Below are 72089 nucleotides of genomic sequence, written 5' to 3' on the forward strand. Positions count from 1 at the left end.
GGGAGAGCCAACTTCAGGTCCACAAGAGACCTCCCAACTCCACATAATATCAAATGGCGAAAATCCCCGAGAGATCTTCATCTCAACGCCAAGACCCAGCTTCACTCAACGACCAGCAAGCTCCAGTGCTGACACCCTATGCCAAACAACTAGCAAGACAGGAACACAACCCCATCCATTAGCAGAAAGGCTGCCTAAAATCATATTAAGGTCACAGACACCCCCAAAACACACCACCAGACGTGGACCTGCCCACCAGAGAGACAAGATCCAGCCTCATCCACCAGAGCAGTGGCACTAGTCCCCTCCATCAGGAAGCCTACACAACAAACTGAACAAACCTTAGCCACTGGGGACAGATACCAGACAACGAACTCACAGCCTGTGAAAAGGAGGTCCCAAACACAGTAAGTTAAGCAAAATGAGAAGACAGAGAAACACACAGCAGATGAAGGAGCAAGATAAAAACCAACCAGACCTAACAAATGAAGAGGAAATAGGCACTCTGCCTAAAGAAGAATTCAGAATAATGATAGTAAACATGATCCAAAATCTTGGAAATAGAATAGAGAAAACACAAGAAACATTTAACAAGGACGTAGAAAACTAAAGAGCAAACAAAAGTGATGAACAACAGGGGCTTCCCTGATGGCACAGGGGTTGAGAGTCCGCCTGCCGATGCAGGGCACACGGGTTCGTGCCCCGGTCCGGGAAGATCCCACGTGCCGTGGAGCGGCTGGGCCGTGAGCCATGGCCGCTGAGCCTGCGCGTCCGGAGCCTGTGCTCTGCAACGGGAGAGGCCACAACAGTGAGAGGCCCACGTACGGCAAAAAAAAAAAAAAAACTGATGAACAACACAATAAATGAAATTTAAAATTCTCCTAGAAGGGATCAACAGCAGAATAACTGAGGCAGAAGAACGGATAAGTGACCTGGAAGATAAAATAGTGGAAATAACTACCGCAGAGCAGAATAAAGAAAAAAGAATGAAAAGAATTGAGGACAGTCTCTGAGACCTCTGGGACAACAATAAATGCACCAATATTTGAATTATAGGGGTCCCAGAAGAAGAAGAGAAAAAGAAAGGGACTGAGAAAATATTTGAAGAGATTATAGTTGAAAACTTCCCTAATATGGGAAAGGGAATAGTTAATCAAGTCCAGGAAGAACAGAGAGTCCCATACAGGATAAATCCAAGGAGAAACACGCCAAGACACATATTAATCAAACTATCAAAAATTAAATACAAAGAAAAAATATTAAAAGCAGCGAGGGATAAACAACAAATAACACACAAGGGAATCCACATAAGGTTAACAGCTGATCGTTCAGCACAAACTCTGCAAGCCAGAAGGGAGTGGCAGGACAGATTTAAAGTCATGAAGGAGAAAAACCTACCACCAAGATTACTCTACCCAGCAAGGATTTCATTTAGATTTGATGGAGAAATAAAAACCTTTACAGACAAACAAAAGCTAAGAGAATTCAGCACCACCAAACCAGCTTTACAACAAATGCTAAAGGAACTTCTCTAGGCAGGAAACACAAGAGAAGGAAAAGACCTACAATAACAAACCCAAAACAATTAAGAAAATGGGAATAGGAACATACATATTGATAATTACCTTAAATGTAACTGGATTAAATGCTCCAACCAGAAGACATAGACTGGCTGAATGAATACAAAAACAAGACCCATATATATGCTGTCTACAACAGACACACTTCAGACCTAGGGACACATACAGACTGATGGTGAGGGGATGGAAAAAGATATCCCATGCAAATGGAAATCAAAAGAAAGCTGGAGTAGCAATTCTCATATCAGAAAAGATAGACTTTAAAATAAAGACTATCACAAGAGACAAAGGAGGACAGTACATAATGATCAAGGGATCGATCCAAGAAGAAGATATAACAATTGTAAATATTTTTGCACCCAACATAGGAGCACCTCGATACATAAGGCAAATACTGACAGCCATAAAAAGGGAAATCAACAGTAACACATTCATAGTAGGGGACTTTAACACCCCACTTACACCAATGGACAGATCATCCAAAATGAAAATAAATAAGGAAACAGAAACCTTAAATGATACATTAAACAAGGTGGACTTAATTGATATTTATAGGACATTCCATCCAAAAACAACACAGTACACATTCTTCTCAAGTGCTCATGGAACATTCTCCAGGATAGATCATATCTTGGGTCACAAATGAAGCCTTGGTAAATTTAAGAAAATTAAAATCGTATCAAGTATCTTTTCCGATGGCAACGCTATGAGACTAGATATCAATTACAGAAAAAAAAACTTTAAAAAATACAAACACATGGAGGCCAAACAATACATTACTTAATAACCAAGAGATCACTGAAGGAATCAAAGAGGAAATCAAAAAATACCTAGAAACAAATGACAATGAATACATAATGACCCAAAACCTATGGGATGTAGCAAAAGCAGTTCTAAGAGGGAAGTTTATAGCAATACAATCCTACCTTAAGAAACAAGAAACATATCAAATAAACAACCTAACCTTACACCTACAGAAATTAGAGAAAGAAGAACAAAAAAAAAAAAAAAAACCCCAAATTTAGCAGAAGGAAAGAAATCATAAAGATCAGATCAGAAATAAATGAAAAAGAAATGAAGGAAATGATGGCAAAGGTCAATAAAACTAAAACCTGCTTCTTTGAACAGATAAACAAAATTGATAAACCATTAGCCAGACTCATCCAGAAAAAAAGGAAGAAGACTCAAATCAATAGAATTAGAAACGAAAAAGGAGAAGTAACAACTGACACTGCAGAAATAAAAAGGATCATGGGAGATTACTTCAAGCAACTCTATGCCAATAAAATGGACAACCTGGAAGAAATGGACAAATTCTTAGAAATGCACAACCTTCCAAGACTGAACCAGGAAGAAATAGAAAATATGAACAGACCAATCACAAGCACTGAAATTGAAACTGTGATTAAAAATGTTCCAACAAAGAAAAGCCCAGGACAAATGGCTTCACAGGCGAATTTTATCAAACATTTAGAGACGAGATAACACCTATCCTTCTCAACCTCTTCCAAAATATAGCAGAGGGAGGAACACTCCCAAACTCATTCTATGAGGCCACCATCACCCTGATACCAAAACCAGACAAAGATGTCACACAGAAAGAAAACTACAGGCCAATATCACTGATGAATATAGATGCAAAACACCTCAACAAAATACTAGCAAACAGAATCCAACAGCACATTAAAAGGATCATACACCATGATCAAGTGGGGTTTATCGTACGAATGCAAGGATTCTTCAATATATGCAAATCAACCAATGTGATACACCATAGTAACAAATTGAAGGAGAAAAACCATATGATCATCTCAATAGATGCAGAGAAAGCTTTTGACAAAATTCAACACCCATTTATGATAAAAAACCCTGCAGAAAGTAGGCATAGAGGGAACTTACCTCAACATAATAAAGGCCATATATGACAAACCCACAGCCAACATCATCCTCAATGGTGAAACACAGAAAGCATTTCCACTAAGATCAGGAACAAGACAAGGTTGCCCACTCTCACCACTGTTATTCAACATAGTTTTGAAAGTTTTAGCCACAGCAATCAGAGAAGAAAAAGAAATTAAAGGAATCCAAATCAGAAAAGAAAAAGTAAAGCTGTCACTGTTTGCAGATGACATGATACTATACATAGATAATCCTAAAGATGCTACCAGAAAACTACTAGAGCTAATCAATGAATTTGGTAAAGTAGCAGGATACAAAATTATTGCACAGAAATCTCTTGTATTCCTATACACTAATGATGAAAAGTCTGAAAGTGAAATTAAGAAAACACTCCCATTTACCATTGCAACGAAAAGAATAAAATATCTAGGAATAAACCTACCTAAGGAGACAAAAGACCTGTATGCTGAAAATTATAAGACACTAATCAAAGAAATTAAAGATGATACAAATAGATGGAGAGATATACCATGTTTCTGGATTGGAAGAATCAACATTGTGAAAATGACTCTACTCCTGAAAGCAATCTACAGATTCAATGCAATCCCTATCAGACTGCCAATGGAATTTTTCACAGAACTGGAAGAAAAAATTTCACAATTTGTATGGAAACACAAAAGACCCTCAATAGCCAAAGCAATCTTGAGAAAGAAAACTGGAGCTTGAGGAATCAGGCTCCCTGACTTCAGAGTATACTACAAAGCTACAGTAATCAAGACAGTATGGTACTGGGACAAAAACAGAAATATAGATCAATGGATCAGGATAGAAAGCCCAGAGATAAACCCACGCACATATGGTCACCTTATCTTTGATAAAGGAGACAAAAATATACAGTGGAGAAAAGACAGCCTCTTTAATAAGTGGTGCTGTGAAAACTGGACAGCTACATGTAAAAGTATGAAATTAGAACACTTCCTAACACCATACACAAAAAAAAACTCAAAATGGATTAAAGACCTAAATGTAAGGCCAGACACTATCAAACTCTTAGAGGAAAACATAGGCAGAACACTCTATGACATAAATCACAGCAAGATCCTTTTTGACCCACCTCCTAGAGAAATGAAAATAAAAACAAAAATAAACAAATGGGACCTAATGAAACTTAAAAGCTTTTGCACAGCAAAGGAAACCATAAACAAGATGAAAAGACAACCCTCAGAATGGGAGAAAATATTTGAAAATGAAGCAACTGACAAAGGATTAATCTCCAAAATTTACAAGCAGCTCAATATGAAAAAAACAAACAAGCCAATCCAAAAATGGGCAGAAGACCTAAATAGACATTTCTCCAAAGAAGATATATGGATTGCCAATAAACACATGAAAGGATGGTCAACATCATTAATCATTAGAGAAATGCAAATCAAAACTACAATGAGATATCATCTCACACCAGTCAGAATGTCCATCATCAAAAAGTCTGCATAGAATAAATACTGGAGAGGGTGTGGAGAAAAGGGAAGCCTCTTGCACTGTTGGTGGGAACGTAAATTGATACAGCCACTATGGAGAACAGTATGGAGGTTCCTTAAAAAACTAAAAGTAGAACTACCATACGACCCAGCAATCCCACTACTGGGCATATACCATGAGAAAACCATAACTGAAAAAGAGTCATGTACCACAATGTTCATTGCAGCTCTATTTACAATAGCCAGGACATGGAAGCAACCTAAGTGTCCATCAACAGATGAATGGATAAAGAAGATGTGGCACGTATATACAATGGAATATTACTCAGTCATAAAAAGAAATGAAATTGAGTTATTTGTAGTGAGGTGGATGGACCTAGAGTCTGTCATACAGAGTGAAGTAAGTCAGAAAAAGAAAAACAAATACTGTATGCTAAAACATATATATGGAATCTAAGAAAAAATAGAAATGGTCATGAAGAACCTAGGGGCAAGATGGGAATAAAGACGCAGACCTACTAGAGAATGGACTTGACGATATGGGGAGGGGGAGGGGTAAGCTGTGACAAAGTGAGAGAGTGGCATGGACATATATACACTACCAAACGTAGTATAGATAGCTAGTGGGAAGCAGCCGCATAGCACAGGGAGATCAGCTCGGTGCTTTGTGACCACCTAGAGGGGTGGGATAGGGAGGTTGGGAGGGAGGGAGACGCAAGAGGGAAGAGATATGGGAGCATACGTATATGTATAAGTGATTCATTTTGTTATAAAGCAGAAACTTACACACGATTGTAAAGCAATTATACTCCAATAAAGATGTTAAAAAAAAGAAAACAACTCCCCACACAACACCAACTAGACTTTTGTACTTAAAAGTTTCTTGTGACTCTTCTTTGCACAAATGAAACTTAAACTCCTTTTATAATGTGAAATAAAATTCATATTTTGTGGCAAAACAAGAAAAATTTAAACATAAAAATTTGGCCTCCCCTCTCCCTGCACTGTGCATTGTTGTACCTGCCTTATACATAGACCAAACCTCCCCCATCAGCAGGAATACCTGCTCAACCATAAACAGCAATGTTCTCCTAGCATCAACAAGGCAACTCCTTAATAGATAACATTCCTTCTTGATCATGTAAGGGGTCACATGACCCACCAGGATGACGCTTAGATCTGGATTATGTAAATTGTCAATACTATGTCATTTGATGTACAGCCCTCTGTCTCAAAAAAACTTCTGTAACTGTGCCTTGATTTCTAACCAGCGGAACAGTTCTCAGAGCTTTCTGAGATGCTCTGCGGATTATAATCCTCAAATTTGGCTTGAATAAATATTTCCAACTCTTTCTTAGATTGACTGATTAATTTTTCATCGACAATAGCAGGTGAAACCTCTACCTCTGTTGTTATCATTTTGTTCTGTCCTCATTGTTCCCTGTACTCCTGCCCCCCTGAATATTTTTTTATTCCTCAAAGAAACCAACTTTTGTTTTTCCTTTGAAGATTTTGCACTGGCTGTTTTGGCCTTCCTTTTCCCCAAATCTTTTCCTTACCTGCTCTTTGAACATGTCTGACTCAAATTTCATCTTTAAGGGTCTTGCAATTATCTCCTCCAAGTGTGAATGTAGCTTTTCTTTGTCTGACAACCTATATTCTAAAAGACAAGTGATTCTGACCTCCAAACACCTTAATAGACAAAGGCAAAAAAGCCAGGATAACCATAATAAAAACTGCCCCTCAGAAGATGGAATATGTCAATCACGTGTCAGTCTACAGCATCTGTCAAATCTCACTGAACTGATAAGGGGAAGACTCACTGGCCCTTTAGCCCATCTTTTAGCCCTGACTGTGCTCTTCCCTTCAATTAATTATAACAAAAGATCTTAAGTAAACCTAATCTCTTAGGTCTCAAACTTGGCTTTTGTGCTCTGCTGTACCTCTTTTTCTCTCGAAGTTAAACTTAATGGGTAATTAAACCAAAGGGTTTAGATGGAAAGGCCACACCCTTAATCTGAATTTTGCCAGGAGGCAAACTTTCATCTCTTTCTAATGGCCACTTTTCAGGCTGCTTCTGTTTGGTGAGAGTGGGAATAATTTTCTGGTTTGTTTATTGTTCTATATCAATTGCTTAGACTAATGCCTGATACAAAGGAGACATACAATATACATATGCCGAGTAAATGAACAGATTTATAATCTAATTTATAAAAACATCATACATTATTTATGGATATACTCACATGTAATAATATTACAAAATATACACAGAAATCATAAGCAGCAACTTCAGGAATGGTTACCACTGTGCAAGATGGGAAAAGAAAGGATTTAGGGAAATAGAGCTTTAGCTGTGTTTGTTACTATTTCCAATTTATTGAAAATTTCCATTTTCAAAACTAATATTTCAATTTATTAAACATACATTTAAAGGAAATATGGAAAAATAAGAATATACTAATATCTATTATCTGAAGATAACGTTACTTCATATATCGTTTTTTAAGAATCCCAATTTAATCTTTCTTTTTCCTTTTTCAATTGAAGTATAGTTGATGTACAATATTACATAAGTTACAGGTGTATAACTTATTGATTCACAATTTTAAAGGTTGTAGTTCATTTATGGTTACTACAAAATATTAGCTACATTCCCTGTGTTGTACAGTACATCCTTGTAGCTTATTTATTTTATGCATAATAGTTTGTACCTCTTAATCCCCTACCCCTATCTTTCCCCTCCCTCTTCCCTCTCCCTGCTGGTAACAACTAGTTTGTTTTCTATATCTGTGAGTCTGTTTCTTTTTCGTTATATTCATTAGTTTGTTTTATTTTTTAGATTCCACATAAAGTGATATTATACAATATTTTTCTTTCTCTGTCTGACTTAATTTAATCTTTAAAGCAGAGTTAATGAGAGTTAATTGACATAACTGCACCTATTAACATATACAACTTGATAAGTTTTGACTTAGGAAGGCAGTTGTGAAACCATTACAGCAACCAAGATAATGAACGTTTACATCAATAGCAAAAGTTTCCTCTTACCCTTTTCTCCCCTTTATTTATGTCATTTTCTATGATATTAAAATAATTTACAGGAACAGAAAAGGAAGCCATAGATATGTGAAATTAAAATGCTGGAAACGTACCTCACTGAACATCTATACCTGCTGAGCAGGGATGGGTTTAGCTCGCCCAGCTCATGAGGACCTTCTTCATAATTGAGGCTTTAATGCCACTTGGAGGATAAGATGCTATTGGATCACTTTCCTCACTTGTTTTAATTCTGTCGCCATTTCCCCACTTTTGATCTGCTTCCTTGTCCACAGTGGGGAGGATGGCTGCGTGTTAATCACCTCTCTTGGAGAAAGTTACGTATTGGACTTTCCATACAAAATACTACTCTTCCGGGATTCCCTGGTGGCGCAGCAATTAAGAATCCGCCTGCCAATGCAGGGAACATGGGTCCAAGCCCTGGGCCAGGTCCCACATACTGCGGAGCAGCTAAGCCCGTGGCCACAACTACTGAGCCTGTGCTCTAGAGCTCACAAGCCACAACTACTGAGCCCGCGTGCCGCAACTACTGAAGCCCATGAGCCTACAGCCTGTGCTCTGCAACAAGAGATGCCACTGCAATGAGAATTCCCTGCTCACCACAACTAGAGAAAAGCCCACGTGCAGCAACGAAAACCCAACACAGCCAAAAACAAAAATAACTAAAATTAATAAATTTTAAAAAAATACTACTCTTCCTAATTGGACCTGGGTTTTCTGGATTTAGCTTTCATAAAATGTATTTAAAACAAAAACAAAAACAAACAAACAAAAAACCTCCTTGAGGTGTTTTAGACAGATACAATTTCTCCATTTGACATTTTCTTAGCTTGGTTTTCCCACTAAGCAGAACCTGAGGCAGGTATAGACAGGTATGTCAGGAAATGGGGAAGAACAAAACCCAGAAGGAGAGACAGCCCATCCAGGTGTGCTGGGGAGCTGTAGGTAAGGATTTTGGGGCTCCTGATAAGCCCCAGGAGAGCTGACTCCTCTGCTCCCAGATCCGTGCATGTGGCTGAAATGCTCTCCCAGGCAGCCCATCCAAACAGTGTAAGCAGAGAAGCAGTAGGTCAGAAACCAAGAGATACGGAGTGCAGCAGTGGTGGCAGGAATGGTTAGGACAAAAAGGAGCCCAGGGATAAACATGGTCCAGCAAAAGTATTAAGCTCCCTTGAGAATGCATGTGATTATATTTTATTTATTCCATAAACAAATACAGACTGGACACTTAGTGAATGACTATGCAAATTTTTTATCACCTTCTAGGGACTGATATGTTATCTCACATAAAAATCATCATGTCTAGCTAGTTTAATCCTTCCTAATATGTATTAAAATGTGCTTTTATTATAGAGACTGATTAATTACAATTAATTATATTAAATATTTATAAAAGATTAGGTAATTAGCATTCAATTAAATGAAACATTTTGTAATACTCACTATCAAAAAGGAATCAACTTAACAAAAGTAAATAGACAATAGATTCTTTAAGAAACAATAGCAATTACAATAATACTAGCAAACACCAATGCAGAGCTTAATTTGTACTGTTTTTAGATCTCTACATAGATTAACTCATTTAACACTAACAATGTCCTATGAGTTAAGTAGTGTTGACATCATTATTTTCAAGATAGTAAACTGAAGTACGGAGTGATTAGTAATTAACATTTTAGGAATAAAATAAAATAAAATGGTATCTCATAAACACTACACAATCTTTTTTTTTTTTTCCTTTCCTTTTATTCTTTTCTTTTAGGCAGCAGAATCTGGTGGTTAGATGGTAAACACACAAGCCTGTCTAGTGGCTCAGTTCCTATCCTAACTGTGCCCCTTCTAGCTCTGCAACTTTGGGCAAGTTATTAATTCCTTTAAAAGAAGTATTAAAAATTATGTGTGAATATAAATAACATTTTATGAAAAATGGATTCCCCCAAAACAAAGAAATTAGCAAGAACATTGACCTTGTTTTATAGTTTTTGTAAATGTGTTTAATGTCTGCTTAATAGAAAATAGCTATAATCTTATATTGGCTTCTGTACCTAATCTGTTGTGATAGTAGGTCATTGGCTTCTAGAAAATGTCACCGTACACACATAAGAGAATGAGCAAAAAGGCAACTAAAGTCTTATACTTATTATAAAAATAACTGTGACCTCATGAGCCCTGAAGGTGTCTGAGGGACTCTCCCATGGAATCCCCAGGATACACTCTAAAATCTGCCACTAAAACACCAACATATATAGTCAATTTAGACAATTCACTCAAAAGTAAAATTCCCTAGGAGAAAACTTTCAAACAGTTCTTAAGATATTATCTAGACAAATCTGACAACTGATTGGCTACACTTTTCAATTTTCCAGTGACTTTTGCTTATTTATACCTATGTATTAAATCTTTTATAAAGATGTAATATGGCCCATCTGATTTTCAAAAATTGATCTAGAAGATTAGTAATATTTCTAGAAGAAAGTTGTCTTCCTATGGGATATCAAGATTCAAAAGCAAGAAATTTTCCAAATGCTTTAGAATTTCAATATCCTTGGCTTACTGATTTAAAAAGAACTTAGATATTTCTTTTGCTGTGGAGCAGAAGGAAGGTGGGTATTAGAATTTCATGTCTCATAATACATGTGCAATAGTTCATTAGGTTGTACATACGGCAGCCAATTAAATACTTATTATTAAAGGTCAACAGCCGCGTACAAGCTGCAGATCCTCTTTCCTGCTCTGTGGAAAGAACATAAAAAGCCTCATTTATAAACTCGTACAATTACCCAAGAAGTCGGTATTCTTTAAAAATCTAGTGTATTCTATTTTAAAATAATAGATAAGATATCAATTTGCCTCTTTGGTATATGTTTCTTTCTCTTAAAATGCTTAACATTTCAGAGTAAAAATGTTTCCAAAAGGTCTTATTTAAAAATCAAAGGGGTTTTTTTTTTGGTGTTGTTGGTAGTGGTAATACTCTCCGCCCCAATTTTCAACCATTGTTAATTTTAAAAAGTTCAACTCGTTTTAACAGGTTTAATTCAATGGATTGATTCTTAAATTGCATTAATCAGTTGATTCAATAGCTATTGCTGAACTCACGTTAGTTCTGAATCACTTAAGCAGAGAAACTGCCCTCAGTGCTATTTTGCCTGCATTCGAAAACAAGGAAAGTCATAGTAGCTTTATCTGCTTTCCATCATAATCCATCCCTTAAAGAACCAATCGCACATTGAACCGCATTATCACTGCGTGCGAACATCTCGGATTTCCTCCCTAGTCTCATTCCACTGAACACTCTGGCCATTCCCATTATCAACCTAAAATCCTGCAGTTCATAATTCTCTTGTATGATCATGCACTAAAACACTTCTTTCCGCATCCCGCAGCTGACTAAAGACTCTTCTTAAGCTGTGTCCCATTGGATCTCAACTTTCAGCCTTGCTCTCACTTTTAGTCTGGATTTTCTCACACATTTCTTCCTCTGTGGCCTTCACTTTTCCAACAGTTTGCTGGGTATTGCCAATACGTTTTGTTAAAATCTTGTTTGTAGGATACGTCAGTTTCTGCCGTGCATTAAAGCCGTTAGTCATCTCATTCCCTTGATTAAAAATATAAAATCTATGACAACAGGGTGTACTTTACTCTTTGTTATTTACTGATTCATATATTGTTTTTTGCACTCAATAATCAGCCAATGAATATGTGTTGACTTCAATATCTTTCCCATATATATGTATTAAAAATATGCTGCAACGTATGCTTTGTCTTGGTGCAGACCGAAATTTGAGAAAGACAATACTTTTTACTAGATCTTTTAGTATCAAAAAGATTCTGAAGATATAATACTATCAGTAATTTACCACATAAAACGTTTTTAGTCCATGAGAGCCATGGAAACTAGATCAAAGTGAATGGAATGAATATTCAAATGTGAAGCATCTCGTAAGCTTCAGACTGGACCACATCACATGTACTCAAGCCTCCCTCTCTCTTTATATTCATGTGCCTTCATTGACCCAATTGTCAATAATTTTTCAAGAAAAAAATCCCATTTTAAAACTATAAAAGATCATTAAAGTAAGAAAAGATTATAAATGTAATTGTGAATTTTTTTAAAGATAGTCAATTTTGTTCACCTTTGATTTATCTAGGAATTATAAACTCAAAATTGAAATAAGAGTTAGAAAATCAGAATAAACCAAATGTTTTTCTTAGGGTAAATTGAAAACACTGTCAAATAATGACCACCTATCAAGAAATAAGACAAAGATAATTCTATAGACAAGTTCTTTTCAATCTTTAAGAACAGACAACACTATAATAATTAAATTGTCCTTGAGCATAGGAATATCAGTGACTTCAAAATTTGTTGTTAGTGTAATCTTTTTGCGGTACCCGGGCCTCTCACTGTTGTGGCCTCTCCCGTTGCGGAGCACAGGCTCCGGACGCGCAGGCTCAGCGGCGATGGCTCACGGGCCCTGCCGCTCCGCGGCATGTGGGATCCTCCCGGACCGGGGCACAAACCCATGTCCCCTGCATCGGCAGGCGGACTCTCAACCACTGTGCCACCAGGGAAGCCCATTAGTGTAATCTTGATAGGGAAATCTTAAAATCTTAGGAAAATTTATAGGTGTCATATCTATTTTTAAAAGGAGATACAAAGCCATCAAATATAATACCGTCAAATAAAATAGGGTGCTACGTTAGAAGAACTACTAATGAATACATAAGATTTATTATAATAATGCAATGATGATACAATTCTAAGAAATCTTTAAAGGGAGAGAGGGGTGAGTAAAATAGGTGAGGGAGATTAAGAGGTACAAACTTTCAGTTACAAAATAAATGAATCATAGGGATGAAATATAGAAAGAAAGAAAGAGAAAAAGAAAGAAAGAAAGGAGGGAGGGAGGGAGGGAGGAAAAAAGGAATGAAGGAAAGAGGAAAGAAAGAACTCTTTAAAGGAGAAAAACTTTATTTTCATTCTGAAAGGAAATTTAATGAAATTCAATATATATTACTCAAATATTTTAATAAAATAGGAAGAGATATATACTTCCTTGAATTATCCATCTGAAACAAAGTGCCAGCATTACAGATAGTAGTAAAAATTTGACAGCATTCTACTCACATTTAAAAAGAGGTATTTTTGCTGTTATTTCTGGTATTATTCATAAGGTATAATAAAGTAATAGATGTTAATATCCATCTCGCCATTTACATTTTACAAGCATTCTGCTAAGCATTTCTTTAAATTCATTTGACCAATATTCATTGAGTGTCTCTGTTGCCGCTGTAGGTACTAGGGATTCATCAGTGCAAAGAGACAAAACACACACCCTGTGGGGTTGGCAACAGGCCTATCAGGGAGTTATTATGCAGTGGCCACAGTTAACAGATGAAGAGCCAGGCCTGAAGATGCTAATTAACTTTCTCAAAGTTACACAGCAAGTGGCAGAAGGGATTCAACCCCAAGGCCATTTAGCTCCAGATTCCAATCTCTTATTTATTCCCTATATTTTGTTTCCTCCATTCTTTGTAAATTTCTAGTCAGTTCTGCACCCGAGAAAATAATAACATGTATAAACCTTATAAAGCAGGGGTGTGACCTTCCATTACTCACTTCATTTCCTCCCATGAAAGAAAAGGAAAAAAATAGACCCCAAATTTCCCAGGACTGGCTGTGAAACACTTTAAAGACAGGACAAAAAATTTGCAGGGGGAAGTTTCTCAAAGAAAGACCCCCAGTCTTACAACTCTTTCACTTTCAGTCCTAAAAAAGACGTCTAGATTGACCACGTTGACCTGCCAGATATTTCTCCAGCAAGGATGTGTTTATTCAGGATCAGCAGAGAATTGCAATGCTGGGTCTGCCACCATGGTGAGCTGCATGTGTCCCCGCATGGCAAGGGAAAGAGAACCCTTTTATAGAGGGCAAAGGAAGATGGGAGGGCTACAGTAAACCAAGAGCCCATGGCTGTTCACCTGCTGAGTCCTTGCCAGGAAACAAGAGGAGTCTTTCATCTTCCTGTTGGGCTCTGCTATCGTTAGGGCATGAGAGCGCCTCCTTCTGGCTCCCAACTCTATTTAACTGAGGTTTCTGTTTATTAATATTTTACAGCCGCATTTAACAATATTTTTTTAGGTCATAGTGATAGTATTTCTTTCTTGGGAGAAAGAAGAGTCGTTTATCTACAGCTCTCTGCTCTTTCCTTCTTTGTAAATTATTTCCTTTGATGCAGATGTTGATGTGAACTTTGCCTCTGTCTGAGAAGGTCCAGGCTAGTCTAACGCTGACAAGGGACACATTTTCTCTAATGATAGTCATGTTTCGTGGGTCACGTTTAGAGCCAAATCTGCCTCTGGTTTGCGCTAAAGAACTTGGTGGGAGAATCTAGCCTAGCTCACCAACTTTCTACATGGAGGCCAGATCCTATTAGCAAAAAAGAGTATTGACAGGCTGAATCTTCTAATCTGTTAATATAGTTCACTTTCAGAACTTTCAGAGATAAATGAAGATTTAAGGACAGGATTCTGGTCTTGTTGGGTTGCCCTGGATTAATATTATCTCTATATTAACACATTTGTTTACAAAAAAAAATCTAGTAATTACATTCACAAGTTTTAGTATTTTAGATAAGAGAATATTTCATTTGATTATATTCGGATATTTCACTTACATTATAATGAATCCAAAATGCTGCTACCACAAATTTTCTCAACTCCATAAGCTCCCCCAGGCTCCATCTCTTCAATTGTTTTGTATTGACTACAGAATTAATTTGCAAACCCTTAGTCGGATGTGTAGGGCCATTCCCAACCTGGTTCTGACCTGCCTTTACTGCATTTCCTCCTGTCATTTTAATTCAGTAAGATTTTTTTTTTGAAAGTCCTAATTATATTTGCAAATATATATATATATATATATACACACATTGATTCACATATATTTAATATATCTAATAAATAAATAAATAAATAAATAACACAGGTTGATATACGGTACAATAAGGTAACTGAAGTATTTCTTTTTTTTTAAACATCTTTATTGGAGTATAATTGTTTTACATTGTTGTGTTAGTTTCTGCTGTATAACAAAGTGAATCAACTATACGTATACATGTATCCCCATATCCCCTCCCTCTTGCGTCTCCCTCCCACCCTCCCTATTCCACCCCTCTAGGTGGTCACAAAGCACCGAGCTGACCTCCCTGTACTTTGCAGCTGCTTCCCACTAGCTACCTATTTTACATTTAGTAGTGTATATATGTCAATGTCACTCTCTCACTTCTTCCCAGCTTACACTTGCCCCTCCCTGTGTTCTTAAGTCCATTCTCTACATCTGCATCTTTACTCCTGTCCTGCCCCTAAGTTCTTCAGAACCATTTTTTTTTTTTTAGATTCCATATATCTGTATTAGCATACAGTATTTGTTTTTCTCTTTCTGACTTACTTAACTCTGTAAGAATCTGACAGACTCTAGGTCCATCCACCTCACTACAAATAACTCAACTTCGTTTCTTTTTATGACTGAGTAATATTCCATTGTATATATGTGCCACATCTCCTTTATCCATTCACCTGTTGATGGACACTTAGGTTGCTTCCATGTCCTGGCTATTGTAAATAGTGCTTCAGTGAACATTGTGGTACGTGACTCTTTTTGAATTATGGTTTTCTCAGGGTATATGCCCAGTAGTGGGATTGCTGGGACATATGGTAGTTCTATTTTTAGTTTTTTGAGGAATCTCCATACTGTTCTCCATAGTGGCTGTATCAATTTACATTCCCACCAACAGTGCAAGAGGATTCCCTTTTCTCCACACCCTCTCCAGCATTTATTGTTTGTAGATTTTTTGATGATGCCCATTCTGACCAGTGTGAGGTGATACTTCATTGTAGTTTTGATTTGCATTTCTCTAATAATTAGTGATGTTGAGCAGCTTTTCATGTGTTTGTTGGCAATTTGTGTATCTTCTTTGGAGAAATGTCTATTTAGGTCTTCTGCCCATTTTTGGATTGGGTTGTTTCTTTTTTTGATATTGAGCTGCATGAGCTGCTTGTATATTTTGGAGATTAATCCTTTGTCAGTTGCTTCATATGCAAATATTTTCTCCCATTCTGAGGGTTGTCTTTACATCTTGTTTATGGTTCCCTTTGCTGTGCAAAAGCTTTTAAGTTTCATTAGGTCCCATTTGTTTATTTTTGTTTTTATTTCCATTTCTCTAGGAGGGGGGTCAAAAAGGATCTTGCTGTGATTTATGTCATAGAGTGTTCTGCCTATGTTTTCCTCTAAGAGGTTTAGAATATCTGGCCTTACATTTAGGTCTTTAATCCATTGTGACTTTATTTTTGTGTACGGTGTTAGGAAGTGTTCTAATTTCATTCTTTTACATGTAGCTGTCCAGTTTTCCCAGCACCATTTATTGAAGAGGCTGTCTTTTCTCCATGGTATACTCTTGCCTCCTTTATCAAAGATAAGGTGACCATACATGCAAGGATTTATCTCTGGGATTTCAATCGTGTTCCATTGATCTGTATTTCTGTGTTTGTGCCAATACCATACTGTCTTGATTACTGTAGCTTTGTAGGATAGTCTGAAGTCCAGGAGCCTGATTCCTCCACCTCGTTTTTTTTTTCTCAAGATTGTTCTGGCTATTCGGGGTCTTGTGTTTTCATACAAATTGTGAAATTTTTTTGTTCTAGTGTTGTGAAGAATGCCCTTGGTGGTTTGATAGGGATTGCACTGAATCTGTAGATTGCTTTGGGTAGCATAGTTATTTTCACAATATTGATTCCTCCAATCCAAGAATATGGTATATCTCTCCATCTTTTTGTATCATCTTTAATTTCTTTCATCAGTGTCTTATAATTTTCTGCATACAGGTCTTTTGTCTCCTTAGGTAGGTTTATTCCTAGGTATTTTATTCTTTTTGTTCCAGTGGTAAATGGGAGGGTTTCCTTAATTTCTCTTTCCTATTTTTCATCATTAGCGTATAGGAATACATGAGATTTCTGTGCATTAATTTTGTATCCTGCTATTTTACCAAATTCATTGATGAGCTCTATTAGTGTTCTGGTCGCATCTTTAGGATTCTCTATGTATAGTATCATGTCATCCGCAAACAATGGCAGTTTTACTTCTTTAATTAATTTGTTTATTTGTTTTTGGCTGTGTTGGGTCTTCGTTGCTGCACTTGGGCTCCCTCTAGCTACGGTGAGTGGGGACCACTCTTTGCTGCAGTGCACGGGCCCCTCATTGCGGTGGCTTCTCCCATTGCAGAGCATGGGCTCTAGGTGCGCGGGCTTCAGTAGTTGTGGCACGCGGGCTCTAGAGCGCAGGCTCAGCAGTTGTGGCACATGGGCCCAGCTGCTCTGCGGCACGTGGGATCCTCCCAGACCAGGGCTCAAACCCATGTCCCCCGCAATGGCAGGTGGACTCCCAACCACTGCACCACCAGGGAAGCCCTACTTCTTCTTTTCTGATTTGGATTGCTTTTATATGTTTTTCATCTCTGATGGCTGTGGCTAAAACTTCCAAAACTATGTTGAATAATAGTGGTGAGAGTGGACAGCCTTGTCTTGTTCCTGATCTTAGTGGAATGGTTTCAGTTTTTCACCATGGAGAACAATGTTATTGGCTGTGGGTTTGTCGTATATGGCCTTTATTATGTTGAGGTAAGTTCCCTCTATGCCCACTTTCTGGAGAGTTTTTATCATAAATGGGTGTTGAATTTGTCAACAGCTTTTTCTGCATCTATTGAGATGATCATATGGTTTTTATCCTTCAGTTTGTTAATATGGTGTATCACATTGATTGATTTGCATATATTGAAGAATCCTTGCATTCCTGGGGTAAACCCCACTTGATCATGGTGTATGATCCTTTTAATATGCTGCTGGATTCTCTTTGCTAGTATTTGGTTGAGGATTTTCAAATCTATGTTCATCAGTGATATTGGCCTGTAGTTTTCTTTCTTTGTGACATCTTTGTCTGGTTTTGGTATCAGGGTGATGGTGGTCTTATAGAATGAGTCTGGGAGTGTTCCTCTCTCTGCTATATTTTGGAAGAGGTTGAGAAGGATAGGTGTTAGCTCTTCTATAAATGTTTGATAGAATTCGCCTGTGAAGCCATCTGGTCCTGGGCTTTTGTTGGAAGATTTTTAATCACAGTTTCAATTTCAGTGCTTGTAATTGGTCTGTTTGTATTTGCTAGTTCTTCCTGGTTCAGTCTCAGAACTTTTCTAAGAATTTGTCCATTTCTTCCAGGTTGTGCATTTTATTGACATATAGTTGTGTGTAGTAATCTCTCATGATCCTTTGTATTTCTGCAGTGTCAGTTGTTACTTCCCCTTTTTTGTTTCTAATTCGGTTGATTTGAGTCTTCTCCCCTTTCTTCTTGATGAGTCTGGCTAATGGTTTATCAATTTTGTTTATCTTCTCAAAGAACCAGATTTTAGTTTTATTGATATTTGCTCTCCTTTCCTTCATTTCTTTTTCATTTATTTCTGATCTGGTGTTTATGATTTCTTTCCTTTGGCTAATTCTGGGTTTTTTTTGTTCTTCTTTCTCCAATTGCTTTAGGTGTAAGGTTAGGGTGTTTATTTAAGATGTTTTTTGTTTCCTGAGGTAGGATTGTATTGCTATAAACTCCCCTTTCAGAACTTCTTTTGCTGCATCCCATAGGTTTTGGGCCGTCATGTTTTCATTGTCATTTGTTTCTAGGTATTTTTTGATTTCCTTTTTGATTTTTTCAGTGATCTCTTGGTTATTTAGTAGTTTATTGTTTAGCCTCCATGTGTTTGTATTTTTTACAGTTTTTTTCCTGTAGTTGATATGTAGTCTCATAGCGTTGTGGTCAGAAAAGATACTTGATATGATTTCAATTTCCTTGACTATTTCCTTTCCCATATTATGGAAGTTTTCAACTATAATCTCTTCAAATATTTTCTCAGTTCCTTTTTTTTCTCTTCTTCTTCTGGGACCCTTATAATTCGAATTTTGGTGTGTTTAATGTTGTCCCAGAGGTCTTGAGACTGTCCTCAATTCTTTTCATTCTTTTTTCTTTATTCTGCTCTGCAGTAGTTATTTCCACTCTTTTATCTTCCAGGTCACTTTTCTGCTGTTCTGCCTCAGTTATTCTGCTATTGATTCCTTCTAGAGGATTTTTAATTTCATTTATTGTGTTGTTCATCATTGTTTGTTTGCTCTTTAGTTCTTCTAGGTCCCTGTTAAACATTTCTTGTATTTTCTCCATTCTATTTCCAAGATTTTGGATCATCTCTACTATCTTTAGTAAAGATTTTGGATCATCTTTACTAACTTACTGTTTTGGGGTCTCCTTTTTGCAGGCTGTGTGTTCGTAATCCTGTTGTTTTTGGTGCCTGCCTCCAGTGGGTAAGGTTTGTTCAATGGGTTGTGTAGGCTTCCTGGTGGAGGGAACTGGTGCCTGTGTTCTGGTGGATGAGGCTGCATCTTGTCTTTCTGGTGAGCAGGCCCGAGTCCAGTGGTGTATTTTGGGGTATCTTTGAACTTAGTATGATTTTAGGCAGTCTCTCTGCTAATGGGTGGGGCTGTATTCCTGTCTTGCTAGTTGTTTGGCATGGGGTGTCCAGCACTGGAGCTTGCTGGTTGTTGAGTGGAATTGGGTCTCAGCATTGAGATGGAGATCTCTGGGAGAGCTCTCACTGATTGATATTACGTGGGACCAGGTATTCTCTGGTGGACCAATGTTCTGAACTTGGCTCTCCCACCTCTGAGGCTCAGGCCTGACACCTGGCCAGAGCAGCAAGACCCTGTCAGCCACACGGCTGCTAGTGCTGGAGGGTCTTCTGCAGAGGTGGGAGGTGGCTGTGGCTCACCAGTGGGACAAGGACACTGGCAGCAGAAGTTCTGGGAGGTACTTCTTGGCATGAGTGCTCCCGGAGTCTGCCATTAGCCCCACTGAAGAGCCTCTCAGTAAGATTTTCTTTTTGTTTCTTGACCATGTCTAATGTACACCAAACTTTGTTCTTTGCTTAAATTGTTATCTTGATTTGCTGTGTTCATTCTTCTTTTCTTTCTTCTCATTCCACCTATACTCCAAGACACAGTTGAGCACTCTTACATTCAAACTCGAAAGTATCGATTTTCCCTAATTTTTAAAATTCATTTGATCTTGAACTCTGTATTTTCTTATATTTTTTTTAGTGCACATTCATCATTACCCTATATAAATTGTGGAGGTCATGAGCATTATCCTAGATCTACTTATATTCCCTGAATGTGAGACAGTGCCTTGAATATATTAGAGCCTCATAATTTTTCATTAAAATTAATTACTATAAATTTATGATGTTAGTGTAAAATACGATATTGATAAATACAAATTATGTAGAAGAATGTTCCTTATAAAGACCCAGAAGTTACTGTCACATTTAGACAAAGGACAATTTATGGTGGTGCTATCAATATTTCAGAGAGAAAGATTTCTGTTTATTTGAGTGCTCCAGATAATCAGAGAAAATTCGTCTCTTATAAACTGAAGGGAGTGATCTTTTAGATGAGGTATCAAAAAAATAAATGCCACTTGTCCAGAAGGTGACTGAATTTAAAAGTTTGGGTTGCCAACCAGAATGTGGTATTTTCACAGCAATTTCACCAAGCATGTCCTTTGTGAAGCATGCCACTAATTAGGCATCTGTGAGCACCTTATGCTTGATGCATTATGCAAAAAACAACTTCTCTTTCTTACAGAAAATACACCCACCACTTCCAAAGAAAATTATCCACATATGAAGGTTTCAAGACTGTCACAGTAATGAATTTTATTTATTATATTTAAACTGCTAAATTAAAATCCATTGTAATAAGTAATGATGTCTAACATTGACTAAATGCCTCGTATTGTTCTCAACATTAGAATGAACTCTTCACACTGTAAGAGGGATGCAGGTATTATACTTACAGGTCCCCAAAGCTAGTACATGACAGAGTTGGCGTTTGAACGTAGGGATTCTATTTGCAGATTCTGTGTACTTAACCATGGTACTATATTATTCCATATGAAAAGGCTATATACATTCAATAGAACATTTATAGCAGACTGATGAACATGTGGCCTGAAAACTAAGTTACCATGGAAAGTTCAGAGAAAACATAGTATACCTTAAAACCAGTTACTAATAAAATTCCATTAAGCAAGACAGTCTTGTGGGAGGAGAGTAGTGAAATATTTGGAGTTCTTATATTTTACATTCTGTAAAGATTATACAATAAAGCTTGGAATTTAAGACAGCTGGAAGGTTTAAAAACAAGTATATTACATTTTATTGGGTACTTATAATGAGTAGAGCATTGAGCTAAGTATTTTATATGCTATTTTACTTAATCCTCTCAAACCTTTAGAAGTAGTTACTACATTGAAGTCATATTTTATGCAAATTTTATGTTTTTAAAAACTTCTCATTAAGTTATAACATATGACATGCAATAGCACAGACCATAATATGCAGCTCAAAGAATTTTGACAAAATGAATACACCCATGTAACCAACGGCCACATGAAGAAATAGAATATAAACTACCTTTCATTAGAATATCTTGTGACCACACTTGCTAAACACCTGCCTTTATGTGTAAATGCTATCCTGTTTTTCAGCATCACAGGTGAGCTTTACTTGTTCTTGAATATTATATCAGCAGAGTCATCTTTTATAAACATACATTACATCACATATTCTGTTGAGCATAACGTTTATGGGATTCATCATATATTTATGGCTAGCAGTAGTTAATGATTTCTTATTGAAGAATATTCCATTGTATGAACTTACTATAATTTATTCATTCTAACATTGATGAACCATTTAGTTGTTTCTAGTCTGGAGCTATTATGAATAATGCTGCTGTGAAGACAGTTGTACATGTCTTTTAGTGCACATATATAAGCCCTTGGAGAGAAGCATACACTTGGCTGTAGAATTTCTGGCTTCTATGGTATATACATGTTCAATTCAGTAGATTTTGACAACTATTTTACCAAAGTGACTATATCAATTTACAATCCCTTCATCACTATCAAGGACTTCCAAATGTTCCACATCCTAGCTAAGTGCTTACTTACTTTCCATCTTGTTTCCAAGTATTGTGTCTTAATATATGCACAGCTTTCCCTTGCTTTAGCAAATAATATATTCAGCTTTTTGATTCAGATGTTAAGTCATGGATTCTTTGAAAAATGGAGTTTCCACTGAGACACTTTTTTGCAGACTTCCTTCGGCAGCATTTGGTGGGACCTACACAGCAGCAGGTGCATTCTTCACGTCCCTTGTTCCCACAGTTCAAATGTGCTGCCAATTTGTTGTCAGGAACATCTCTCAACAACAGTAAGGGTTCTGCCTTATTTTATTGAATCCTAGTTGTTGAATTTATTTTGTTATCTGAGAAGTTGTTAATTACACTCTTTGATGTGAAAGTGCATGATGTGGTAAATACTCTAACCATTATCCTATGGAGCCTTCCGCTGCTCCCTTTGTTCTTTCTGCATGTTTGTCTGTCTATATTGTCTTGTTTCATATGTTTTGCTTTGTTCTTTGAAGGTCTTAAGTCTGATGAATCTAAAAAGAAGTGCTCCATAGGGAACAATGGCATCATAGGCCCCGTAAGTCTCCTATTCAAGCCAACTCCGAGAACTACTAGCTATGAACTCATTAAATGGGCACGCAAATTATATAAAGGTAATTGGTCAGAGGTTGGGTTGGGTCTCTCATAAGATCTATAGTTATTTTTTCTTTATTCTCTGGTTGCCTCTAAGAGTTTTTCTTTATCATTGCTTTCCAATATCTTGAATATAATGTATATTAACCCAACTTGGGTTTCTCTGCATTCCTTTTACTTGTGATTTGCTGTTTTTAATTATATTTGAAAATTATCAGCCATTATCTCTTCAAATATTCCTTCTTATCCATTCTCTCTTCTCCTTCTAGTATTTCAATTTACATATATGTTAAATAATTTGATATTGCCCCATAGCTCATGTGCACTCTGTCTTTACTCCTTTTTATTCTCTTCCTAGTTGTCTCTTTAGTTTGTGTAATTTCTACAGATTTATCTTCACATTAACTCATCCTTACCTCCTTTGTGTCTAGTCTGGTGATGTTAGATTTATCATTAAATGTGTCCAGTGAATATTTTGAAAACTTTTAATTTCTTCTACCATTTTTTCTTCTACCATTATTTTTACTTCTAAATTATCCATTTGATTCTTTTTATAATTTCAGTTCTTCTGCTGAAATCTGGTAATGCATATTGTCCAATTTTCCACTACAGTATTTAACAAAGTATTCATAGTTATTTTAAATCTTTCTATTTCTAAGACCTGAGTCATCATTTGGTCTAGTTTTGTTGATTGTTTTCTCTTGTTACAGTGGGTTGCTTTTGGTTTTTTTTTTTCTCTGTAGACTTGCATTACATAATTGACCTGATCTAAGGCTGAGTGACAGTTTAGGCAATTTTAGCTTAACGTGAGATTAACTCTGTAGCTAAGGTGTACCCCACCAGGGTTGTCAACTTAGAGCCAGTTGTGATCAATATAACATTCCCTGTAGAGTTGTGAGCACTAATCTTTTTCTTTTAGCCACAATTAGACTGATGAATATATCTCTCTATTTCAGGGGTTTTCAGCAAAGATCTTTAGGCTCTCACTCCAAACGACTTCAGAATTCAGTAAATGTCTGGAAATGTAAACTGATCATGCTTCTGGTGCCCTTTTTTTTGCCATTCAAATACCCAAATATTGCATGTGCTGGGTGGATTTCTCTGTCCTCCAGCAGGAGTTTTCTTCTTAAAGGAACAATAGAATTGCAGCCACTTGCTCATGCCCAGAATCGTCAGATATACACAAGGACAAGTCAATTGCAAAATGTCAACTTAATCCTTAAATTTCCTCTTTTCTGATTGTTATGTCCTCTTTTCTTGTTATTTTAGCTACTGTCTGATGCCTTCAAGCAAATGAGTTTTGTGTTTCAACAAAGTTTACAAACTTTTGTCAGTGGGACCATTGGAATGCATAAAGTACTCAATTCTCTCTTGAAGCAGAAATTCATAGTGCTATTTTGAAATAGGGTGGCATTAATGGTCTCATTTGTACGAGAAGATTGTTTTAATCATAATATCATCCCCCAAATTTTAAAGTCTTAATAAATCCTCATTTATAAGTTGGTACATCTTCCTTGGAAGTTGTAATTTGTTTATATTTTTGCCATATAATTGGGCTTCTTTAATTATATTAAACATAAGTTATTTTTAGACCACCTGTTTATTTGTACAAATCTTCTATTAGGGTTTTGGTTTTTATGGTAGCTATTAGTATTTAAATTGTTTTAATCAATATGAAATGTCATCCAAATATTTTCTTTGTTTGCAATTCTAATGTTAAAATTTGTACTCAAAAGTTGATAATATTGGAACAGAAACTGTATGTAATAAAGTGCAACAATATGGCCAGACAACCTCAATATTATTTTTTACTATTGCTCTTTAGGAGTGAACTTAAACATCTATAAGAGATAATGTCAAAAAATAAAAAGCAGCATTAAAGTATTATACGTAGCATGTTTATAGATTTACATGCTCTGTTAATTTTCTCATTTACAACAAACCTGAACAAATTTGAATTACATAGTATTTTCAGAAATGTGTATCATGGAGAGAAAAGCAAGTAGATGTTTTCTTTCTTTTATAGGTAAGAAAAATAAAGTTCATTGAAATTAAATAACTTGCCAAAAACACATATCTTGCAAATGGGGATATATTTGACTTCAATATCCATGCTTTTAATCATTATAATATACCAGGTTTCTAACTGTTTTAATGGTTATGCTCCCTTGGTGTATGCAAAGAAATTTACTGAGCATCTACAAAGTTCCAGAACATATGGCATATCTGGGGATACAAAGATGACTAAGACCCATTTTCTGCCTATATTGAGCCAGGAGGCTATTAGAGAAATTCAGAGTCTAATAAGAAGTCAAGATTTGATACTACTCAAAGGACCATTAAATAAAAAGATGGATAATTGGATTTTTTTCTAAAAATTATTCTTTGGGACTTGGAAACCAACCAATGCTGCTGCAAAGGTGAAAGTGGTCACATTTATATGATGATTTAAACTATTTAAAAGATTGAGAATATGATCACTCCATTTTAGCATTAAAAGTAAATTGTTTTCCAGAATATTTACAAGCAAAAATATTTCTACTTCCATTCCATTCTTATCATGTCATCAAATCCAGGTTCTTTAAATTGGATGCAGTCAAAGCATTTGGAGTCCTCTCAGTTTACTGTGTTAATTCATACTTCTGTGCACTAGTTTCTTCTTCCTCTTTCAGGAATGCATTTTATGTTTTGTCCATCTGGAAAATAGCTACTCATCTTTCAAGACTCAGTACACAGGTCACTTACAGGAAGACTTTGACTCAATCCCACATGATTGCCAATGCCACAGAATTGACTCTTTGCTATTTTAGCATATTTACCACTTAATTGTACTAATTTGTTTTCAAGTTTTCAAGGTTCACATTTCATAAGTGTGAAAGCTCCAGGAAGAATATCTCCTTCAGTTTTATATTTCTAGCACATTAAACAGTTGCATTCTCCATTCAAGGCTAATTCATCAGCATTGTGTAGTTTGTAGCAAGTAAGTCCTCAGTAAGTTTTGTTAGATTTACAACTAAGTATTTCATTTTTTGAGTGATCGAAAATGGAATTATAGTTCTATTTTCAGTGTTTATGTGTTCATTACTAGCTTATAGAAAGACAGTTGATTTTGTCTGCTTATCTTTTATATGCAAACTTGCTGAACTCATCTATTAGTTCTAGAAGGGTGTTTTTTTGTAGGCATCTTGCGATTTTCTATTTAGACAATCAGGATGTCCGTAAATAAGAACAGTTTTCTTTTTGTTTCATTTTCTTCTCTTACCTTATTTGATTGGCCAGAAAATCCAACACTTTTGAATGAGTAGTGAAAGCAAATATTCTTGCCATTTTTCTCAGTCTTAGGGGAAAACATTCAGTCTTTCAACATTAAATACAGTGTTAACTACATTTTTGTGTGTGTGGATGCTCTTATCCAGCTGAGGAAGTACCCCTCTATTCTTATTAGAAATATACACGCAGAGAATTTTTATCACAAATGGGTGTTGACTTTTGCCAAAGATTTTTCTGCATTAATTGATCTAATCATATAATATGATCAGGTTTTCTTTGTTGTCCTGTTAATAGGATGGATTACACTAATAGATTTTCAAATATTGAACAATCTTTTCAAATCTGGAATAAAACCTTCTTGATCAGGGTAGGAAAATAAATTGGGTTGTGTTCTCTCTTCTATTCTGGAGAAAGATACTGTGCAGAATTAATGTTAATCCTTCCTTAAATTCTTTGGTAGAATTCTCCAGTGAAACTATCTGGGCCTAAAGATTTCTTTTTTGAGAGCTTTAAAATTATTAATTCCATTTTCTTAACAGTAATGGGACTATTAAGACCATCTATTTCATATTGGTGAGCTGTGGAGGTTTGTGTTTTTCAAGGAATTGGTCCATTTAATCTGAGTTGTCAAATTTCTATGTGCAGAGTTGTTCTTAGTATTATTTTTTCTCCTTTGGATGTCTGCAGGGTCTGTAGTGATACCCCTTGTTTCATTCCTGATATTAAAAATTGTATTTATTTCTTTTCTTTTATCAGTGTTGTTAAAGTTTTGTCAATCATATTGATCATTTCAAAGAACCAACTCTATATTTCTTTGGATATTTCTATTTTATTCTGTTTTTAATTTCATTGATTTTACTTGTATCATTATTATTTCCTTCCATTAACTTTTCTCTGTGGTTTTTTTTTTTTTTTTTTTTTTTTTTTTGCTCTTCTTATGGCAGACTCTTGAGTGAAAATTTGGACTATTGAATCGACACTGTACTTTCCTAATATACCCATTTAGTGCTATAAATGTCCTTCTCAGCATTACTTTATCTGTGCCCTACAATTTTTTATACAGTGTATTTTCTTTATCATTCACATCAATGTGTTCTTTTTAAAAATATTCCTTGAGAGTTTTCTTTCACCTGATATATTAGCAGCTCTTTATTTAGTTTCCAAGAAATCAAGTTTTCTGTTTTCTGTAATTGATTTCTATACTAATCCCACTGTGGTCAGAGAAAATACATTGTATGATTTAAATTCTTTTAATTTGCTGAGATTTGTTTTTATCCTGGGATGTAGTCTATCTTAGTGTATGTTCCATGGGCACTTAGAAAGAATGTGTATACTGCTGACTTTTAATAGAGTATTCTACAAATACTCATTATGACCCTGCTGGTTGATGGTAGTATTAAATTCTTCTATATACTTGCTGGATTTTTGCCTAGTTATTCCACCAATTGCTGAGAGGCAGATGTTCACAAAACTAACTATAGTTACGGTTTTGTCAATTTTTCCTTTTAGTTCTATCAACTTTGCATCATATATTTTGCAGCTTTTTTTGGGGGCACATACACATTATAATTACTATATCTTCTTCATGAATTGCGTTTTTATCATTACTTATGAGTTTTATTTCTTTGCTCTGATGTCTACTTTACCTAATATTAATACAGCCTCTTACTTCTTTTGATTAATATTTATATGTTTTTCCATCATTTTACTTTCACCTTACCTATATCATTATAATTGAAAGGATTTCTTGTATAAAGTATATGGTTAGGTTATTGTCACTATTCTAATCTGCCAATCTCTGTCATTCAATCAGTACATTTAGATCATTTACATTTAATGTAATTATTGATATGTTAATGCTTAAGTCTGTCATTTATTTTTTCTGTTCTCTCTGTTTTTCATTTGCTGTTCCCCTTTTCCTGCCTTCATGTGTGTTATTTGAGTCATTTTAAAAATTTCATTTTAATTTTTCTATAGTGGTTTTGAATGTATCTCCTTATGTAGTTTGTTTTGCAGTTGTTCTATGTATTACATTATATTTGCACAACTTATTACAGCCTACTGGTATCATCATTTTATAATAAAAGTTCCAGAAGAGATGTGTAGAGACTTTTGTGAGTGGAAATTATTTATAAAAGTAAAGTCTGAGAATTTAGTAGAATTAAAGAAAACATGGGTTATAGAATGAAAACGTCCATCAAATTGACAGTAGGAAGAATAAAACTAAAACTACTCTCAGGACCATCTTGGTAAAAATTCAGAGCATACAAAACTAACACAATGTCTGAAAAGTACCTGAGAGAAAGGACAAATGACCTACAAGGAAACAATATTTAGCCTGGTGGTCATTTCATCAGCAATGGCATATGAATAAGAAGATGGAATACATATTTAAAATGCTGAGGAAACATAACTGTCAATCTACAAATCAATATCCAGCCAACTTATAATTAAAGACTGAGGGCAAGATAAGGACACTGAGAAACACAGAGGTGAAGAAAGCTCTGTGGTGGGTGCCTAGTTTAAAGCGACTAAAGTTTAAATTATGCAGGAAAAAATTCTGATAGATGATCCTAGTGAAACATAGATAGTTAGATAACACCTTAATTATTCAAATTACATAAGATCTTTAAACTATCTTGTTTATGCACATAGAAATAATTTTGAAAAATATGTACCTCTTCACAATAAAGACCCACACATCGTTTTCTACTTTTTTATACATTGTATGCTATCTAGCAGAACATTGATGCTTCTCTTCTCAAGATATTATAAAATTATTCCTTTAACTTTTGTAATTTGTATGATAAGGCGTAGAACTATAGATGCAGTTTCTATTAAACCTGGTTTAAATAAAACTTGTAGAAATTCACTGCAGTACTATCTCCAAGGAATGAAAGATGCTTTTTGATATTAATTTAGCAACACTTTATAAATCCATTAAAAATCCTTTATTTGAAGGTTATGCTTTGTATTTTAATCCTCATATACACAGGTAAGGCACTGCTTGAAGTAAAGGATAATGGAATAATGGAATTGGCATAGCCTTACACAGCCTCTGCAGCAATCTCCTGTTTTCTTTTCTTTTTTTTTTCTTTTTAAGTATCCATGTCTCATAAAATATGACATTGAAGTTGTGTCAATCAACCTTGGTGGTGCGCATATATGTTGGGGTTTAATCAAGAGAAATAGAGTATTTAAGTCCGCTAAGTACTAAGTACACTACACGTCCTTGGGCCAGAGTTCTTAGGACTAAACTGAGCTATACCACTTACCTGCAGGTTGACTTTATAAAACTTGCTTTAAATTGTTTTCTGTGACTCAGTTTTTTCTTTAACTAAATGGGAAATTAGAATAGTATTTTTCTTAAACATATAGTGTATGTGTGTGTTTACATACATACACATAATGTAAATACTAGAATCACACCCAATTAGAACATAATAAATATTAGAAATATTATTTATTATCATGAAAACATACAATGTCTATGTATATCAAGAAGAAGAAAACAGAAAAAACAAAATACATATTTCTTTTACTTTCTCGACTAGCTTTCTATTCCCTGTAGCATGCACGCAGCAGTGCTCCACTGTGTTATTTCCTGAAGCATACTCTCAGTTCCAATGTTCCATCTCATGACTGATACTTTTAATGGAGGGGGCAGACAGTGGATATTACTCCAAGCTGACATCCTCCCTTTTGTTTAAGCAGAGTATATAACCTGCACAGAAGAAAGGTCAGGTGGAGAGCTGTACAGAGAAACCTGAATCAGTAATGTTGTACAATAAAGACCTCATAAGAAGCATTATCACAATCAACTCCACCGCCACTCTTGACATCAGCTCTTCCGTGACCGTCTCCCACTTGTTTGGAAAGAGTTCCTAGCGCTTTTCATTTCCCATTAGGAGGTCAGATCGGCACTTAACTGTCATCATATTTACATTAGTGAAATGATGCAGTTTCAAAATGCTCAGTTAGTAGATTCAACTTTCAGTAGCGCCGAGCCAAGTATTAATTGGATGTTGTTGACTGCTGGTGGCTCTCATCTTTCCCTTGGCATTCAGGTTGCTCAGTTCATAGTAGGAATCCCAGTCACTTTCTCCTCCTGCGATCAGAGTCCTGACAATTTTCCTCTTTACTATGATGTACCATTAACAGAGGTACTCAGTTGGTTCTTCCCAGGAACTGAGGGTAGGATTAGTTGTAGAGCGTATTCTATATGGCTTATATGTCAGGCTTCCATGAAACAAAGTCACCACTCAACAGAACGTTAAATTAGCATACTCAGGAAATCAAGAGCTCCCAGTGTAATTAGCATACAGCTGCTAATTATCAAGTGAAATGCTGCATTGAAGAGGGATGGGAGTTTACTGTCGATCTGGGTGTTAACATGAAGAGATAATTATTTCAAGCCACTTTACTTCAACATTTTGGTTATTGAACATATGTTTCTAATTTCCCAGGATGCAAAATTTTATTGGAAATATATACAAGGCAACTATTTCTTAAAGCACATCTTAGAATTGTTCAATAAGTTCATTTGAACGTTGTATTGTTATATACCCTTGCAGACAGCAATATGTTAAAATGGTGTTCTCATAAAAATTAACTATAATATTTTAAAGATGCTGTATAAGTTACAAAATGCTTTAGTATGTATAGTACACACATATACAAATAACTTCTCGATTAATGTATTTTAATATAGCCAGCTTCTCCAAATAAGTGACCAAGAGTTACATCTATTTCATTTTTCCAGTTTATTACTTTAACATGTATCACCTTTGTCCTTAGAAAGTGAGTATTTTACTTTTCAGTGTCTCTGGCTGGCTCTTTGAAACAGTACATTTCCAACAATTTCTGGGGTTTATTCTATTAAAAGGATAACAGATTTATTTCCAGATTATGTTTTTGGAGAAAAATTAACATCTGGTCAGTTGAGGGCTGCCTTAGCTCCACTCTGCCCCACGTGTTGCTGTTGACAAGCCATGTTTCATAAGGAGGCAGATAACTTTCCGGTCTGCAGCTATGCCTTTGATTGGGCACATCCTCGTGCAGGGCACAGAGGAACCGCATGCTTTGTTTCCAAGCAGCAGTTGTCTTTTTCATATTCACATGGTCAACCACTGTTCACAAAAGCATGGGTCTCCAGGTGGTATGAATGAGATATAAAAAAATCTAGAAGGAAGTAATAATTGTCCATTTTAGGTATAGCTGAAACATAAAGTTCAAGAAAAAGTATGTGGGTCTAAGAGAATCATGGAGGTTTTATGTCATGATTGATCCTTTTAAGCCGTTAATAATTTTGTATATTATTCTGTGAGAAAATGTCTTGTGCGGTGGGGTAGAAACACAAGGGAGAAACAAAATACTAGGAAGAAAGTAGGTGTTCTAGTTAGTGTTGTTTTCATTTGAAAAATTTTATTTTTATTTTGGTAACATTAAGAAAATGAAATAGATCAAAGGTCTAAAAAGTTATTTGAATTTCCTTTTTACAAAGAGGGGAATATTTGTCACTTATTATTTAATATGTATTTTCTATTTCTAAAAGGTGGGGAGGAGGAGATAAGGGAGAAAGAACCATGTGGAAGGTGATGATGTTATACTGTTTCTGTATAACAGGAGAGAGATTTGAATCCTGGGAAATGTCTTGGCCAAAAAGGACAACCGTGTAAAGAGAGTGGGGACAAAGGAGTTGACACAACCCTGGAAATAGGAGTCTGTGAGACCAAAGACAAAAGGAACCACACAAAAATAATGCACCGTGGTTGATACGGTTGCTTCCTGTGGGGATATAGGTTAATAATTCCGAGACAGCTCTACATGTAGACTGAGGCTGAGCAGTTAAGGAGATGAATAGCTCTGGTGGGAGCCAGATTTCTCACTACTGGAGGCAGAATTATAGATAAGCAAGGAAGGAGGTTACAAAGACCCATGTGGTCATTAGTGTTGCAGACTTCCATACGGACTCACGTTTAGCTTAATAGATACAGATGCTTACTTATAGAAATAGGTATAGATATGCATATATACACGGTTCACTATGTACACGTGTTTTTTTGTCAGCTGACAGAGCCTAGAAGCAACGATTACTATGATATAGGTTATTTCTAACAACACTTCCCTTACCCTAAATCTCAGAATGTGCCGTATTTGATTTTCATATAGATTTTTGTTTAATTTAGGGCATCATTTTTGAGATACATGACTTCAGCACATTGTAACCTTGAGTTTAATGTGTAATGTGTGTGTGTGTGAGAGAGAGACAGAGAGGAGAGAGAGAAAGTTTAATGGGACCTCTTCCCATTTACAGGGTTCAGTCCTGTGAATGGTTCAGTCCAGGACCTAGACCACTCTGATAGAATTGACTGAATGATAAAAAAATATATAAAATAAATATTAGCACCTCCTAGAGTCATTTGTCAGGGATGATTAAATCCTGGAAAATGTAGTCTGTTTGAATAAGTCATCCTATCTACAAACCTAAATAAAAGCTTGGGGGGGATATAATTTCAACTGTGGCCGCGAAACTCCGGGAAAAATAGCATTCTACAGTGAGTGTATAAAAGTCCAGGAGAAAGCACTATTATGTTGACAGTAATCTAAAAATATAGATGAAGTCTTTTTAGAGAGGTATTCTATCCTCTTTTACGTCTTTGTACAGAAAAATAAAGAAAAATACTTTCAGACAAATTCAACATCGCCAGGCCTCAAACTGTTTGCTTGCATTTACCTAAAATATATCACAGGTATGTTTTCTTGCTTTAAAATGAGCATTTTATTAGTATTTCTTCTCCAAGTATGCTTATCTTCCAACCTACAGCCCACGCATACATAACGCTGCAATTACAATCCTGTTATATCACAAATTTAAGCTGTTTCCAGTCTGTACAATACAAATGAAATTATATTGTAGAAAACTGCTTGGGGTGTGACTTTTTTATAGGAACTTTTGGTCTGAGATAGAGGAGGATTCTGCTTCCTAATTAATTGGTCCTGACTGTGAAGCAGTGAGTTCTTTTGAACTCAGTGAGATGGATAGCTGTCGAGAAAGGTCTTATGTAAAATCCTCTTTTTCTTTTCTATTCAAGGCAATATTAAGTAATAATCAACTTTAAGTGCAATGTTTTTTCAGCCCTCTGAGGTTCTTTGCAATATTTTAAAAGTACAAGCAAGGAAAAACGCCCCTAAACTTTTCTTCATTCCTATCTTAAGAAGTACAGTAAATACAAAACCTCACCCTCAGTTAAACTGTGGGTTTCCAACATACTCACCATTCCCTTCGGCGGCAAGATATTCAGTCTCCTTTTTAAAATAATTGTTCTGATAGTGATGTCTTCCAATATCAATGATTCCCATCTCATTTGGGGTCCTGAGGGGCACAGAATCTCTCTACTTACATACGTAATGAAGATATGAATTAACATGCACACAATTTTCTCAGCATAAAGCATACTACAAAAATCTTTGCAGAGCTACTCATGGTTTTGTTCCCCTTTTTTTTGTCACTTAAATATTTTTTTCCTCTGGTTAATGGAACAATCCACACTTAACAATTCCTTGTGAGTTATTCTCAAATCAGTATTTCCCCCAGATAAGGAACCAGTTGCCATAAGGCATATAGGAAAGGAGCTATTTTGGTTTATGAGGTAAAATCCTCCAAGAATCCCCTGGACCAGTATTTTAATGAATCCTGGCATCTATATAAAGCTAAACTAAGATGATAAAATATTTAAAATGCTAAAAATAAGTTTCCACTGATTTTGATCATTGCTACATTTTAAGATTTTATTTACTTATGCCAATCTCTGAATCATATTTCAAAGTCCGCTTCAGACCTAGCCACAGTGATTTAAGTTGCCTATTGAGACTTGGTTACAAATGCCCAAGCAAAGGGTTTCAGAATAGAATCAATATTGCAACTTTGCAAGCTCTATGTTTTAGCTGTCTTTGATGGAAACAATAAATGTATAAGAATGCGCTATTCTCCTTGAAAGATATTAGTGAGTTTCACTGTTAATCAAAACTAATTATCATATCAGAGGTCACTATTGTGAAAAGTTATTTACATACTGACAAACAGAAGACGACAAATTAGTGTTTGACAAAGACTTAAAAAAATATCAGCATAAAATTATCAGAATACTAAATTTCTATTTCTCATTTTCTTGTTTATGAATAAAAATGTAGAACTATTACTTTTGATTTTGCAATAAAATTATAAAATCCCTTTCTTTTTGTTTTCTCCCCTAAGTTCCCTAGAACAAAAGCCAAAATTTGTGTTTACTGCTCCATAAATGTTCCATATGAGACTATGCCATCAATAAACATCCTATCCCACACAGCATCTCCTCTGATGGAGGAACATATTTATCCATCAAATAATGACATTTCTTTGGGAATTAAGTTTTAAAAGAACTCTGCTCCATGCTGCCCTCTCTGGTACAAGAGTGGTCCAACGAAAGCTGTTAACTTCTCAAGGTACCCCCTGAGGAGGCATGGGGTTAGGGCATAGGCTTGTTAAAATGCCACAAATCTCAGTCTTCTTACAGATATTCAGACATTTTTCTTAAATAAATGTTCTCTGGGTTACTGCAAGCCTTTAGTTAATTTCCAGGGTTCTGAAATTGTTGATATTGACCATAGTTGCCAGTTGTTTGGTCGCTTTTATGGAAGAGTGGATGTTCAGAGGTCCATACTCTGCCCTTTGGCTAATGTTGGCTGAAGCTCTTATACAGAAAGAGCCAGCTCCCAGTTCCACTGGGGGGGTGGGGGGTGGAGTAACTTCCCACTTTTGCTAGTTTTTTAATACATCACTATTCCATGATGGTTTTCTCAACCTAAACCACACTTCTGTAAATAATCTCTCTTTAAAATTCTTTTTGTTTAAACCCATTTCATTGCATCAAATCTTTCCTAACTGAACCGTGACCAATACAGTAATAAAATTCAATAGAACCCAAACAGTTTAAGCAACAAATATGTACGTACAAGACAGAGTGCTAATTCTAGAGTTATTTTAAAGAGGACCACAATAGATTTTCTATGACAAAATAATTTTAAAACTTTGCCTTCTGATAAAATATTTCCTTTAAACCCACTTTGCTTTAGATATAATCCATTCAATAGGCATTTATTTTCCTTTAAGAAACTGCTACAGATTTTTAAAATAAACATACCAAAACAAAAAGAGAATAGCCTGTATTTCTCTAGTTATTATTGAGGTTAATATTTTTCATTAGTATTTTGAAGGATGTATCTATAAACATTTGAGGAGTGCCAATTATAAATGTTATTTCTAATTTCCTCAAGTGATTTTACTTTTGAGATACAATATTTAGATAATAAATATTGTTTCATTTTCCTTAATTGAATACTGTTTATGTAACAGAAACATTTTGTTTGGGGATTTAATGTAGATGAAATATCTTTTCTAAAGATACAGAGATTTCTATGTAAACAAACTTGAAAGGATTTTAATTGTTTCATTGTGTATAAATGCAATTATATAATGGAAATCTGTTTCTACAGGTACAGAAGGGATACATGGTACTTTAAATATCATTTACATGAAATAAATTATTTTCATGTTGTAATAATTTTAAAATAACAGTATGAATACGTGAATATGTGAAATAATAACATATGTGTTTTCACTGATGACCTTGCTGAGGAGTTACTGTTTAATGGGAACAGAGTTTCAGTTTTGGAAGATGAAAATGTTTATGGAGATGGGTGGTGGTGATGTTTGCACAACATTCTGAATATATTTAATACCACTGAACTGTACTTTTAGAAATGGTTAAGATGGTAAATTTTTGTATACTTTCCCAAAATAAAAAAAAATGAAGGAAAAAAGCATGGGAAAAATGCATTCATGTAAAAGAAACAATGTAATATTCATAAAGGGAGCTTTCAAATGAAAAACATAATTATCAAAATATAAAATCCAGTAGAGAGTGAAAAATGAATAGCCTCTAAAGAAAACTGGATTAGTAATATAAAGATCAGCACAGGAATTTTTTGAGAACTAATTGAAAATAAAAAGAAACAATGAAAGAGTCATGTATTATAGACCCTCAAGGCTCAATTTGCGTATAATATGAATTCTATTAGGACTGTATGGGAGCAAAAATCAAGGAAATGGAAGTAGATGCTCTGAAAAATAACTTGACTCTTGAGGTGCAAATGATTCATCAAGTACCTGGGTAAAATTTTTAAAAAATAGACTCATATATGGGCATTTCTTAATACTTTTCTTTTTAATTCAAGGTTATATAGGCAAAAAAAAATCAGGTATGTACAGAGACACGCAAAACATACGCACACAAATATAGAGTTGGCTGCAATGGAACCAAAAATGCTGAAGTGTCGTTCTTCCTTCTGGTTTCTGGTATTTCTCTATATTCTTCAAGACCTCCACACAATTTCTAAATCTCACACACTGGAGGTTCTTTCCGTGCAGTGTGGGGTCAAGTGCGTGACCCCTGCATCAAGCCGTCTTGGGCTTGTTTCTAGTGAGGATGCTATTATGGTCCCAGACAAAGTCGATGTTCCTTGGGAACTTCGGTTTATTCACCATCAAACATAGCTTAAGTGTTATAAGGCTGTTATCAAAATTAATGGAGATGGTATACATGTATCAGGAGGTCAGATGAGCTGGTGAGGGAGAGCTGAGTGGTTACAGGTCAGAGTACAGAGGAGTCCGTTAAAGCAACGAGCCCAAAATGAAAGAGTACAGCCTTGAGTCACTTACTGCAACGGTACAAGAAAGAGGTAGAAATCTGAGAAAGCCCTGATTCTCCTGCTCCGTCTCGCCCCTCGGGATGGTGCACCAGGTGTATGAGTCCAGACATAGGGGGCGTTGTCTCACTGTGGTGGGAGCTCGAACAGAAGCCTCTGCGGTTTTATGGAACCTGGGGTGGAGGCGGGAGGACGAGGGGGAAGGGCTAAGAGTGGAAAAGCATTGCGACTGAGTCAGAGTGGGGAAAAGTGACTTTGTTTTTCCAGAAAACCAATACTAAGTTTTGTCTTAACAGACTGATGAGGCTGGCCAGAGATTCTGGGTGCCTCTCAAACCTTGGTGCTCATCCAAATGGCCATGTTTGTTCTAAACAGCTCCTGGGAGATTAGGGTGTGACAAGTCTTGTCAGCCTCTGGAGGTGGGGTAAATGTGCTCCCACACATTCATCCCCCAGGAGGACTACTAGTTACATGCCCCATCTGCTTCCAGATGAAGGTGAATTCGAATTAGAATTAGCCCAGCCTTCAGGTGGCAGCCGCGAAAGCTTGCATTTAAACCTCTCCAGGGAGAAGCTGGGACCTCAGCATTTTCTCATGGTCCCTCTGTGCTGAGCCCACGGGGATGGCAGCGGGGAGCACTCATGCCTGTTCAAAACCTGCCTCTTTGTTTTCTGTGGTCCTGGGAGTCTCGGGAATGCTGAGACCCATTGGCTTTAGAGCTGGGTGATTTGATAGAAGTTGGGGTGCTAGATGTATGTTTCAAGCTCTTTGGTCCTGAGGGAGAAGCTGGGGTTTCGGGGTTCCCTCTCAACTGTGAAGTGCTGTGAGGTTTATGTAGTTGAGTGTATGTCACCTTTTCCTACCCATTTAGATGTGGTACTTTCTCAGTCACCTGATGTGCAGCTGTCTCTCAACTAGTTTCTGGCTTTCTCCCAGAGGGGATTGATCTGGGTGTAGCTGTGTACTCAGTGTGCCTGTAGGAAGAGGGAAAGTCGGGAGTTTCCCATTCTGCATCTTGCTGACATCACTCTGTCTTCGTCTCCTAAGACCTTCAACTGATTGGACAAGGCCCACCTACCTCATGGAGGATAATATGCTTTACTCAATGTGTACTGATTTAAATGTTAATCGCATCTGAAAAATACCTTCACGGCACATTTTGTGGTATTTGACCAAATATCTAGGTACCGTGACTTAGCCAAGTGGACACACCTAATTAACCAGCATGGTGAGAAGTCTGTATTGGAACTCTGCTTGTTATTAGAGCTCCTACGAGTATTTGTTATTTCTTAAATTCATTGCACTTCCATCAACAAAGTAGTGAACTATTCTGTCTGTTAGGGACATAAGTGAACCAGTCAGAATATATCCATATATATCCATATATATATATATAAATATGATGAAACCATATGGAGAAAATGTTTCTTGTGATAATAGAAAGCTGTCATCTTTGTAGCTGTATTGTCATTAATGAAGTCAAATAACTGTGAGGCCACCTGTGAACACCCCTGGTGAGGTCACACTGGCACATAGCAAATCAGCAAGTTAAACACAAATTTTGAGAAAAAGCAAGTAATTGAAATGTCAATTCCTTTTACTCCAAGTTTCTCAAGAGCTAAAATGCAGCATGTTCTTTTGTATTATTAATTGGAGGGAGGTGAGTATATACAAGTCTTAGAAGTCAAGCTACACATATTAAATATATAATTTTAATGTATTTTACAGTATTCATGAGTTGCAATTATTTTACAAGTAAGGCAAACCTGCTCTACAAAATGGCCTGGGGATCCTGCAGTTACCAAAGAGAAGACTTTGCTTAGTGGTTTAAAGAACATCGTAATAAACTCCTGGACGTAGTAGCCTTTGCTTCTTTCCCCTGTTGACCAGTTGATGAACACGAGCAGCCCTCTGGGATGTGGTTCACAGAATAAGCTGTATGGTAAGAAGACAGGGAGCCCAAGGGAAATGAGAAAAGGTCCGAGTTGTCCTGAGTGGACCCCAAACACTTTTAATGTCATAATCTGAATGAGACTCCAAACTCCTGACTTTGTATTTGATGACTGAGTTTGTCTGGAAAGGACGGCTCCCATTCGTTTCTGGTGTGGGTTTTCTTGCTGGCTGGATTTCATCCTCCTTCTGTCCTCCAGGATACCTTTGAAATTTGTACACTGCTGCTGGATCCTTTATTATATTCGTGGCAATTTAGGGCTCTATTATGTTCTCTCTGTCTATTACTCTCACTCTGTCTCTCTTCCTACACACACACACACACACACACACACACTTCAACATGAGCTTTGTAAAGGAAAAAGGAACACAGTACCAAGTGTTCCGCCCACTAATCTGAACCAAGTAATTTCAGTTTTGACTTATTCAAATATATACAACATAAAGATCTCATACCGTACTTATTTCTTATTGGCAAAATAAAGTCAATGTGCCAATTCTTCTATGTGTTGATTGACTGGAGAAAAATGTTCAGACACTATTAAATTCTAATCTCATCTCCATCCAAATGAGTCTACGTCACATAATGTGTGCTTTACTGGAACTGAACAATATCGTCCAGGCAAATAAGCAAACAAACATAAATCAAAATAGCTAGAGAGAGATAAATAGAGGGAAAGTGTAATTGTAGTGGTGGAGTGAGTTGATCAGCCCTGTCAGTCACTAGGCATCAGTCCATAGAAATGATGGCCTTCAAGACCAAAACAGTGGAGGCTTTTTGATGAAACCTAAGAAGGATATGTGAATAATTTTAAGAGTTTCCCATTATTGGCCAAGAGGTGAAGCATACTGTCAGGGGGGCAGGGAAATAGATTGAAATGTCTTCAGGAAGAAACTGAAGAATTAATTAGGGGCCGTGAAGAACCCTAGATTAAAGGAGGGTTAGGGGAATTGACACAGAGATCTGCAGAACAAGAATACCTCTAAAGGATAAACCTTAAATTGGAATCTTTACAAATCTGATGTTATATTCTAAGCACCCAACATTTGAAAATTTTAATTTTGAACAGTTATCTAGTAATCCTCTATAGAATCACAAAAAATACCTATTTCTTTGTTCATTAAATACCATACACACATATTTACTATATTGGACTTGAGGTACAATAAAATATGTACTGTACTTTGAAAGTTTATTAATGTTCTATAAAGTTTTATAATGTTTTATAAAACATAGGCTGTTCAATTCTAAAGCTATGGAAAAAAAAGAACGTTATTTTTCAGTTTTGGAGAAATTATCTCTTTGTTGCATGTTAATATGTTAGAAATACCCTATAACAAGATAAAGTTAACTTCTTGTTACTTAAAAAAAAAAGAGTTAAAAAAGTAAGGAAGGGGCTTCCCTGATGGCGCGGTGGTTGAGAGTCCGCCTGCCGATGCAGGGTACACGGCTTCGTGCCCTGATCCGGGAGGATCCCACGTGCCGCGGAGCGGCTGGGCCCGTGAGCCATGGCCGCTGGGCCCGCGCGTCCGGAGCCTGTGCTCCGCAGCGCGAGAGGCCACAGCGGTGAGAGGCCCGCGTAACGCAAAAAAAAAAAAAAAAAGTAAGGAAAAAGAAACTTTTGCAGTACAAAAGTCTTTACAGTAAACAATGTAAGTCCCTCTTCAGGCTCTCTGTCCTGCTCTACTTCTTTTTCTTTTGGAAACAGTGTGTATCCCTCCAGGTTTTTAAAAAAGATCATTTTGAACTTGCACATTTCTTCTTCTATGTATAATTTAGCACCAAATCCCACCGTGTCCTAACACCATTCTAGCTTACACATTTAGCAGTTATACTTTTATGACTAATTAGTTAGCGGGAGGTATTGATATCTTCTTATTCTTATGATAGAGAATAATAAAATCACTTTTAAGGAAGAGTTCACATGCATGATAGCAATTCTGCTCAGTACCAAATGATACATAAGTACTAATAACTATAAATTAGGAACTCATATCTTTCTTAATAATATTTGAAACCAAGGCTGCATCTGTCCCATGCCAAGCTGTGACTGATAACTTAAAAGTCAAGTAATTTAGGTTTAATATTTTAAGCAGTCAAACCATTCACAGATCAGTTCAATCTTAATAGTTGATTTTGTGATTCTAAATGGAGGGGAAAAAATTAGCCACCATTTTAAGAAGATTCTATAGTTCTCACTGATATATTTAACATTTGCATGATTTTTTTTAATGTAAAAGGGAAAGCATTTCAGAAATTTGAAATACTTAATATTTTTTGATATATAAAGCCCTGCATTTTGGTATTTGTTCTATATCAATTATTCATTAAATAATTATAATCATATTGTAATACTATGAACCATTAAATCTATAGTAATTGATTGGTGTTTTATTTAAACATTTCTATCAGTAGTCACAGTAAGTTCTCCTGACATTTATATGTAAGATTTCCTTCTTTGGTACTTCTAAGCTGATTTACGTTGCTCTTGTTTGGAAGGTATTTATTTTATTTTATTTTATTTTAAATGGCTCTAACCTCTTATTTAAATATTCTGAATACAGTGGAACATGCAGACAAAGAGTTTTGTCCCAGCACTCACTGGTATCCACTGAAATGAGCATCTTTTACTATCAGTATAAGACACAGTATCTGTATAATTAAATGTCATCCTAATTGATTTTCTTCTATAAAATAACTCATTTTTCTGGCATACATGAATCCAAAATGCCTAAATTGAAACTACGTATTCAAAGACGTGTAATTTCAGAACGATCACAGGAAGAGGCTGGGAGGAGGTGGAAGTTGGCTGTCTTCAGGGGTCTTCTGCTGTCTTACCTACTACTAATTAGGTAGTTCCCTACTGAAATTTAAAGAGCAGTGACGTGATGGTGTTGATTACTTAAGCAGATTTGGGATTCATGTGGCTAGAAAATTAGTATTATGTGTTACATGTTACCTGGGAAATAAAGAGTTAAAAATAAGTTAATTCACAGCTACTCAAGGTTTATCTGATAATCGAGTCAGTCACTCTTTTCTCTTAATTTTATTATTGTATGAGTTTGCTTTTCAGTGAGATTCTACACATTACAGCAAAAGAAATTGAAAGGATAATGAAAAAATGCATTCAGGTACCTATCAGTCAAAGAATAAGGTAAAAAAGAAAGCTTGTAATGAAACTATTCCTCTACTGATAGATATTTTTGCAGTTAATGTTGCACCATTAGAAAAATGCCACAAAGATTCTGTGGGTATCTCTGTGTTCATGTAAGTTAGTGTTTCTGGAATCTTACAGAAACACTAACTTATATGCGTAGATTTGTAATTGCTGAGCAAATTTTTATAAATACAACTAGATTGCTTTTCCAAAAGGCTTTCTGCAATGTTCATTCCCAAAACAATTTTTGAATATAGGTTTTCCCCACATTTTTGCCAATATTTTATTTGATCAGTTTGCTGCATAAAACATGGGAATTTTTAATTTTCCCATGTTCCTGGTTACTAGTGAGTTCTACCATCAGTTTATGGTTTATTAGCCAACAGTAAATTTAGTGAATTGGCTTTTCATGAACTTTATCCATTTTTCCTTTACTTGGCTTTCTGTTTTTGTGTTTATTTGTGGGAACTATTTATAAGTTAAGGATATTAACCTCTTGTCTGAAAAACATTTTCGAAATCTGAGAAGTGTTTAAAATTTTGAATATTTGTAATTCAAATATTTAAAATTTTTAGAGTTATATTTTTTCTATCACCTTTTTTTAGGTCTTCTGATATTGTTTTCTAACCTCCTAGGTTGGGCATGAGAAAATTAGAGGATGTTATAAGATAGTCTCTGGACCACATTGTTGCTTAAGAAAGACATTGATGCAGGGATCTTGTCCAGAGTTGGTTTTGACCAGAATCTGTCTCTGGGGCAGGACTGCCCGAGTTGAAATCTGATCTAAGTTCCTTTTGTAACCACAACTGGTTTGTATCGAAGAATCGTCTTTCTTGATATTATATAAGTCTAAGTATCAGTATGTTGCTATGGTACTTCAACTATATTATGAAAACATTTTTGTTGACATATAGAGTAATTTTCTACAACATTACTTCTATAAGAAAATGAATTCTAAGTTCCAAATAAACTCATAATAAAAATACATTTTTTGAGTGCACTTCACTGTAAGTAAATACTTGGAGAGGTTAATGTAAATTAGTGTGTGTTTTTTTTTACAAAAAACAACTTCATTGGCTATACAATTTTATGTAGCGTTCTTCTTAACAGGGGCAATAAGGCTGTGATAACTTTTTCTCACCATTTAGTGTCAGAGCATATACTTCCTAGAAGGAAACAGCCTAGAGGAAGAGACGTTGAAAATTCAAACTAACCATGACCGTGGCGATTTAATGACAGTCTGTTTTATTTTCTTTGAAAGAAACTCTCCAAATGTCAGGCATATGCACATTCAGAAACAGAAATTGGGGCTTGGTCATCCTCTGGTTTAGGCTTTTTTTCCCTTTTAGTACAGAGAATAAATAGCAGAGCACCAACAAATGTATTCCTTTTCATTTATTTTACATTCACCATCTATTATACCTTAAATTTTAACATTTAAAGGACATTTTAAAAAAATAGAAATGTTCTACTGAGCAGGCAAAAACTATTTCTACTGTGTACTTGGCTTTGGAATTCTGATGGTAATTAAAAAATCATTTTCTCTCCAGTGTTTCCTTCCTAATCACATTGCTGGAAGCTTTAGGAGGAAAGAAAATAAACACAATAAGCCGATGAGTTATACTAATAATTAAGTTTCTAGTGTATTTTAAGAATGAAACAAAGTAGGTTTTAAATACAGGGGGGTTTCCCTCCATAAAATATGACTGAGCTAGTTAAAAAGTGATGTTCTTATGTTGGCTTCTAATTTTGGAAGCCGACATTTGTTTATCATTTTCAAATGCTAACTTCTCAGTTCTCTTCTACTAATCTTGTTCTATCTCACTATCTTATGATAAACAGAGCAGATTTGCCCAGGTTTTGTTTGGCTTGGTTTTAATTTGGGGAACTCTATCGGCAATGTAAGTAGTGTTCATTTTATGGTTCATAGTGACATCATTTTGTGGTTCTAGAAACACTCTGCTCTAGAGCTCCTGGGATGCCATCCCTACCTGGATCTTTCTTTCTTTCTCTATCAAAGAGGAAGTTCAAGCTGCTAAAATGATGTCACAGCAATGTGCAACATGGAGAGCCCCTCACTGGCTGCAGCGGGGAAGTCTTCCCCCCGCTCCGTGTGTAGCATCCAGCACTGTCCTGGGAGTCAGGTGGCCCATTAGTGACAAATCCTGGAGCAAAACATTGTAACATGAAAAAGTTGGCAGGTTTGGAAAGCCTTCTAGGAGTGACACCAAATTAACGAAGTAATGTATGCTGCGATTTGCTAATGACTCCTTGCTGGGATAGACACTTTGAGTTGAAGCTCAAACAGCTATTTTCAAAGTGGAATTTTATTAAACAGACATAAGTTGCAATTATGCTAACATTATAATTATTCTACCTGCTAATTCACTTTCAGATATAAATACAATATAGTCATCTGTCAGAATCATATTCATAAATCATGGGACCCAGCAGGTTCCATAGATAAATGTGCACTTTAATAAGGAAAAAGTTCTGTGAAAGTAAAATAAATTTCATGGTGCAGCCAGTAAATACATTACAGACTCAGTCGAAAGAAGAATTGTCACAGCAAACTCATTATATAGACAATAGGAAAGGACTTCACATAATAACAGTATGAATTTGGAAGAAAAGTGAAACTGTAAGGCACAATTATTGCCTTATTTTGTAGAACTGCAGGCAGTGCCTCAACAGACTAAAATCTATTTGACGGCATTTCCCACATGCCTTCCTGCCTTGATAAAATACATTCAGGCATCACTTAAATAGATATGTTATTTTAACCATATTATGGGGATAAGTTGGCAAAACAGTATATGGATGTTGGTGAAGTTTTTTCTCACATTATTCACATGTTTATTTTCAGTTTTCTTGATCAATTCTAGTCTTTGTAATCTTCATATTTTGTATTATTTCTAAGGTTAATATCAGTAGTAACTGAATACCGCATTGTCTGTAATATGGTTTATGTATTTTATACATATATAAAATACTTATAGTTAAATATATATTTAAATACATTTTATTTTTAAGCTGTTATCATACGTGCATGGGCGTAAATATGTTTTTTTATTTTATTGGATTATAGTTGATTTACAATGTTGTGTTTCAGGTGTACGGCAAGTGATTCAGTTATACATATACATAAAAATATATGTGTTTATGAGCACGTGGATCCATCCATTTATTTGACAAAATGTTTGTGTATCTAATATATGACAAGGCATGTTCTGAGCACCCAAGAATCCAGTGGTAAATGAGACAAAGTTTCTGCCCGCAGAGAATTTGTTTTTTACTGTAAAAGTTATTAATCTAGATGATCTCATGGCAATAAGGAAAAGTTACACAGGGCAATAAGATAGTCAATATGATGAGCACATTCCTGTCTGATGCGGTGAGGTTTGAGCTAAAAGATGAAGATGAGCCATGGGGAGAGTTGGGGGAAGAGGTTCCCACATAGAGGAAGGATGAAGGGCAGAGTCTCCGTGCTGGGAGCTAGAAGGAGGGTGGTGGTGGCCATAATGTCCTGTGAGTGATGGCGAGACAGTGATTAAGCAGGTGCAAAGGGAGGGTAGAGCCGTGACCAGGTACCCCAGGAGGCTCTGCTGTGTTTTGATTTTGTTCCAACTGAAATGGAAGCGCTCATGGAAGGGTCTTAGGAGGACGAGGAGAATAATTTACACTGACGGATGTTTTCTAAAGAAATTTTATGGTTTCCTGGAAAAAACTGGGTGTGTATATTTGTACCCAAAACTGGCATGTGGAAAAGACTGGGATTCCACTTCATTCTCAACTCAAAGCTGAATTGAAATATATGTTCTCTGTCAGGCTGTGTTTACATTCAACCCTTTCACTGGAGACAGAGCTCTTTCCTGTAATTGATATCTAGTTTCAGCATTGTGATCGCAAAAGATACTTGATACGATTTCAATTTTCTTAAATTTACCAAGGCTTGATTTGTGACCCAAGATATGATCTATCCTGTGGAATGTTCCATGAGCACTTGAGAAGAAAGTGTATTTTGTTGTTTTTGGATGGAATGTCCTATAAATATCAATTAATTCCATCTTGTTTAATGTATCATTTAAAGCTTGTGTTTCCTTATTTATTTTCATTTTGGATGATCTGTCCTTTGGTGAAAGTGGGGTGATAAAGTCCCCTACTATGATTGTGTTACTATCGATTTCCCCTTTTATGGCTGTTAGTATTTGCCTTATGTACTGAGGTGCCCCTATGTTGGGTGCAAAAATATTTAAAATTGTTATATCTTCTTCTTGGATCGATCCCTTGATCATTATGTAGTGTCTGTCCTTCGTTGTCTCTTGTGATAGTCTTTATTTTAAAGTCTATTTTGTCTGATATGAGAATTGCTACTCCAGCTTTCTTTTGGTTTCCATTTGCATGGGATATCTTTTTCCATCCCCTCACTTGCAGTCTGTATGTGTCCCTAGGTCTTAAGTGGGTCTCTTGTAGACAGCATATATATGGGTCTTGTTTTTGTATCCATTCAGTCTGTCTATGTCTTTTGGTTGGAGCATTTAATTCATTTACATTTAAGGTAATTATCGATATGTATGTTCCTATTACCATTTTCTTAATTGTTTTGGGTTTGTTATTGTAGGTCGTTTCCTTCTCTTGTGTTTCCTGCCTAGAGAAGTTCCTTTAGCATTTGTTGTAAAGCTTGTTTGGTGGTGCTGAATTCTCTTAGCTTTTGCTTGTCTGTAAAGGTTTTAATTTCTCCGTTGAATCTGAATGAGATCCTTGCTGGGTACAGTTATCTTGGTTGTAGTTTCTCACTTTCATCCCTTTAAATATGTCCTGCCACTCAATTCTGGCTTGCAGAGTTTCTGCTGAAAGATCAGCTGTTAACCTTATGGGGATCCCCTTGTGTGTTATTTGTTGTTTTTCCCTTCCTGCTTTTAATATTTTTTTCTTTGTATTTAATTTTTGATAGTTTGATTAATATGTGTCTTGGCGTGTTTCTCCTTGGATTTATCCTGTATGGGACTCTCTGCACTTCCTGGACTTGATTGACTATTTCCTTTCCCATGTTAGAGAAGTTTTCAACTATAATCTTTTCAAATATTTTCTCAGTTCCTTTCTTTTTCTCTTCTTCTTCTGGAACCCCTATAATTCAAATGTTGGCATGTTTAATGTCCCAGATGTCTCTGAGACTATCCTCAATTCTTTTCATTCTTTTTTCTTTATTCTGCTCTGCAGTAGTTATTCCCACTATTTTATTTTCCAGGTCAGTTATCCGTTTTTCTGCCTCAGTTATTCTGCTATTGATTTCTTCTAGAGAATTTTAAATTTCATTTATTGTGTTGTTCATCATTGTTTGTTTGCTCTTTAGTTCTTCTATGTCCTTGTTAAACGATTCTTGTATTTTCTGCATTCTATCTCCAAGATTTTGGATCATCTTTACTATCATTACTCTGAATTCTTTTTCAGGTAAACTGCCTATTTTCCCTTCATTTGTTTGGTCTGGTGGGTTTTTACCTTGCTCCTTCATCTGCTGTGTGTTTCTCTGTCTTCCCACTTTGCTTAACTTACTGTGTTTGGGGTCTCCTTTTCCCAGGCTGCAGGTTCATAGTTCCCGTTGTTTTTGGTGTCTGCCCCCAGTGGGTAACGTTGGTTCAGTGGCTTGTGTAGGTTTCCTGATGGAGGGAACAGGTGTCTGTGTTCTGGTGGGTGGGACTGGATCTTGTCTTTCTGGTGGGCAGGGCTGTGTCCGATGGTGTGTCTTGGGGTGTCTGTGAACTTGGTATGATTTTAGGCAGCCTCTCTGCTAATGGGTGGGGTTGTGTTCCTGTCTTGCCAGTTGTTTGGCATGGGGCGTCCAGCACTGGAGCTTGCTGGCCGTTGGGTGGAGCTGGGTCTTAGCGTGAGACAGAGGTCTCTGGGGGAGCTCTCGCTGATTGATGTAACATGGGGCTGGGAAGTCTCTGGAGGTCCAATGTCCTGAACTCAGCTCTCCCACCTCAAAGGCTGAGGCCTGACACCAGACTGCAGCACCAAGACCCCTTCAGCCATATGGCTCAGGAGAAAAAGGAGTAAAACAAGAAAGAAAAATTAATAAATAATAAATGAAAAAATAAAATAAATTAAAAATTAATAAAATAAGACAGAGCAACAAACCAATAAACAAATCCACCAATGATAAGAAGCGTTAAAAACTATACTAATATAAACATAAATATCAGAAACAATTCAGCTGCAGACAGCAAACCCCAAGTCTACAGTTGCTCCCAAAGTCCACCGCCTCAACTGTGGGATGATTCGTTGTCTAGTCATGTGTTCCACAGATGCAGGTACATCAGGTTGATTGTGGAGCTTTAATCCGCTGCTCCTGAGGCTGCTGGGAGAGATTTCCCTTTCTCTTCTTTGTTCGCACAGCTCCTGGGGCTCAGCTTTGGATTTGACCCCGCCTCTGCGTGTAGGTCGCCCTCAGGCCTCTGTTCCCGCCCAGAAAGGACGTGGTTAAAGCAGCAGCTGACTAGGGGGCTCTGGCTCCCTCAGTCGGGGGAGAGAGAGGGGTACGGTAGTTATAATTGGAATGTGGGGCGAGCCTGCGGCGGCAGAGGCCGGTGTGACGTTGCACCAGCCTGAGGTGCGCCATGCGTTCTCCCGGGTAAGTTGTCCCTGGATCCCGGGACCCTGGCAGTGGCGGGCTGCACAGGCTCCCCGGAAGGGGGGTGTGGATAGTGACCTGTGCTCGCACACAGCCTTCTTGGTGGCGGCAGCAGCAGCCTTAGCGTCTCATGCTCGTCTCTGGGGTCCACGCTGACAGCCGCGCCTCGCGCCCATCTCTGGAGCTCGTTTAGGTGGTGCTCTGAACCCCCTCTCCTCGCACACCCTGAAACAGTGGTCTCTGCCTCTTCAGCAGCTCCAGACTTTTCCCAGACTCCCTCCCGGCTAGCCGTGGCGCACTAGCCCCTTCAGGCTGTGTTCATACAGCCAACCCCAGTCCTCTCCCTGCGCTCCGACCTAAGCCCAAGCCTCAGCCCCCCAGCCCCGCCCGCCCCGGCGGTGAGCAGACAAGCCTCTCGGGCTGGTGAGTGCTGGTCGGCACCGACCCTCTGTGCGGGAATCTCTCCGCTTTGCTCTCCGCACCCCTGTGGCTGTGCTCTCCTCCACGGCCCTGAAGCTTCCCCCTCCGCCACCTGCAGTCTCCGCCTGCAAAGGGGCTTCTAGTGTGTGGAAACCTTTCCTCCTTCACAGCTTCCTCCCACTGGTGCAGGTCCCATTCCTATTCTTTTGTCTCTGTTTATTCTTTTTTCTTTTGCCCTACCCAGGTACGTGGGGGGTTTCTTGCCTTTTGGGAGGTCTGAGGTCGTCTGCCAGCGGTCAGTAGGTGTTCTGTAGGAGCTGTTCCACGTGTAGATGTATTTATGATGTATCTGTGGGGAGGAAGGTGATCTCCGCGTCTCACTCCTCCGCCATCTTGAAGGTCTCTCTATCCTATCTTTTTGAAAATAACTTGACTTGATGTGCAATAGTACTAATTTATTTATATATCTATTACTTTCAACAATATTACTGATTATGTACTATATTCTAAGAACTCTGCTAAGTATTAGAAATATCAAAGGTAAGTAGAAAATTCCAAATATCAAATAGCTCAAAGTGTAGTTGCAGATATAGACAATTTCGTTTACTGTTAGTTCTTCAGGAGAGAATAGGTAAGTACTTTGGGGAAATAAAGAGGAAACTATAAATTCCCTTTGTTCTTTTTCTTCACTTAAAACCACAGAGAGTTAAGTCATCAATATATTTTGAGTCATGATAAATTATATAGCAAATTTATATTTAATAATGTTTCATAATTTAGGCATAATTCAAGGAATCACTGATTTGGGGAGAAGTATAATTGAGATATTATGTGTGTATCATCTGTGATTGTTACTAAAATTGATGTTATATCATCTCTGTAAACGTGGACTTGATATTTATTCCACAGACTGATGAATAAATAATGATGATATAATGATGACAGCAGCATTTTGATTTCTTAAAATAACATGTTAACAAAAAAAAGTTTGAACTTCATATGGGGATATTTTTAGGATTAATGAGACACTTCCTCAGAAGCGGTTTATAAAACAACACTGAGAAACACTACATAAACAAAGTTGTCACCGTTATTCTCTATCAAGATATTTGATAAAATCTGGAAAAGATTCAATTCTGCAGTTGGCTCTTACTTAGATGTGGGAACACTTCCTTACTCAGCACTGCATCAAAGGATGAGATTGACTCCAAATGTTTGCCTTAAGGGTCTGGAGAGGAGCCAGAAATACACAGTCAGTCCTAAATGCAAAGCAGAATCCATTACATAAAGAAATTTCCAAAAAAAGAAATAGTGAGAGAAAAAGAACATGCAGACAAAAATAGTACATCAGGGAAATGTTGATAGATGATCCCATAGGTTTTTCTCCTACTCATACCAGTCATGTTTGCCCTTTCGCCCTGTGGTCAGCTACACATACCCAGGCCTCAGGGAGGGTAATGATGACAGTGCAGGGAAGGACAAAAGACACATATTCTTAGTTGTTTGGTTTTCTTTTTTAATTTCAAAAGTTAAGACTTCGATATAAGGTATAAAGTTTGGGAGAACACACCCAAACCTGCTTTCTCTCAGAGAGGGATGAAAGATGAAGCAGAGGTTTCCAGGGGTCCATAAACTGGCAAATGACAGCACAAGGACCAAACTCAGCCTGCAGATTGTTTTTGTAAATAAAGTTTTATTGGAAAACTTTTATTCCTTTACGTGTTGCCCATGGCTTCCTTAGTTATGACAGGGACTATATGGTCTGCAAAGCTAAAAATATTTACTAGCAGGCCATTGAAAAAATGTTTACACCCACTGACCTAGACTTTGGTGCATTCTTGAGAAATCCCCCTTTGCTTTCTCAGCCCCACCTGCCTTCTGGCTAATCCCTAAAGGAAGGCTATAGCTGCAGGCCTCAGAGAGATCTAAAGGTTTAATAGTCAAGGTAACAGATCAGGAGATACAAATATAGATATAGATGATATAAATATAGATATATTTATAGAAAATCACATACCTGGTTGCCAGTCATGAGATGACTCACATATTGTTACATTATTCAGCAAGTACAGGGAGCTATAAAAAAATTACCTGTGTATGCACCTGCACAGTAGGCATAAGGACCTGAGTCCTCTTACGTATAAATTATCACAGGAAAGCAGCCAGATGTTTCCTGGTAACCCAAGAAGGATGCAAATGTACTTAAGATAAAATCCTATCGTAGGAACTAGAAAGAAAGGACAAGCATGTTGATTTGGCAAGTTGAACCCCAATATCCATAGGATACAGGTGTCCACATGATCAGATATTAGTTCAAGCAGCTGACACCCAATGACCACCTGTCCTCATCTAGTAGTCACAGGACAGCTCTCCTCTGTTTTCATCCCCATACAGGGACCTTACGCGCAAACCCAGAGGACTGTAAGACCCAGACGTGACTGAGGGGATCCCAAGTTGGCTGAGATGACCTAGAAATTTCCCTATCATTTACAAGCTGTTTTAGCTTTAAACAAGGCTCATTGGTGCTTTCTGGGTATGGGGTACGACAAGTCATCTTAAAATTGCCACAGTTCATTCCAATGCTCAGGTCCTGCTCTTTCCAAACACGTGTCCTATATTCACGTGGGACCAGGCAAAGTTGTGATTTGAACTTACCTGGGGATATGGCAACCCATAGGATCAATGTTTGCTTTGATTATCTACCATCTGACCTGTGTTCTAGAATTGACAGTTTGTTTAACACCAACATGTAAATGTTGTTGTTGTTTTCTCTGTGTGCCTTGAGCAAGGACTAGGGATTTGGGCTTGCTGTTTTTTCCTTAAGTTTGTCCATCACAGTCAGAACCAAGCAGTTAAGAAACTTTATAATCTAGTGATGAGGGCCTGGACTAAGGCAGTGCCAAAGAGATGGAAAAGAAAATGGATGAAAAAAATGCTTTTGGAGATAAAACCTACTAAAGATGTGAATAATTTCAAGTGTGAATGTGGCCCATAGAAGTCATCCAGGATGACTCCAAGGTTTCTGACCTGAGGGGTATGGTCTTGCCATTAGTTGAGGTACTACAAAACTAAATCAGGCTCTGGATAATAGGATATAAAAATGATTTCAGTTTTGGAAATGTTTAGATAGGGTCCCTATGTGATTCACAGACAGAAATTTGATTCTTACCTATATATATTTGTGGATTTTAAGGGAACCATTAAGCCTAGAGATAAAGATTTGGTAATTAGCATAAGACTAGAAATGAAGCCTCTGTAATTAGAGGATGGATCAGTCTATAAAGTTCTGATGTTATCAGTTGAGCAGTGATTATTATTACTTTAACTATCGGGGTAAACACATCTCAGATTTCCTTTGTGGTTGCTTTGTTGCTCCAGTGTTCTCATCACGATGATGCCTACATTAACCATAGGTTAACTACGTGGTTGTACTTGCAAGTATAGGTAATGTACTTTATATGCATTTTAATAAAAAGGCTTTTAAACAAATATATGCAGTTTTAAATTCTTCTTAATGGGAGAGGCAGTGTGATATAATGTAAAAGTCAGGTAGATGGGTTCACAAATCAGGTAGATTTGTAGTTTCTGTTAATTTAGAGCCTTCTCTTTAACTTCCTAATAAAGAGTGACAGGATGATTATTCCTGTACACCTAAAAGAATTGTTGTGAGACATAAATAAAAATATAAAAGACTATTTCCAAGATATAAAATCTCATACTAGTGAAAGGCAATATGACTATTCATAACATGTCAATTCTCTGACATTTGGTATCTTAGACCACTGGGGCTGCTGTAACAAAATACCATAGACAGGAGGACTTATAAGCAACAGACATTTATCCCTCACAGTTTTGGAGGCTAGAAGTCCGAGATCAGGGTGCCAGCATGGTTGGATGAGGGCCCCCTCCCTGGTCCTGTCCTCACATGGTGGGGGGAGGAGAGGAAGCTCTCTGGAATCTCTTCTAAGGGCACTAATCCCATTTATGGGGCTCCACCCCTATGACCTAATCACCTCTGAAAGGCCTCCCTGCCTAATACCATCGCCCTGCGGGGTAAGGATTTCAACATATGAATGTGGAGTAGACAGACGCATTCAGACCTTAGCAATTGGGTAACTGATGTTTGATTCTATATCTTTTAATTTAATACTTTAGCAAAATGCATAATTCTGCAAAGACTTGGGGAAAAAATCAAGCATTAAGTCTTTGTACGTAGGCAGACATGCTCACAGGTTTGCTACTCCATCAGATATATAATAATTAAAGAGCTGAAATACATAGACTTAATTATAGTTTCTATTATTAAGACATTTACATTTGGTTGGCTTTGTGGTATTGTAATAACCATTAAAACATTTTTACTTATCATTTTAATTCTGATAAAACATTGCATTTGTTTTTCCCAAAGTAGTTATCCGTAATAATTTTAGGGTTTTTGTTTGGTTTTATTATCAAAGCAATATGGAATCAAAATCATTCATTTTGCTAATGCAAGTCAGACATTTGCATGCATAATTCCTGAGAGCCTAGCTTAATATGACCATTCGTTCAACACAATGGAAGTGAGAGAAATAAAATACCAGATGGATAAATACGCAGGAACAAATTAAATTTACAATAATTTGACAATGGTTTGAAGCAAAAGGGAAGAAAAATACTTTTTTTTTTTTTTTTCTGTACATGGGCCTCTCACTGTTGTGACCTCTCCCGTTGCGGATCACAGGCTCTGGACGCGCAGGCTCAGTGACCACGGCTCACGGGCCTAGCTGCTCCGCGGCATGTGGGATCTTAACGGACCAGGGCACAAACCCGTGTCCCCTGCATCGGCAGGCGGACTCCCAACCACTGCGCCACCAGGGAAGCCTGAAAAATACATTTTTAACATATCATAGCTCAAAAAGTTATTCAGTTTTTACAGTATGTTAAACCAGTGTTCACAACCGGCGAAATTGAAATTTGTCCTCTGAAACAAAATACATTTGTCATGATGACAAAACATTTACCAAAATAAAGCACTGCAAAGAACAATAAGAAGTATGCTAAAATTAATGTCTAAATTCGACATCTAATTTGTGCAAGGCACACTGCTAAGTGATTTACGTGCATCATCTCATTTTGTTCTAATGACAACTCTGAAGGTAAATATTAACGCTCTTCTCATTTTAAGGTTGATGACCCTAAGGCTCAGAGAGGTTGATTAACTTGGCCAAAGACAAACAGCTCTTATGTGGTGGAATCAGGATTCAACTACACCCGCATGGCTCCAGAGCCCCAGCTCTCTAATCACCACTTCTCAAAATGTATGGAAAATTCTTCTTTCTTTCTTTTAAAAATTCTGTCTTAAATATAAAACATCTTAGAAACTTAACAAGAGTAGTAGAATGTTAACATGGATTGTAAAGATATTGAAGACCACAAATCTTCTGTTGATTGGTATCTGACTCTGTGGTCAGAGAAGTGATGTAATGACTTCATATATTTTTTTATCTATTGATGTGCATTTATTCATTGTGTTAATCAGTCATTCGCCATATATTTATTCAGTGTTTGCTATGAAGCAAGCATTTGTTCTTAATGAATTTGTTAAAACTGCCTTGTTAAAACAATTGAGAAGAATCCCCTGATAGATCTAAACTCTGATAATTTGGTTGTATTATCACAAACAAAATATGTCCTTAATAGGCAGTTAGGCTTGGTATTTAATTATTTTCTCAAAAATGGCTCCGTGTGAACTATTCTAAAATGAAAATTATTATCTTTGGTTGAAAGTTAACAAAATTTAATTGGTTTCTATCAAATAATTCCATACAGCATGTTGATTTGTTTAGGTAGCTGTGGGGTACACTTTGTTCCTAATGCATCCTGGCAGGTTCACCAGGAAACCATGTTGATCTGTATTAGATGCTTCATGGGGAAATTACTGAGGATTTTGACATCTGCTGTGATAATTTTATAGGCCCAAGACTGTTCTGCTTTGCTTTATGGAAAACAAAAAACTTTGGGCATTCAAACAAGCAGCTGTTTTCATATTGGAACACTCTCAAAATTATTCCTAAGCAAAGTTTTTCCCTCAAGCAACATTGATGCAAATAGTGAGTTACTCTGCCTTGTGGCATTCTTGAGAGAAAAATGAAGACAAATAAATAAATGCACCTCCGTTATTTTCTTTTAGTTTTAAATTTCCTTTATGGGTCCCTTTACATAAAAGACTCAAGCTAGTTAAAGGGAATATACCTTCTACTTTTGGTGGTGTAGAAGAAAAAGAGGCATGAAATGATTATCACGACTTTCCTCAACTATATTCAATATCTGTTCTATGTGGCATGTAGTATTTATGTGGCAAAATACTTTATACATACTTTGTGGCATTTATTATATTTGTATATTTGAAAATAAAACCAAAACTTTGTGTCCTGGGAGAGTAGAAATTTGAAAGATATCAACTATAGCCTGCATAACTTACCAGAAGTATATGATCCAATTTTAGTTTGGGGAAAACAAAGTTTCTTTTATAAGAAAACTGACTGAAAGCACTCTAAGTTAATGGGAATCACACACACAACCATTTTTCTTGTGGAAACAGAAAAACTGTGAAGTCACTTGACCTATTTGGGGTAATGTGGCCTGAGCAGATGAGCATTTTATTTAGCACCATGTTGTGTTTTGAAGTTTGATTCGGGGTTTGTCTCTGAAGAATCTGTTGTTATTTTTCTTGGTATGATGCAAGAGGATTTTTTTCCTTTGCAAAAATGAAGATGCAGGACTCATTTGAATATTAACTATTTTTGTGGCATTGATTGAAAGTTCTTTGTTTTAAGAAATACTAGAGGGCTTCCCTGGTGGCACAGTGGTTAAGAATCTGCCTGCCAATGCAAGGAACATGGGTTCGAGCCCTGGTCCGGGAAGATCCCACATGCCGCAGAGCAACTAAGCCTGTGGGCCACAACTACTGAGCCTGCGCTCTAGAGCCCGCAAGCCACAACTACTGAGCCCATGCGCCACAACTAATGAAGCCCGTGCACCTGAAGCCCGTGCTCGGCAAAGAAAGCCACCGCAATGAGAAGCCTGCGCACTGCAACAAAGAGTAGCCCCCGCTCGCCGCAACTAGAGAAAGCCCGCGTGCAGCGATGAAGACCCAACACAGCCAAAAATAAATAAATAAATTTATTTAAAAAAAGAAAAAGAAATACTAGAAGCTGCAAATCGTGATGTTGATCGGGTGAAAATGACCATACTAACCAAATTAATCTACATATTCAACAAAACCACTATCGCAATTTCAAATGGCTTTGCTTGCAGACATTGACAAACTGATCTTTAAATTCATATGAAAACGTGAGAGATCCAGAATGGACAAAACAATCTCTCCTAAAAGAACAAAGCCGGGGAACTTATACTACCCTATTTCAAAACTGCATACAAAGCTACAGGAATCAAGACCGTGGGGTTATATTGACCAATGGAATAGGTTTAAGATTCCACAAATAAACCCTTTCATTTATGGTCAACTGATGTTTGACCCAGTTGCCAAGAAAATGCAAGGGGGGAAGGTTTAGTTATATGGGATCCCTGGGGGCCTTGATAAGACCTCTTTCATTTGAGTGGGAGAGACATAACTGTGATTGGTGGGTTTAACAGGAGGAGAGAAACTGGAGATAGCAAATACAAAGGACTGTTTTAAGGCATTTTTCTATAAAGACAGCTAGGGCAATACTAGAAAAAAATAGGGTCCAAATATAGATAGGTAGGTAGGTAGGTAGAGAGATACATACATACATACATATAGATAGAGAGGAGAAACATGTTTTTGGAAAGTTCCTTTAGAAAGAGAAAAATATAGATAGGAGGGACAGAGTTGTTTCCTGGAGCAGTGCTCTGAGTAGTTTAGAAGGCCTGGCACCAATGCTCAGTAGGTACCTGGCTTTAGAGAGGATCCCCTTCAGAGCTTGGACATGGCAAGAGGTGGAGTGGAATCTGTGGGGAGACGCCTCTGATTACTTTCTCTTCTCAGTGCAGTAGGAAGTTGGATCATAGGTGGCTGAGAATGAGGATGGGGAGAAGTAATCGCATGTCAAAGCAAAGAAAGGGCAATGGGTAATAGGACTAGCGATGGTTACTAGACTGCAGTAAGAACTAAACACAGTTTATATAATTACAAATAACCAGCCCAGATAAAGAATTGACACAATTTCCTAATTTCCTCACTTGTTACCAGTGAATGACTCATGTAGAGAAGCGTAAAGTATTAAGATATTTGAAATGAGAATATTCCATGTTACTGGATTGTTTTGTTTGTGAAAGTTTCCAGCCTGGTAGTCAAGAAATTCATGAGAAAACGTGGGCTAGGTATAATAGAAAGTTTCTAGGTTTTTCTGAGGGACTGTCATATTTCCTCTCTTTCTGCAAAACTAAACTAGTAAATCTGACTACCAGTGATTGAGAAATGAGGAAGGAACAAAAAGACAAAAGAGGAACAAAAAATAGTAATTATAAAGCTTAGGGTCTAAGATGAAAGGGTTTCAGGTTTAGGTAATTTTCCAGCATCTAACGACTTGATCTTTGAAAGAGTCTTGTTTAGGGATTGGTGGATATTTCTTTTATCACCTTGAAGTCTCCTGGTCTCTTCTGCTTCTCAGGATACAATTAATATCACTGATGTCATCAAATAATACTTACTGAGTGATAAATATATGGCAACTACTGTGCTAAGTCCTTCATAATTCTTAGTTTACTCTGTTTGCATGATAGCACAGTAATGTACAGAATATTTCACAGAAGAAGGCCAGTGAGGCTTCGAGACCTTGATTCAGTCAGTTGCTCTAGATCACAGAATTTCCTGTCTTGAGAGGCTCTGTCTTGGACAGTGTTGGAGTTCCATGTGGAGGGCCCTGGAGTCTCTGTACCGGCACCCATTCTGCCTGCACTCACAAGGCTGAAATGAAATATGCAACACCCACAGATGGGAGGGCTTCAAGACACACATGTTCAAAGGAAAACATGTTCGTGCAGTAGTCAGCAGCCTCTTCCCAAGCCGAAGATGCTTTGTAGGCCTGGAGTGGGGCAAACGTACGTGGGGTAAAGTGTCGAAGATACTTTAGGAGCTCACAGAAGCACATGCTAAGTAATTAAACAAATCCAGGCATTGCTAAGAAACCGTAGCTAAGACAGGCGGGAAGCCCGGCTGTCAGATACCGAGGCTAGTAACAGACTCCTGGAGCAAAGACACGGAGGAAGTCGGGCACAAATGGTAACTGCAGATCAGAGGGTTTGCTTTGTTTTCTCTTTGCTCAGTGTGAGAGATTGGGTCTGTGTTCCTCCTCATATCTGAAATAAAACCTTCTCCATAGAAAAGACTAACATGTACTCAGAAGTGGAAATGCTGGATCAGATGGTAGTTCTATTTTTAATTTTTTGAGGAACCTCCATACTGTTTTCAATACTGGCTGCATCAATTTACATTCCCATCAACATAAGTACACAAGAGTTCCCTTTTCTTGGCATCCTACCAACACTTGTTGTCTTTTATCTTATAACTATTCTTGCAGATGTGAGGTGATATATCATTGTGATTTGAATTTGCATTTTCCTGGTGATTAGCGATGTTGAGCATCTTTTTACATACTTGTTGGCCATGTATGTCTTCTTTGGAGAAACATCTATTCAAGTATTTTGCCCATTTTGAATATTATATTATGCATATATTTGTAATATATATTATATATATATATATTTGTAATATATTTGTAAATAATATATAGCATAGATATGTAATTGAATTGTAGGAGTTCCTTATATATTTTAGATATTAACTGCTTATCAGGTGTATGGCTTGTTTTCAGGATCTCAGAGAGATATCTGTACACCTATGTTTGTTGCAGCATTATTCACAGTAGCCAAGATATGGAAACAAAGTGTCTGTGGACAGATGAATGAATAAAGAGAATATGGTATAAACATGCAGTGGAATACTACTCTCAGCCTTAAAAAAGAAGGAAACCCTACCGTATTCGACAGCATGGACGAATCTGGAGGACATGGTGCTACGTTAAATAAACCAGTCACAGAAGGACAAATGCTGCATGATTCCACTTATAAGAGGTGTCTAAAGTAGTCAAGCTAAAAGAAACGGAGAATTCCCTGGTGGCGCAGTGGTTAAGAATCCACCTGCCGATGCAAGGAACACCGGTTTGAGCCCTGGTCCGGGAAGATCCCACATGCCGCGGAGCAACTAAGCCCGTGTGCCACAACTACCGAGCCTGTACTCTAGAACCCACCAGCCACAACTACTGAAGCCCGTGTGCCTAGAGCCTGTGCTCCACAACAAGAGAAGCCACCGCAGTGAGAAGCATGCACACCGCAACGAAGAGTAGCCCCCGCTCACTGCAACTAGAGAAAGCCCGCGCGCAGCAACGAAGACCCAACGCAGCCAAAAATAAATAAATAAAATAAATAAATTTTTAAAATAAGTTAAAAATCAAATAAAAGAAACAGAGAAGAGAATGGTGTTGCCAGGTGTTGGGGACAGGGACAAATGGGGAGTTGTTCAATGGGTATAGTTTCAGTTATAAAAAATGAATAAATTCTAGAGATCTGCTGTACAACCTTGAGCCTAAAGTTAACAATATTGAGTTATATACTTGAAAATGTGTTAAGAGGTTAGATCTCAAGTTGTGTTCTTACCAAGAACAACCAACCAACACACACACACACACAGGGGCAGGAGGAAAATTTTGCAGGGGATGTGTGTTTACTACATTGATTGTGGTGATGGTTTACTGGGTATATGCATATCTTTAAACTCATCAAATAATATAAACAGTAAATATGTTCAGTTTTCTAACATATCAATTATACCTCAATAAAACAGTTTTTTAAGCTACGGTAATCAAGACAGCGTATTGGTAAAGAGAACAACGTGCAGAGGAGAATATGAAGTCCAGAAATAGGCCCACACAAATAGGACAGATCAGTGATTCAGTTTTATATATATACATTCTTTTTCAGATTCTTTTCTATTATAGGTTATTAAAAATATTGACTATAGTTCCCTGTGGTATATAATAAGTCCTTGTTGGTTATTTTATATATAGTACTGTGTATCTGTTAATCCCAAACTCCTAATTTATTCTTCCCCCTCTATGTGTCTTTATCTTAATAAGACTCCCATATCAACACTTTTCCACTGGATCTTGTGCTTTCATGCTATCCTATGTTAACAGTGTCACGTGAATGATATGTGATACTATTAATGTGTCTATTTAAAATCCAGGCTTTTGTTGGATTACATGTCCGCCATCCATATCCTAAATTTTATACACGACCTGTCTCAAATCTGAAACTTCAAACCAAATTTTCCAGCCTGCCTCAAACGCTGCCAAACAGTCTCCATAATTACAGTTTTGTCTTTTTGACAAAGGCAGATACGTGCGATATTGTTAAATGGAGAAAGAATATAGTCCTTCAATAAAGGGCATTGAAACAACTGGCTATCCATATGCAAAAAAATCTAAAAAGAACTTTGACCTAAATGGAGAATATATCTGAATGTAAAATGTAGAACTATAATATTTTTAGAAGAAGGCACAAGAGAAGATCTTTGTGTGCGCCTGAAACTAACACAACAGTGTAAATCGACCATACGTCAATTAAAAAAATGATAAAGACACATAGACATAAGGGACTACTTTGAGGTACGTACAGTAAAAGGGCAGGCAGAAAATAGAGCACAAATTATAGTGTTCTACATGGAAGAAATTTTAAATCCATATGGTACACTAAGCCTTTAAATGTTCCCATCTTAAATTACATACTGTGTTGTCTCATTTATTTAGAAAATCTCATTCAGAGTGCTTGCTATATACACGAAGGTAATATTTTGTGAGAATTAACCAGTTTATTAGAAGTTAAATTTGTATGGCCCTAGATATTCCAAATGGAAATGTGAAATAAGAGGGCATAAGGCAGAAAGAATCATTTCTCTTGTAAGAAAATCTTCTAGCATGGAGTTCAAGCTATACAAGATTAGTTTAATTCACTTCCAAATTATTTTCTGAAATATTTTTTTTAGAATACCTCTGCAGTTAAGCTGAATTCTGCACCTTTCCCTGAAAAGCTATAATATTTTTAAAAAGATGTCTAAATCAGTTTTTAAAATAAAAGATAGATATTTGAATAACATTTTTTAAATAATGTAGCTATTAATGATTTGGTTATTTCTTGAATAATTCAGGTCAAATATTTAAATTTGAAAGGAATATCTTATTGTTTTAATGGCAACATTAGCCATATTATAAAAATATGGGTGATACTATGTTGTTTATATTGAAAAAAAGAGCTTTTTGAAAATGAAGCCGTGTTTGTTTCTTTTCATAGAAAGAAGTAGCTGATTGTGAGTAAAGTATAAAAACAATATTAAAAATTATATTATTATATTTGCTTGTTAAAAAAAAAACCAACACAGCTCTTTTGTGAAAATCTGGGTCTAAACAGCACTAAAAAAGCAAATCAAAACAAAAACTATGGAGCCAGAGAGGGTAAGGTGGAAACAGTAAAAAAGAAGAAACTCCTTTTATTGGGGATCAGTTTTATTTATACTGACCTTTTTTCTCCCTCTTCACCCTGAATATTTTATTATCTTTTCACTGCCTAATAATAGAAACAGATTCTTAGAATAACTGCATTAGCTCTGTTATTAGCTCTGCAGAGCTAATAACTGCATTAGCTCTGTCTTAAAAGTATATAAATATACTTTTATATTTTAATTGTAATCAGTGCCACCTTAACATTGTTGGATTATTAAGATGAACGTAGCCATGTAAAGAGATGTGGTCCTTGCATGCGTGATGCAAATGCTATGTACACACATTTACTTTAATGTTACAACTTTGATGCCATCACTTTGATATTTTAGCACTTTTATGCCCATTTATACACTGTGTTCTTCCAACAATTTCTTCTGAGATTTCAGAAGAGGTATATAATTACACAATATTAAAAGCAATATTTATTGAGCACTTACTTTGTACTACATTCTTTAATCAGCCCTTCATATGCCTTTAATCCTTATTACAAGCTTATTATTTAATTATCCTAATGATACACATTTTTGCAAGTAAGGACACTGAGGTGTTGAGAAACTAGCTCATGGTGAAATGGCTAAGAAATGGAAAAGATGACATTGAACCCAGGCTGTCTGGCCACAGAACCTGTGCTCATTCAACGAAAGATGGGAAAATAGAAGTCTAGATTATTGAGACAGCTTAGAAGAACTCAGGTTATACTTTCTGAAAATCTAATGATGTCTTAGTAGAAGGAAACCAGTATTAAACAAGAAAGTGTCAAAATATGAGTAATTTTCTTTATTAAGTAGTGTTAGGAATTTGAAAGTATATGAATAGAATAATGATCTAAAACTTTTAATATGATATCATATGATGAAATTGAAGATAATGCTAAAGCATTGATTTAAAAAGTAGAAGTATAAAAAGCTGATAATGTTTATTTTTATCAGTATGTATTACCTAAGGGAAAGTTTATAACACAATCTTTGTGTGTGTGTTGGTGTAATATCTTGAACTGTAGTTCACTGGCATTATGAAAAACAGGAGAATTAAACAGACTATCCTGATAAGTCTGATAATACCCTGATAAATCTGTAATAAACAAACTGATTATTTGCAGTCTTAAGACAAGTTATCGAGTTTTAACTCAATCTTGTTCAAGGAATAGAAATTGTGCATAGTACAGGAATGAATTTTGGCCACAAAGGAGTTTTGAAGGACTCTATTTAAGGAATCCAAAGACATAGTAACTGTTAAATTTCTTTTTTTTTTTTTTAACATCTTTATTGGGTAAATTTCTAAAATACTTCTTCTTTCAAGTCCTCCTCACATTCATCCATCCTATTGGTTTGCCTGTTCCCTCCTACTCCCACTTCTGAGTACCTGGAACTTTGTTAGGAGCAGAGTGGGAGAATAGGTAATTAAACAGAGCCTCTGAAATTAGAACACTCATAGTCTAGTTGGGAAGAAAGCCTTGTAAAAATAATTGAAGTGCAACTCATTTGACAAATATATTATTTTTCAGGAAGTCTTGCAGATGTGGGGCATATAGAATTAAATGTGAGTGACAATTTCCCTGCCCTCATGGAGTTTACATCTTAGAAGACGGGACCATAAAATTTTTTTAAATAAGCAAATTAAAGATAAAAATAACTTCAGATAGTGGTATGGTGTACAAGTGAAAAGTACAGAGCATACAGTACCTAGGAGAATGTTGCATTTCTGTTACTTACAATGGAAATATTTCCAACCAGTATAAACTCCTGGAACTATCCCTAAATTAATGTTGCCTTATCAAGGAGACCTGAAAATCCAAAGGCTATGGGACATCATCATCTCTTTCTATAAAAATAGGCACTGCTAATCTTTGTCACTCTGATTCCTCTTAGTCAATAAAAAAATTGCCTTATGTAGATTGTGATACAATAATTACATATGTATATATTTCAATGACTGCTTAATGTCCCCCAATATTCATTTTCCATTCCATTGGGTAACAGAATTCTGATTTGAGCTGAGCATGTCATGCTTAAGAGGAAGGCAATATTTACCAACCTTCCTTTTAGTGAACCGTGGTCATGTAACTAAATTCTAGCCAATGGAATTTCAACAGTTGTGTCCTATGAGTCATAAGATCATGCCACAATTAAAGGTATGTGTATTTCTGCACTCCGTTTTTACTTTCTGTTGGTTAATGTGTAGATGTAATGGCTGGATCTAGAGCAGCCATCTTGGGCCATGAAGAGATATTGGGAATGGAGGTCAGTACAGAAATTAACAAAGATGGAGAGGCTGAGCCTTTGACACCATGGTGTGCTGTACCAACACTGGATCACCTAACTGAAATTCTTTGTAAACAGAAATAAGCTTCTACATTATATAAGCCACTTCTCTTTTGTTTTTATTTTCTATTATTTACAGCTAAGCCTAAGCCTAATAATACATTATCATCATTTCTTAAAGACAAAGGCTAAACCATATCTCTATGTTTATTTCATATATCACTATTCTAATAAGTTGTACATAAATGACATACATTAACTTTCAAATTATATTGTCATTAATTTATTTATAGATTCTTCTGGCCAAGGATTAATAAACCTACTATGTAATAGGCATTCTTACAGATTCTATTGATATTAAATATAAAGAAAAATAGAGTAGCTTTCACTCTGGTAAAGTAATTGTCATTGGGTGCTTCTTGTACTTCTTGTGTTTTACCTAAATTATCTTTATAACAAGAAAAACTCTACAAGTTTTCACTTTCCCCATTTCTCAAATGAGAAAACTGAGAAATAAGATTTCAAGTATGTCAGCTAAGAATTTTAACTTAGGTCTCTTCAAAGCAAAAGTCATATGCTATTCAATGCAAATATTCTTTTAAGAGGCAAGGCATAAGAATAAATAACTGTTGTACAAGGTATAAATTATTATGTGCTACAAGAAAAGCACAAAGTGCAATGGCAATTCAAAAAACAAACCAAAACAAAAGATCTAGTCCCAAGGAACAACTATTAACTTCTAACCATTTTCTAATGAATTTTCCTCCTTGAAGTAGTTCAACTTACTTCTCCTACACAGAACACTTTTATATATTTTGGGCTTGCTGTAAAATCAATTTTATTGTAAAATTTCTCTTTTTGACAGAATGTTTCCTATTTTTTAAAGAAGACATTTTTAGTGTTCAAAAATGATTGATATATACTTTCATTCTTTATGATTCCAATGTTTCAGAGGTTGATGCCTAGAAATATGGATAAAATATACATGATACATTCTTAGCTAATTGTCAGTGTATTATAAAATCACATTGCTTCCTGCAAGGCTATCTAAATTTCATTAAATCATGAAATTCTCTACATAATTAATAATACTAGATTGTATGGCTTGTAGTCAAGTAATTGCCTATTCTCATTCTAAAGAAGGAACATTTATCATTGTTCCTTAAGAAAGGAATTGCTGTGAGGCAAGCGCCTAAGTGTCTTTCCTATTCATGGTGGCATGTAATACATTTGCTTGACTATAGAAAATGAGAAACAGCAGTTTTAATTTATATCACACTTAATAGGCTGAAACCAACCAAAAACATAGTAAATTGTTTACTCTTTTGGTGGTTCATTAACTCTTTCATGACAATAAGTTGAGATAGGAAAGGTCTTTTTATAGGCATACTAGCCCCAAAGTAGTTGCTATTACTTTGGACACTTTTGGAAACATTTCACCACGTGAATTGTGCTTATGCCTCAATTCTCTCACTTCTTTTAGAAGAGATTCATGTTAGTTTCCTTGACCAGTTTTGGAAAGTCAATTTAAATTTCAGCTAAAGCTACCAATTGAAAGAGTTAACACAATAGCTCCTGATCTGTGAAACAATAGAATTGGTGTCATGACCTTTCACACTTGCAAAGCTGTACATTATTCAAAAACATGAATTCCACACAGAAGCAAAATGCTATTAACATTTTAATACATGTTCTCACAATCCAATCTCAATGTATTTTTATAGTGTTTACATTATATTGATTATTTAAAACAACCAGTTCAATCCATGGCCACTGCAGAGTCAATAACAAAAACATTGATATTCTTTATTGCTAAGTGAGACGGGTACAGGAAAATTGTTTAGGTAATACAGATATCAACTCTTTACCACTCGTAGAACTGGATGCAGTGGGCATGAATCCTAACTCTGTATCTTCTATAGATCCTCTAATGACTGTAAATACCTGCATAGGATTTCTCTATGGGTCTATGTACCTCTACAGGTCTGACACTTACATGAGCCATTCTCAGAGCTTCAAGGTGGTCCGAGGCTGTATGTACTCAGTCCTTCCTTCCTTCCCTCTGTTGACAACTGGAAGACCTGCACTGCTATCTGAAGACATTCCCTGCCTACTCTCACTGCTTCCTCCTTTATCCAAAACACCTCAGGTCCATCTACTCCTATCTCGGTGTCTGCTTCTTAGGCACGACTTATACAGGTCCTTTCCAGCCCGGCCGTCTCATAATATCTAACTTTGTACATGGCCACAGGCTTTCCCTGGGTGAGCTCCCCGGGAGAAAAAGGTGGGAACTGCATTGCGCTTGATGAATTAGTCTCAGACATTCTATAACATCATTCTATAACATCATAACATCATTCTATAACATCATTCTACTGTGATTCACGGATTGAATAAGTCACATGCTCACCCAAATTGAAATGAGATGTTCCAAAGAATTTATAGCATTTATGTAACGACTACAATGGTGTTTTTGTTTCTCTATACAATTTTAATGCTTTTTATTTTTTCTCTAAACCACAATTTCAATCAGAGGTATTTAAACCATTTTATACATCTGATATTAAGTTTTACTTATATTACATTGTGTCAGAAAATACAAATTACACAATCTATTTAGTGAAAATTTAGAAGTAAACTTAGAGGTGAATACACCATCAATTTTTAAAATATTTCATGGAAACTTTAAGTTGTATATATATTTTTTCTTTTGCTATTATTGATTGGTTAATGTAACCTATGGTATGTTAATAATTTAAAACCTTTTTTGCCAGACTTGCATTTCATCTATTGTATCTGATATATATGGAGCCCTGGTATGTAAACTTTCCATACTATAACTTGATTTTTAATGCTATAATTTAATGTTATGTAATTTGGCCTATGAACATTCATATTTTAACACTTTTCATTACTTTACCTTTTATTGGTCTAATAATATTTTAAATGACTATTTCTTAAATTATATATAGTTTGAAGTTATATTGCTGTTTATACTTTGTGAGTTTGCCAATCACTTTAAATACATGGGATATATCTGATGAACAGAGAACAGCTTGACAAAGAAGAAACTGGATTTAGAGGGCTGCTATCTGGCAGATAAAGGATTAAGCAAATAAAGGGAAAGTATAGACAGGAGGATGAGGAATTTAAAAAGCTAGAGACTTTATAAGGTTCTGCTATGTGAAATGGTGAAGTCAATGAGTAAACAAGAGAGCCAGGAATGTAGGTGGTCAGAAAAAGGATAGAAGATGGAAGCATAAAGGTAAATGAGGTTGGAAGATTCAGAATATTAAACTGGAACACTTGCATGAGAGAATGATACTATTTTCATGTTGACAATTGAGGCTGTACATGTCTCTACATGACTTAGATAAGAGGTTGAGATCACCAGTGGCAACCTGACCTATTGCTTGTTACAAGAAAACTTTACCTGGGAAAGATAAGACTGGAAACCAATAAATAACTTTACTGTTTGCTTCAGGAAATCCTACCAATCCATTTGTCAAAGACAGTGTAGTCCACCAACTTGGCCAAACAATTCTGTTATCAAGATCAGCTTCAGGACCCTTGCTTAGCAGTTTCCACCAGTCCTAAACTATGTGTCATGAATTCGCCAAATTCTAATTAGTTCCTTGTCTGATAGAAATGCCTTAAAACTCTCATTCTTCCCACCTGCAACACTGTTAAAATTGTCAAGATGGTATTCTTGTTAAAAAGAGTAAGTTCTAATATACTCAGCTTTGATTTATTAACAGATTTCTTAGTGATATTTTTGGGAGTTCAGCAATCTGGTGGTTTCACCAATGCCTACTCAAGACCCCTTTGAAACTTGTAAATAGTGTGTTCCCCCGAGGCCCCTAGAGCTTCAACTGGAGGTCTCTGTCTTGGTGAAGAGAGTCAGACATTGCGTCTGTGCATCAATCTCTCAAATGCTATGTTTAGTTTGTCTCCTAGAAAAGAAAAGCCCTTTTAGCAATCCTTTGATTATGAGATCAGATTGGAAAACTTTAATTCTCAGTAGAAACCTGTCTGCTATTTGTATCTCTTGATCCTCAGCATAATTTTGGAACCCTATGAAGGATTTTCATAAGAAAGAAGGATGGGCACAGGACTTGATAAATCTGTTCCTTGATTTTGCCTTGGGACCTGAGGTATTCACAAAGTTTCTCCTTGGACTAGTGTCCTTTTCACAAATTGTATTTCAAGCCAATCATTAACACTCTATGCAAGCTGTTTTAGTGTTGTATTTTGTTCACGAGAGTCTGGCTCGGGGAGGTACATCTTTCCTTTTGCCAGGAAGCACGGACATAAGCCTGGAGACCCAAGACACAAGTGCAAAAGCAAAACTTTCAACTGACCATTGCCAGACTCGTGAGTTTTTCTCAGTCTAACCCAAATTCCATGACTCTTCTGTCCCAGACTCTTGCCCTTTACATATATGTACACTATAACTCCAATTCAGATGACAATCTGCCTCTTTGTTAACTTTGATTATGAACAAAATTGTTCATTTGAGAGAATTCTTAAAATAGAAAGTAAATTTTCGAATACAGTATACAATGGTCTGCAAAGGCAAAATCCTCTAAATCTACATTCTCTCATAAAATTAAATCCTCTTACGAATATGAGAACACTCTGAATTTTCGTTGTAAGCTCTGATCCCATCCTGAGCTTAGAACCGTTGTCAAATACTTTACAAATCCTGTACAAGATAGACTAAAATTTACAGAATAATTTAAAATAATTTTAGGAACATGTAAATCTGGACTTATCAATTTAAATCAGTTTCTTCATATGTTGGTAGAAAACTCCAATGCAAAAAAAAATTGAATAAAAAAGGCAGAGCAGGAACTTCCATGGAAAGATGATGATGATTTTTTAAGAGAAGAGATATACTAATGAGATTTATTTGTTTGTTTTTATATGATTTTTAAATTTTTTATTGTTTCCCTTGGGACAGTCACTTAAACTTTCTGGGCATCAGTTTTCTCATCTGCAAAATGTATGCACCTTATAATGACATTGTGAGTATTAGATATTGATGAGTGTGAACTCCTCAAAGCAATGCTAGTAGTAAAATACTCAATAAATATCCACCACTCCTTTTACTACTACTATTTCTTCTATGAAATCTTCATTAAAGATTACATTTTCTGGGCTTCCCTGGTGGCACAGTGGTTGAGAGTCCGCCTGCCGATGCGGGGGACACGGGTTCGTGCCCCGGTCCGGGAGGATCCCACATGCCGCGGAGCGGCTGGGCCCGTGAGCCATGGCCGCTGAGCCTGCGCGTCCAGAGCCTGTGCTCCACAACGGGAGAGGCCACAACAGTGAGAGGCCCGCGTACCGTATTAAAAAAAAAAAAAAAAGATTACATTTTCTCATGATGTTTTTAGGCAATAGATTATTTTTCCACAAATCCAAAGAATGAGCATGTTTTCATCTTTGTGGATACTGGGTAAAAGTAGTGATAACTCATGAACATTAGCCAACCATCCAGACTGAGGTATAGTGAACGGCTCAGCAAAATCATGCTTCCTTTTTTTCCTGTTTTATCTTCCTTCTCTAACTTTCTCCTCCGTTTCTTGTTGACTCTGTGCTCATCTAGTTCTCTACTTACCCACAGGACAAATTTTCCATTCATTCTCCTTTTGTACCTTTACCCGCTCTCCCATCTCTATTCCTTCTCTGCTGTTACTTTTGGGATTATCCTTTATCCATGGATCTAACTATACTGTTGTATCACAAACTTTTGTGAAGTGGAAAAAGCATGGGACCTACACTTACTAGTCAGTGGCCTCGATGAAATTACTTACCCAAACACCTTCAAATTTCTAATCTTTGGGAAGAAAAAACAATATTAATAAATACCACGTAGGATCAACTTGAGAGCTAGCAGTGAAGGATGTAATACTGGATGAATGTTATGCACCCAATAAATGGTAGTTCTGAGATTGATTTTTCTTAAGATTAATCTTAAATTTCTAAATGAATGTTTATCATACTCTCTACCTGAATATCTGTTTAGAATCTCAAATGCAACACTAATCCTCATTACCAACTCTATTCTTTTTGCTTTTTTCTTATTTATATAAATGCATCATGATATTAAAATTATGCCAGTTGAAAAGCTTGGAATAGTTTTATCCTTTTTTTTTGTCCCTTGAATTCAACCAATTACCAAATACCATTCATTAAAGAAAGAACAGTGACGCTACTATTCTAGTGTCTCTATTCTAATTCTTATGCCTTATATGTTTTATTTACATTATTTCCTTCTACACACAGCTGCCATAATGCCTACTGGTAGAACTTCTCTGATAATAATGACACTCTCTGCTCAACATTTGCAAAATATCATCATTGTTTACAGAATAAAGTTCATACTAGTAAGCCTGGAATTTCAATTAATCCAGGACCAGAGCTCAACTATTCTTCTTCTTTTTAAAAAATAATTAATTAATTTTTAATATTTATATAATTGGGCTTCCCTGGTGGTGCAGTGGTTGAGAGTCCGCCTGCCGATGCAGGGGACGCAGGTTCGTGCCCCGGTCCAGGAAGATCCCACATGCTGCGGAGCGGCTGGGCCCGTGAGCCACGGCCACTGAGCTTGCGCGTCCACAGCCTGTGCTCCGCAACGGGAGAGGCCACAACAGTGAGAGGCCAGCGTACCACACACACACAAAAAAAAATTATATAATTTATTTCTTGTATTTATTTATTTATATACGTTTGGCTACATCGGGTCTTAGTTGTCAACCATTCTTTTTTTACAACACTTTTACTTTGTGCAACTTATATCAAGTGACAATGACAGTATCCTATAGCGTCTAACTTGTCTATTTGCCTGATAATGCAATAAGTGTTTAATGCCTATCTACTTAAATTTAGAATCTCCACAAAACCTATCAGTGATCTAAATATAAAAGGCAGAATAATCAATTTCTGTTGACTCTTTAAGTGCATCTACAAACCAAAATGCAATATAATCAGAAGGATTAAGTTAGAAACAAGCATTCCAAGGATTAAGAAAACAAGTAGATTGAATTGCTCATAGCGGTCATAAGTAAGGGAATAGAGCTTAAAAACTAAAAATAATAAATGAAGGACCAGGCTAAATTTGAATTGATAATTTTGTATATTTAATCATGTGAAAATATGAACATTACCCTACCCACAAGGTTAACTAGAGGTTTAAAGTATGTTAAGTTCACTTATATAATACCCCAGAATCTTTGTTATAGAAAAGTCATAAAAAGGCAAGCGTAAGCGTAGAGATGGTATGTACCAGGATTTATTCAATTTAATTTAAGCTAAATTCTTTCTATTTTTAGATTACATACAATATCCCAGTTAAATACACAGGGATGAGTGGTACAATTGAGTAGGATAAATAAAGTGAAGGCAAAAACTTAAGAAGAAAATATGGATAGAAAACATGTTACATGATCAGATTCTAAATGTGGAATCAGCTGGGCGTATTGATCCTGTATTAAGTCCTTGAGGCTATGAGGGATTTATAGATGGTTTCTGTCTCTAAAGTTTACACAGAATTCCCTACTCTTTTTAAATCAACACTTTCACTCAAACCACAGACTGCAATTTCAATAAGTGCTGAACTTCACTATTTTGAGATCATTTAAAAACTTCATGATTTCCTCAAATTGTCCAGTGTCTACACAGTCTGCTGCTCTCTAGAAAATAGTCCTCACAAACATACACTTGATTTTTATGTGTAATCACTGAAGAAGCTACACACCTACTTCTCATGAAAAATGGGTTTGTTTGTTCTATTAGCGAGATCAGCAGAGCGGTGATGTACTGCTGGAACATGCATGGGGCTCAGGGGACAAATCTACATCCACTTGGTGTTTGCCGGGGTGAGAGAAGGTTGAAGTCAGTGGCTCCAGTAAGTATCTTTAATTTCACATGTAAAAAAAAAAAGCAAGTTAGTCAGATTCCACTGAATAAAACATATCCGACTAACATGTATGAAAATTTCAAAAATGCTTAGGTTTAATGGCCAAGCAACCATTAAGACTAGCACGTTATTTACAATAAATGTATAATTATCTTATTGATACAGATTCACTTAAAGATTCACATTTGAAAATTTAGAGCAACTTTATAAGGTTCGGCAAGGTTTCTTCAATAAAGGTGGCATTTAAATGATTTGGTGACTTGCATTCAATTCTCCTGGTGAACAATAATTACTCTGACGATGTACAATCATCACATTGAGGAAAATTGTTTCATCCACTTCATTGTCTCCTGATTTTTGTTTGTTATCCAGTCTTTCTGACCCCTTTAAAAGTGTGTCTCTGGCTGAGTGATCACTTATATATGTTCTTTCCCTAAACA

Source organism: Aethalodelphis obliquidens, unplaced genomic scaffold (assembly GCF_003676395.1).
Source record: "Aethalodelphis obliquidens isolate GAN/ISIS:26980383/991018 unplaced genomic scaffold, ASM367639v1 scaffold19, whole genome shotgun sequence".
NCBI lineage: Eukaryota > Metazoa > Chordata > Mammalia > Artiodactyla > Delphinidae > Aethalodelphis > Aethalodelphis obliquidens.